This window comes from Hordeum vulgare, chromosome 5H (genome assembly GCF_904849725.1).
Source record: "Hordeum vulgare subsp. vulgare chromosome 5H, MorexV3_pseudomolecules_assembly, whole genome shotgun sequence".
In the NCBI taxonomy this organism is placed as follows: Eukaryota; Viridiplantae; Streptophyta; class Magnoliopsida; order Poales; family Poaceae; genus Hordeum; species Hordeum vulgare.
In genome coordinates this window covers 36,367,522-36,439,610 of record NC_058522.1, presented here as the reverse complement: position 1 = coordinate 36,439,610, position 72,089 = coordinate 36,367,522, and the positions used below count along the sequence as shown (strand labels likewise).

At 50.8% G+C, this 72,089-nt stretch overlaps 1 protein-coding gene and 1 long non-coding RNA gene across 2 annotated transcripts; one reads left to right on the top strand and one right to left on the bottom strand.

Annotated features, from left to right (window-relative positions):
• Positions 1-40,864: 40,864 nt before the first annotated feature.
• LOC123398797 lies at positions 40,865-50,285 on the top strand. Its single transcript, XR_006610260.1, has 4 exons — positions 40,865-41,213; positions 41,332-41,390; positions 41,487-41,612; positions 50,246-50,285. It is a non-coding gene; the product is annotated as an uncharacterized LOC123398797 (long non-coding RNA).
• Positions 41,621-44,722, bottom strand: LOC123398796. Its single transcript, XM_045093251.1, has one exon. It carries the CDS (start codon positions 43,098-43,100, stop codon positions 42,006-42,008), a length of 1,095 nt encoding a protein of 364 aa, XP_044949186.1. The 5' UTR covers positions 43,101-44,722; the 3' UTR covers positions 41,621-42,005.
• Positions 50,286-72,089: the final 21,804 nt, after the last annotated feature.

Here is a 72,089-nt window from a genome sequence, read left to right as displayed (position 1 = left end):
TGTGGAGTAATAGTAGTAGATGCAGAAAGTATTGGTCTACTTGTTTTGGACGTGATGCCTATAGATATAATCATTGCCATAGATGACTTCACGACTTTGCGCGGTTCTATCAATTGCTCGACAGTAATTTGTTCACCCATCGTCTACTTGCTTTCATGAGAGAAGCCACTAGTGAACAATACGACCCCCGGGTCTATTCACACCTATCGTTTCCACTTTCACTTTTTCTTTGCTTTGTTACTTTGTTGTTTTCAGTTCTCACTTGGCGAACAATCTATAAGGGATTGACAACCCCTTCATAGCGTTGGGAGCAAGCGTTTTGTGTTTGTGCAGGTACTTGTGATACTCCTTCACTGGATCGATACCTTGGTTCTCAAAACTGAGGAAAATACTTACCACCGTTGCGCTACATCACCCTTTCCGCTTCGAGGGAACACCAACGCAAGGCTCCAAGGCCACGGGGGAAATCCTTTGCATATTTGCCTAGGAAGTCCCTTAAGGCGTAGCCATAGCAGAAGGATTCCTGGTGCCGTTGCTGAGGAGTATCAAGACAAGAACAGTCTCCCGTCAGCACGTGTTTCTGGCGCCGTTGGAAGGTCTTTTGTTGCAGTAGCACGCCCCCAGCCGATCCCCATCTCCCCCTCGCGCCGTCTTCCCCCTCGCGCAGCCTCCCCTTATCCCGAACCCGTTCTCCCTCCTCGATTCCCTCCAGGGCCCCGATCCCCTCGCCCTAGGCCGCCGTGCACGCCTCCGGCAGCCCCGCGCTGCGCCTGCGCCGTGCTCCTCCGCCGCCACACCGTCCCCCGCACTGCAAGCCCCGCGCGCGAGCAGGTGCTCGCCGCAGCGCCGTCTCTCGCGCGAGCCTCGCCGTCGGCCGGCTTCAGCATCCGCCGCCGTCTTCCCTGCTCGTCATGGCCTCGCCCTCGCCTGGACCTCCTCTGCCTCACCTTGTCTCGCCGTGGCCGTCCGCCGCCTGCGTCCTGCCGAGCCGCCGTTCCCTGCCGAGCTCGCATGCTGTTGCTGTCAAGTTTGCTGCTCCTGCTGCCGTGTAGCTGCTGCTTGTGCTAATGTCGTTTTGCTACAGCTGCTGTAGTTTGTAGCTGCTTGCCTAATGTTGCTTGCTTGCGTGTTGTTGCCGCCCTGCCGCCGTTGTGTGGCTTTGCTGTTGCTTGTTGCTGTAGTTGCCACTTCTGGTGATTGCTGTTGCTGCTGCCTTGCTTGCATGCTAGATGCTGCTGCTGCTTGTAGTTTGCTGCTAGATGGCTTAGTGCTATTAGCTGTTTGGTGCTGCTGTAGTTTGCATGCCTGTTAGCTAGCTAGTTGCCTTAGCCTGCTGCTGCCAGATGTTGCTTGCTTGTGTTGCCGTCGCCGAAGACCGCGTGCACCATCCCCTCCTTCATGGACCCGACAAGATCGCCGTGTACAACTACGTCCTCGACGACCCCCGGAAACGTGTTCGACTACCGATGCCGAAGACCGGTGTACCGACGCAAGAGTACGACTACCGTCGACGAGACCCGAGTACCTCGATGACCACGACGACCCATGTTCACACCGCTACGAACCGAACCGCTCCGTTATGCATGCTTCGAAGGTATACCGATGGGACGTGGCCATGAACCGTGTGCATGTGATGTATGAGATGTATCATATGTTTGCGTCGTATGTTTGCCCGTTGCATGTTGTCTTCTTTTCGTCGTGCCCCCGACACATGGGAACCCGATAAACAGGATCACCCCATATTTATTTAGCGTTCCCGCACACGCTTCTAGTTCGTTGGCACCGATATCCCGTTGAGTTAACGTGAAAGAACATTGTCGTGGCATCGTTTCCGTCTTGCCGCCATGGTTCCCCTTTCGCTCGTCGTGGCGACACATGCTTCTTCTCTTCTTACCCGTGTTGTTGAACTCGCATGCATGACGCATTCATGGCATAATAACCTTGTGTTGCATGTTTCTTGTGACGTAGCTCCGTTCTATGCTCCGCGCGTTATCCGACTAGGATGACATGTAGGGTCACCGCTTCACCCCTTGCCATGTTAACCACATTTAATATTGCCGTGTAAATAATCGGGAGTGAACTAAATAATTAAATGTGGAGTTCCGTCGATATGCAACTCGTTGCATATCGAGCTTCACTTCATGTGTAGTGTTGAGGATGAGCACGAGTTAAGCTTGGGGATGCTTGATACGTCTCAAACGTATCTATAATTTTTGATGGTTTCATGTTGTTATCTTGTCATCTTTGGATGTTTTATGTACCTTTTATATCTTTTTTGGGACTAACTTATTAATTCAGTGCCAAGTGCCAGTTCCTGTTCTTTCTGTGTTTTTGGCTCTTTTCAGATCTAATTTTGGAACGGAGTCCAAACGGAATAAAATCCCCAAAATAAATTTTTCCCGAACGGAAGAAGATCAGGGGGCTTGAGGGCCAAGCCAGGAGAGCTACAGGGGGGCCACAAGCCCTGTAGCCGCCACCAAGGGGGCGGCGGCTAGCAGGCTTGTGGCCTCCCTGTCGCCCCCTAACCTAGCTCCTTCGCCTATATATTCCTGAAAATCCAGAAAAAAATCAGGGAATCCAAGAAAACACTTTTCCGCCGCCGCAAGCTTCCGTTTCCGCGAGATCTCATCTGGAGACCATTCCCGGTGCCCTGACGGAGGGGACTTTGGAGTTGGAGGGCTTCTATATCAACATCATTGCCCCTCCAATGACTCGTGAGTAGTTCACTTCAGACCTACGGGTCCGTAGTTAGTAGCTAGATGGCTTCTTCTATCTCTTGGATCTTCAATACAAAGTTCTCCATGATCTTCATGGAGATCTATCCGATGTAATCCTCTTTGGCGGTGTGTTTGTCGAGATCCGATGAATTGCGGATTTGTGATCAGATTATCTATGATATATATTTGAGTCTTTGCTGATTTCTTATATGCATGATTTGATATCCTTGTAAGTCTCTCCGAGTCTTGGGTTTTGTTTGGCCAACTAGATCTATGATTCTTGCAATGGGAGAAGTGCTTGGTTTTGGGTTCTTACCGTGTGGTGACCTTTCCCAGTGACAGTAGGGGCAGCAAGGAACACATCGTGTAGTTGCCATCAAGGGTAACAAGTTGGGCTTTGTCGTAGATATGAGATTGTCCAGCTACATCATGTCATCTTGCTTAAGGCGTTACTCTGTTCTTTTGGACTTAATACACTATATGCATGCTGGATAGCGGTCGACGTGTGGAGTAATAGTAGTAGATGCAGAAAGTATTGGTCTACTTGTTTTGTACGTGATGCCTATAGATATGATCATTTCCATAGATGACTTCACGACTTTGCGCGGTTCTATCAATTGCTCGACAGTAATTTGTTCACCCATCGTCTACTTGCTTTCATGAGAGAAGCCACTAGTGAACAGTAGGGCCCCCGGGTCTATTCACACCTATCGTTTCCACTTTCACTTTTTCTTTGCTTTGTTACTTTGTTGTTTTCACTTCTCACTTGGCGAACAATCTATAAGGGATTGACAACCCCTTCATAGCATTGGGAGCAAGCTTTTGTGTTTGTGTAGGTACTTGTGATACTCCTTCACTGGATCGATACCTTGGTTCTCAAAACTGAGGGACATCCTTACCACCGTTGAGCTACATCACCCTTTCCGCTTCGAGGGAACACCAACGCAAGGCTCCAAGGCCATGGGGGAAATCCTTTGCATATTTGCCTAGGAAGTCCCTTAAGGCGTAGCCGTAGCAGAAGGATTCCTGGTGCCGTTGCTGAGGAGTATCAAGACAAGAACAGTCTCCCGTCAGCACGTGTTTCTGGCGCCGTTGGAAGGTCTTTTGTTGCAGTAGCACGCCCCCAGCCGATCCCCATCTCCCCCTCGCGCCGTCTTCCCCCTCGCGCAGCCTCCCCTCGTCCCGAACCCTTTCTCCCTCCTCGATTCCCTCCAGGGCCCCGATCCCCTCGCCCTAGGCCGCTGGGCACGCCTCCGGCAGCCCCGCGCTGCGCCTGCGCCGTGCTCCTCCGCCGCCACACCGTCCCCCGCACTACAAGCCCCGCGCGCGAGCAGGTGCTCGCCGCAGCGCCGTCTCTCGCGCGAGCCTCGCCGTCGGCCGGCTTCAGCACCCGCCGCCGTCTTCCCTGCTCGTCATGGCCTCGCCCGGACCTCCTCTGCCTCACCTTGTCTCCCCGTGGCCGTCCGCCGCCTGCGTCCTGCCGAGCCGTCGTTCCCTGCCGAGCTCGCATGCTGTTGCTGTCAAGTTTGCTGCTCCTGCTGCCGTGTAGTTGCTGCTTGTGCTAATGTCGTTTTGCTACAGCTGCTGTAGTTTGTAGTTGCTTGCCTAATGTTTCTTGCTTGCCTGTTGTTGCCGCCCTGCCGCCGTTGTGTGGCTTTGCTGTTGCTTGTTGCTGTAGTTGCCACTGCTGGCGATTGCTGTTGCTGCTGCCTTGCTTGCGTGCTAGATGCTGCTGTTGCTTGTAGTTTGCTGCTAGATGGCTTAGTGCTATTAGCTGTTAGGTGGTGCTGTAGTTTGCATGCCTGTTAGCTAGCTAGTTGCCTTAGCCTGCTGCTGCCAGATGTTGCTTGCTTGTGTTGCCGTCGCCGAAGACCGCGTGCACCATCCCCTCCTTCATGGACCCGACAAGATCGCCGTGTACAACTACGTCCTCGACGACCCCCGGAAACGTGTTCGACTACCGACGCCGAAGACCGGTGTACCGACGCAAGAGTACGACTACCGTCGATGAGACCCGAGTACCTCGATGACCACGACGACCCATGTTCACACCGCTACGAACCGAACCGCTCCGTTATGCATGCTTCGAAGGTATACCGATGGGACGTGGCCATGAACCGTGTGCATTTGATGTATGAGATGTATCATATGTTTGCGTCATATGCATGCCCGTTGCACGTTGTCTTCTTTTCGTCGTGCCCCCGACACATGTGAACCCGATAAACGGGATCACCCCATATTTATTTAGCGTTCCCGCACACGCTTCCAGTTTGTTGGCATCGATATCCCATGGAGTTAACGTGAAAGAACATTGTCGTGGCATCATTTCCGTCTTGCCGCCATGGTTCCCCTTTCGCTCGTCGTGGCGACACATGCTTCTTCTCTTCTTACCCGTGTTGTTGAACTCACATGCATGATGCATTCATGGCATAATAACCTTGTGTTGCATGTTTCTTGTGACGTAGCTCCGTTCTATGCTCCGCGCGTTATCCGACTAGGATGACATGTAGGTTCACCGCTTCACCCCTTGCCATGTTAACCACATTTAATATTTCCGTGTAAATAATCGGGAGTGAACTAAATAATTAAATGTGGAGTTTCGTCGATATGCAACTCGTTGCATATCGAGCTTCACTTAATGTGTAGTGTTTGCGTGAGGTGAATTGCCATGCCATGCCTTGCATCATTGAACTGATCATGCATCATATTAGGTTGTGCATCATGTTGTGCATCGTGTGGTGAATATTTGTGTTGATGTTTGTTTCCGGTTTGCTCCGTCTCGATAGAGTTCCGCAAGCGTGTCGGAATGTGAGGACGCGTTCGACTACGTTGGTTCGCCGACTTCACGGAGTTGTTCTTCTGCCAAGCGGGATCTCAGGCAAGATGACCATTTCCCTATATACCATTACTATTATTGTCATGCTAGTTTTACCGTTTCTACCGATTACGTCTTGTTGCCTACCACTTGTTATATATGAGCCTCTCAACAATGCCATGATAACCTTCAACCTATTCGACCTAGCAAACGACTGATTGGCTATGTTACTGCTTGCTTAACCATGTTGTTAGCGTTGCTAGTTGCAGGTGTAGTTGCTTCCATGTGATAACATGGGTTCCTTGTCATATCGCCATATTTAAATGCTATTAAATTTAATGCACCTATATACTTGGTAAAAGGTGGAAGGCTCGACCTTTCTAGCCTGGTGTTTTGTTCCACCTTTGCCCCCTTAGTTTCAGCTACCGGTGTTATGTTCCATAAATAGCGCTCCTAACACGATCGGGGTTGTTATGGGGACCCCCTTGATAATTCTTTTAGATTAAAGCTCGTCTGGCAAGGCCCAACTTTGGTTCTACATTAGCCTAATAACTAATGAACTGCATAGGGAGTAATTAACCCGAGGATAATTTAATCAACCCCCGGGCCAGTGCTCCTCATGAGTGTTGGTCCACCCACCTAGCAGTCGACGGTGCCACCTCGGGGCAACTCGAGGTTTGGTTCCTGTCCACTATGCATAGACGATGTGTCCTGAGAACGAGATACGCGGCTCCTATCGGGATCGTCGACACACCAGGTGGCCTTGCTGGATTAGTTTTACCTTTGACGAGATATCTTGTGCATCGGGATTCCGGTGATGCTTTGGGTAATCTCAGAGTTGAGGTTTTCCACTAGGGAATCCGACGAGAACGCGAGCTTCGTGATTGAGGATTTCTATGCGGCTTGTGGTAATTTGTGATGGACTAGTTGGAGCACCCCTACAGGGTTAAATATTTTCGGAAAGCCGTGCCCGCAGTTATGTGGCAACGTGGAAGCTTTGTTTAACACTGGTTCTAGATAACTTGAAGTTAACTTAATTAAAACTTGCCAACTGTGTGCGTAACCATGACTGTCTCTTTCGTGAGTTCCTTCTCCGATCGAGGACACGGTGGGGTTATGTCTGACGTAGGTAGGTGTTCAGGATCATTCGTTTGATCATTAATAGTTCACGTCCGCTATGCGTAGATCTCCCCCCTCTTTATGTTGGGTAACGTAGCATAAATTCAAAATTTTCCTACGCATATTCAGATCTTCCTATGGAGAGACCAGCAACGAGAGAGGGGTAAGAGCATCTTCATATCTTTGAAGATCGCTAAGCGGAAGCGTTGCTAGAACGCGGTTGATGGAGTCGTACTCGCAGCGATTACGATCAAGTGCCGAACTACGGCACCTCCGCGTTCAACACACGTGCATCCCGGTGACGTCTCCCGCACCTTGATCCAGCAAGGAGGAGGGAGAGGTTGGGGAAGAACTCCAGCAGCACGACGGCGTGGTGTCGATGGAGAGACGAGGTCTCCCGGCAGGGCTTCGCCAAGCGCCGGCAGAGAGGAGGAGGAAGAGGAGCAGGGCTGCGCCGAGAGAGAGGGAAAACCGTGTGTCTCAATGGCCAAAACCCCTCTATATTTATAAGAGGAGGGGGAGGGGGGTGCACCACCCCTAGGGTTCCCCCCTAGGTGGTGCGGCAGCCACCAGATGGGAGGGGGGCGACGGCCAGGGCAGGGAAAGGGGGGGGGGGGCGCACCCTAGGTGGGCCTTGGGCCTCACCTGCGCCTAGGGTTTCCCCCTTCCCCCTTCTCTGGTGCGCATGGGCTGGGTGGGGGGCGCACCAGCCCACCTAGGGGCTGGTTCCCTTCCCCACTTAGCCCATCTAGCCTCCCGGGGTCGTTGCCCCCCTTCGGTGGTCCCCCGGGGCCACCTCCGGTGGTCCCGGTACATTACCCGTGATGCCCGAAACACTTCCGGCATCCGAAACCATCCGTCCTATATATCAATCTTTACCTCTGGACCATTCCGGAGCTCCTCGTGACGTCCGGGATCTCATCCGGGACGCCTAACAACTTTCGGTAACCTCGTATAACAATTCCCTATAACCCTAGCGTCATCGAACCTTAAGGGTGTAGACCCTATGGGTTCGGGAGACAGGCAGACATGACCGAGACACCTCTCTGGCCAATAACCATCAGCGGGGTCTGGATACCCATGGTGGCTCCCACTTGCTCCACGATGATCTCATCGGATGAACCACGATGTCAAGGATTCAATCAATCCCGTATACGATTCACTTTGTCTGTCGGTATAGAACTTGCCCGAGATTCGATCGTCGATATACCTATACCTTGTTCAATCTCGTTACCGGTAAGTATCTTTACTCGTTCCGTAGCACGTCATCGTGTGACTAACTCCTTAGTCACATTGAGCTCATGATGATGTTCTACCGAGTGGGCCCAGAGATACCTCTTCGTCACACGGAGTGACAAATCCCGATCTTGATTCGTACCAACCAAACAGACACTTTCGGAGGTGCCCGTAGTGCACCTTTATAGTCACCAGTTACGTTGTGACGTTTGATACACCCAAAGCACTCCTACGGTATCCGGGAGTTGCACAATCTCACGGTCGAAGGAAAAGATACTTGACATTAGAAAAGCTTTAGCATACGAACAATACGATCTAGTGCTATGCTTAGGATTGGGTCTTGTCCATCACATCATTCTCCTAATGATGTGATCCCGTTATCAATGACATCTAATGCCCATGATCAGGAAACCATGATCATCTATTGTCTAACGAGCTAGCTAACTAGAGGCTTGCTAGGGACACATTGTGATCTATTTATTCACACATGTATTACTGTTTCCTGTTAATACAATTATAGCATGAACAATAGACGATTATCATGAACAAGGAAATATGATAATAACCATATTATTATTGCCTCTAGGGCATATTTCCAACAGTCTCCCACTTGCACTAGAGTCAATAATCTAGTTACATTGTGATGTATCGAACACCCATAGCATTATGGTGTTAATCATGTTTTGCTCGTGGAAGAGGTTTAGTCAACGGGTCTGCAATATTCAGATTCGTGTGTACTTTACAAATATCTATCACTCCACTCTGGACATGGTCCTGGATGGAGTTGTAGCAGCGTTTGATGTGCTTCGTCTTCTGGTGAAACCTGGGCTCCTTGGCTATGGCAATGGCCCCAGTGTTATCACAGAAGAGTGTCATTGGACCCGACGCGCTTGGAACCACTCCAAGGTCGGTGGTGAGCTCCTTCATCCAAATTCCTTCATGAGCTGCTTCTGAAGCAGCTATGTACTCCGCTTCACATGTAGATGCTGCCACGACTTCTTGCTTGCTGCTGCACCAGCTCACTGCCCCACCATTCAACACATATACGTATCCGGTCTGTGACTTAGAGTCATCCGGATCTGTGTCGAAGCTAGCGTCGACGTAACCCTTTACGACGAGCTCTTCGTCACCTCCATAAACGAGAAACATTTCCTTAGTCCTTTTCAGGTACTTAAGGATATTCTTGACCGCTTTCCAGTGTTCCATACCTGGATCACTTTGGTACCTCCCTACCAAACTTATGGCAAGGTTTATATTAGGTCTGGTACACAGCATGGCATACATTAGAGAGCCCACGGCTGAAGCGTTGGGGACAGAACTCATCTTCTCTCTATCTGCTGCCGTGGTCGGTGACTGAGTCTTACTCAATCTCATACCTTGCAAAACTGGCAAGAACCCTTTCTTTGAGTTTTCCATATTGAACTTCTTCAATATATTGTCAAGGTATGTACTTTGCGAAAGACCTATGAGGCGTCTTGATCTATCTCTATAGATCTTGATGCCTAATATGTAAGCAGCTTCTCCAAGGTCCTTCATTGAAAAACTCTTGTTCAAATAGGCCTTTATGCTCTCCAACATCTCTATATTATTCCCCATCAATAATATGTCATCCACATACAGTATGAGGAAAGCTACAGAGCTCCCACTCACTTTCTTGTACACACAGGCTTCTCCGCAAACCTGTATGAACCCAAACGCTTTAATCACCTCATTAAAGCGAATGTTCCAACTCCGAGATGCTTGCACCAGCCCATAGATCGAGCGCTGGAGCTTGCACACTTTGTTAGTACCCTTAGGGTCGACAAAACCTTCTGGTTGCATCATATACAACTCTTCCTTAAGGTTCCCGTTAAGGAACGCTGTTTTGACGTCCATTTGCCAAATTTCATAATCATAAAAGGCGGCAATTGCTAACATGATTCGGACTGATTTCAGCTTCGCTACGGGAGAGAAAGTCTCTTCGTAGTCAACTCCTTGAATTTGTCGAAAACCCTTTGCGACAAGTCGAGCTTTGTAAACGGTTACATTACCGTTTGCATCAGTCTTCTTCTTGAAGATCCATTTATTTTCTATGGCTCGCCGGTCATCGGGCAAGTCCACCAAAGTCCATACTTTGTTCTCATACATGGATCCTATCTCGGATTTCATAGCCTCAAGCCATTTGTTGGAATCCGAGCCCGCCATCGCTTCTTCATAGTTCGAAGGTTCACCGTTGTCTAACAACATGATTTCCATCACAGGGTTGCCATACCACTCTGGTGCGGAGCGTGCCTTTGTGGACCTTCGCGGTTCAGTAGTAACTTGATCCGAAGCTTCATGATCATCATCATTAACTTCCTCTACAGTTGGTGTAGGCGCCACGGGAACAACTTCCCGCGCTGCGCTACTATCCTGTTCGAGAGGGGGTGTAATTACCTCATCAAGTTCTACCTTCCTCCCACTTACTTCTTTCGAGAGAAACTCTTTCTCTAGAAAGGATCCGTTCTTGGCAACAAAGGTTTTACCTTCGGATCTAAGATAGAAGGTATACCCAATAGTTTCCTTAGGGTATCCTATGAATACGCATTTCTCCGCTTTGGGTTCGAGCTTTTCTGGTTGAAGTTTCTTCACATAAGCATCGCAGCCCCAAACTTTAAGAAACGACAACTTAGGTTTCTTGCCAAACCATAGTTCATACGGTGTCGTCTCAACGGATTTAGACGGTGCCCTATTTAAAGTGAATGCTGCAGTTTCTAATGCGTATCCCCAAAATGATAGCGGTAAGTCGGTAAGAGACATCATAGATCGTACCATATCTAATAAAGTGCGATTACGATGTTCAGACACTCCGTTGCGTTGCGGTGTGCCAGGCGGCGTCAGTTGTGAAACGATTCCACACTTCCTTAGGTGTGTGCCAAACTCGTGACTCAAATATTCTCCTCCACGATCAGATCGCAGACATTTAATTTTTCTGTCACGTTGATTCTCAACCTCACTCTGAAATTCCTTGAACTTTTCAAACGTCTCAGATTTGTGCTTCATCAAGTAGATATACCCATACCTACTGTCGTGGGTATAAGCCTGACAGTAGATGTGTAGGGTACGAAAGGAATGGGCAGAGCCTTAGCTACGGCGAGGTTGTATGAGTTCAGGCCCCTCTGCGGTGGAGGTAATAGCCCTACGTCTCAGTGCTCAGGGAGCTTGTTGTCGAGTGGAATATCCAATACAGTGAATTGCTAACCCCTGCACCAGTGGGGGAGGGTGGCTTATATAGAGTGCGCTGCCCTCCACAACGGTTCGGTGCACAGGGGTGGAGTAGTGGCGAATAAATGTCTACGTTACAGGTAACGTACGTCTTAAATGCTAATTAAGGCACATGGAAATGTATGACCATTTCCCTCCACGGGGGTTACGATGCACAGAGTGGAATCCAGTCGGTTAGTTTGATAGACTCCGAATGCTAATCTCCGACTGGACGGTCGAGGATCTGTTACCGACTGGATGAAGGGAACTCCTTAGTTCACAACTGCTTGCCTCGATCCATTTTATCTTTTCTGACCAATGATCCGAGTGGAAGTAGTTGTGAAACAAACCGTCGGAAACCGAGTGCTTCCGCGGCATCTTCTGACGTGACCAGTCAAATGACAACGGCGGATTTTCTGGGATCCTTGAATTTCGGTTACCGCGCGCTCACCGGGGATGACGCCATCGCGCTCGAGTAGCGCATGACGCCTCGATTCTCGCGCCTTCATCTTCTCCATTGATATCGCCGCGGTTTGTCGGGGGATAAGGTTTTGGGGCCACTTGCCAGTGACACAGTCAGAACCTTACTTAAACCCCAGCGGCGAGGGTTTTCTCGTTACGCTCGCCGGATCTCTTGCCTTTGCTTGCTCCGCTCCTCTCGCCTTCCCCTGCGCACCCAAGCTTCCTCCTTTTCCTTCTCCTTCGCGGACCCGCAGCTTCCGCCATGACCAAGGGAGAGACCAGCAAGCTGGAGGCGAAGAAGAAGAAGGGGAAGGCGGCGGCTCCTGCTCGGCGGCGGCAGCAGGCGTTGCCGACGGGGTGGATCCAGGGAGACTTCCTCCCCTCCACGGTGACGGAGGGGGATCTGCTGCAGCTGGTGGAGCACGGGATGATCGTGCACAAGTCGTGGAGGCTGCCGGCGGAGAATGAGATCGAGCCGGCGCCCCGGGAGGGGGAGCGCGTCCTGCTGCTCAGCCACGTATATCGAGGTTTCTCTCTTCCCCCGCATCCTTTCTTCAAAGGCATTATGAACCACTTCGGGGCGCAGCTTCACCGCTTTCCCCCGAATGCTATAGCTCATCTCTCTGCTTTCATAGTCCTGTGCGAGTGCTTCATCGGCTGTCCTCCCCATTGGGGGCTGTTCAAACATTTTTTCTCTGCTAGATCCCAAACTATCAAACGACTTCACCAGTCGGATGATAAGACACACCTTCTCCAGCTCTGCGGAGGCTTAGGTTTCCAGAAGAAGAGTAGGAGTAGTTATCCTGCCCTTCAGCTGATGGAGTCGGTTAGGAACTGGCAGTCGACGTGGTTCTACTGCCAGGATGTTGCCTGCCCGAATGCCACAACAGGGCTACCTCCCTTTAGCTTAGATCGACCCGCTCCGCATAAGCAGCTTGCGCTCATGAAGGCGGAGAAGGTCGACATCCAGCCTCTGGTCGACGCACTAGCAAATGTCGTCAGAGGGGGAGTCACCCGCATAGATTTGCTGGAGATTTTCCTCGGTCGGCGCATACAACCACTGCAGGCTCGCGACCACGTCATGTGGCACTACACGGGGCCCGAAGACTCCACTCGGACCAACGTCTTGGGCGTGACCGAGGCGAAGGTGGCGTCGTGGGTGCTCCAGATCACATGCGCCTGTGAGAACCCCAGAGGGTCTCTGCGAGTGAGGGCTTTCTGCACGGACAATCCTCCTCCGAACAAGGTGAGTACCATTTGTCGAGTGCACGTATCTGTCTTAGTTTTATTGCTTTCTTGAATCTCTGCCTGGCGTCTGATGTCGCCAACTGTATTCTATGCAGAAGTGGACCAACTGGTTTTCCCCTGTCTCGAACGGGAACCCGGCTGAGGAGGAGGAGGAGGGCAGCCAAGAGGGCAGCGTGGAGAGCGCCGAGTATGTCTCCGACAGCGGGGAAACAGTGGAAGAGTCTAGTGAGGAGGAGGAGGAAGACGATGATCAGGACTCGCCGCCCCCGGTGTCGGAGCACCGAACCAAGCGCCGACATGAACCTGCAGTTCTCTCAGCCCCTCCAACATCCTCGAGTGCTCCGCCCACTGCTCCCGTGGTCCCGAGTGCTCGGAGCACCAAGAGGACCAGGGACGTTGCTGCTGAGCCTGTGGGTCAGCCTTCCAAGGTGGCTAAACTGAGCGGATCTAAACCTCGGAAGGCTTTGCCGCGGATGAGGGTCGCTGTTCCCGTCACCTCAACGTAAGTGCATTATTCTTCTTCTGATTTTCGATTGAACTCCTGTTTGATGGTCGAATGAATTTCACTCGACAGGGTTGCCACCTCTGCCACTTCTCCGTCGCGCCAGGAGGATGATCCCATGGACGCGGACAACGTCGTCTCGTCCCAGCCAGGTGCGTTGTAGCGATTACGAAAGTTTTATATTATCGCATCGCGAATTCTGTCTTCGGTCTTGTCCCTTTCTTTTCCTGAGATCTCGCGCCGTTCGGTCTGGTAGGGGTGATTTATGTGGATGAGGGTGACCAGGGGAGACCTGAGCAAGCTGCGGAGCCTGTCCTTGAGGCTGTCCCGCCAGTTACTGCTCTCGCCGCGGACGTGCCGCCGACTGAGGCGATGCCGTCGACTGAGGAGGCGCTGGTGGCTGCTGAACCGACTGGAGCGGGCCTTGGGATGTCCAAGGAGCTTCCAACGATGCCAGGTCCGTCAAATGTCGGGTTCAACGCCCAGCGCCTCCCGGAGGATCAGGTGGGAGCGGACAAGGGGGCCATGGTGCAGGCGGAGCTGATGGCGGGAGAAGCCAAGAAGGCGTACGACTCCATCGCATCCTTGTACCAGCGGAGCTTGGAGCTGCGGGACGATATCCGAGTAAGTGGGCTAGTAAGTATTTACTTTTCTCTTGTAACCCACTGGGTGTGCTCGGATACCGTATGATGTTTGCAATGGGTTCACTCTGAGTGAACCCAGTGGGTGTAGTCCCCGAGACTTCTGTCGAGTGCTTGCACCGGCAGTTGTCTTTACGCATATTGTCTTTGACTTGGTCAGATCCGTAAATAATATGGTCGACTACTAACAGTTGGGGCACTCGGAGTGCACCTACTGTAAGAGTCCCCGAGAGTAATTTTACTCAGGTCGGGTAGTATTAGCCTTGTAGGCGTATGTGTTGTCATGTATCTCAATAGGGGGGACCTGTTTGAGTTTCATGCCAGTGGGGTCACTCTCAGTGAACCCACTCGGTGTAGTCCCCGAGACCGCTGTCGACTACTTGCGTCGGCAGGGGTCTGAAGAACTTAAACTTTTTAGTGTTGGATTTGTCTAATCGTCTCTTGGTGCTGGCTGGCAGAAAACTTGTGAAATGGGGACAACATACGAGACTCTTAGGGCGGAAAAGGTTCAGTTTGCCGGTGAGCTGGATGCGGCACTAATTGCAATGACTGGTATGAAGGAGGTTCTGGTGGAACGAGAGAAGTCGTTGGAGCAGGCTCGTGAATCGAACAAGGCACTGACTGCTGAAGTTGAGAAGATGAAGGCGCAAAGGTCTGATTTGATGGGGCAAATGAATGTGCTGAACAAGCGGTGTATAGCGCAGGAGAAATACGTCGGTGACTGGGCTCGGCAGATGATGACGCGTCTGGGTGGTAAGTCCTGTTTGTCCGAGTGCTTGTGGTACGTGCGCTACACTCGGCGCTTATTGTTTGCTTGTCCTGTGTTTGCAGATTTTTGCATGGACGCTGAAGCTAAAGCGGATGACGTGGAGAGGTCGATTCGTGAGAACATTCCACTCGGCGAGGACGCCAATCGAGATCTGCTCGCAGCGCACATTCGCGTGGGCAAAGTTGGTCCTTTCATCGGTCGACTGAGAGAAGTCGTCGGCCGGATCGACAAGGAGCTTTGGCCGGAAGATGAGTCGCGGCATGAGATGGAAAACTTGATGACTCGACTGGAGGAGGTCCCAAACCGGGTGCAGTCATGGAAGAAATCTGCGGCTCGCTGTGGTGCACACGTTGCTCTGTCCCTGGTCCGAGTGCATTGCAAGGAGGTGCGCGAGGAGAAGCTGAAAGCGTTGAAGGTCGCCAACATGAAGAAACTTCGATTCGAAGACTTCACGGAAACCTTCCTTGAGAGTGCTACCTGCATCGCCGACGGGATCGACTTGGACACATTCGTGGAGCCCTCCAGTCCTGGCGCCAATCCGGACGACGCGTAAGAAAACTTTTACCTCGGTATGCCGAGTGTTGGTTGTAAGAAACCTTGGCCACTTCTGTTGGACGTCACATTCTTGGTTCGGTGTGGGTAAGCTTGATCCGCACCGAGTGAACCATCTTTAGGTGAAATTCGAATTTGAATCAAATCGTTTGCTCTTCTGTTGCAATTTTGGCTTGAGTTTTGTTTGGCGTTTCTTGGTGAAGCCAATGGCAAACATGTGGAGCATGTAATTGGCAGTTTCCTTGACATCTGTGTGAATCTCTCTGAGGGTCTGCCAAGTCACCGAGTGGATCTATAGGATACACTCGAGGGTAATAGAGTACTTAGGCGATTCATGATCGCGGCTAAGTCTTCGAGTGCGACAGATATGCCACACTCGGAGCGAGTTGTTACCCATGTCAGTTGTCTTGACATCCACATGAGCCTCAATGAGGGTCTGCTACTCATGTAATTGTCAGTTACCTTGACATCCACATGAGTCTCAATGAGGGTCTGCTACTCATGTAATTCTCAGTTGTCTTGACATCCACATGAGTCTCAATGAGGGTCTGCTGAGTCCCCGAGTGGATCTATAGGATATACTCAAAGGTAATAGAGTACTTAGGCGATTCTTGATCGCAGCTAAGTCACCGAGTGCGACGGACATGCTGCACTCGGAGCGAGTTGTTACTCATGTAATTGTCAGTTGTCTTGACATCCACATGATCCTCAATGAGGGTCTGCTGAGTCCCCGAGTGTATCTGTAGGATACAGTCGCGGGAAGCTTTCCCATTTCAGTGATTCTTGATCGCAGTTAAGTCTTCGAGTGTGACGAGTAGTGCACGCTCGGAGAAAGTTATTACTTAGGCGATTCTTGATCGCAGCTAAGTCCCTGAGTGCGACGTTCAGTGCACGCTCGGAGAAAGTTATTACTTAGGCGATTCTGGATCGCAGCTGAGTCCTCGAGTGCGATGTTTAGTGCACACTCGGAGGAAGTTAGTACTTAGGCGATTCTGGATCGCAGCTGAGTCCTCGAGTGCGACGTTTAGTGCAACTCGGAGGAAGTTAGTACTTAGGCGATTCTGGATCGCAGCTAAGTCCCCGAGTGCGACGTTTAGTGCACACTCGGAGAAAGTTAGTACTTAGGCGATTCTGGATCGCAGCTAAGTCCCCGAGTGTGACGTTTAGTGCACACTCGGAGAAAGTTAGTACTTAGGCGATTCTGGATCGCAGCTAAGTCCCAGAGTGCGACGTTTAGTGCACACTCGGAGAAAGTTAGTACTTAGGCGATTCTGGATCGCAGCTAAGTCCCCGGGTGTGACGTTTAGTGCCCACTCAGAGAAAGTTAGTACTTAGGCGATTCTGGATCGCAGCTAAGTCCCCGAGTGCGACGTTTAGTGCACACTCGGAGAAAGTTAGTACTTAGGCGATACTGGATCGCAGCTAAGTCCCCGAGCGTGACGTTAAGTGCACACTCGGAGAAAGTTAGTACTTAGGCGATTTTGGATCGCAGCTAAGTCCCCGAGTGCGATGTTTAGTGCACACTCGGAGAAAGTTAGAACTTAGGGATTCTGGATCGCAGCTAAGTTTTTTTTAGACTGGAGTCTGTGATCGCGGAAGAATTCTGAATCTGCAAAAGCTCAATCTGCTTTATATTATTTCATCAATACTTGTTCTTTACATCGCTTCAGTCGACGGTCACGTGTAGAAGCGCTTCAGGAGATCTCCGTTCCATGCTCGCGGCTCGTCTGTCTCCCTGTCGATGTTGTAGAGTCTGTATGCACCGTTGTTCAGCACCTTGGAGATGATGAAGGGTCCATCCCAGGCAGGAGCCAGCTTGTGAGGTCTTTGCTGATCCACTCGGAGCACCAGGTCGCCTGCTTGGAACGTGTGACTCCTGACGTGGCGTGCGTGAAAGCGACGCAGATCTTGTTGATAAATGGTTGAGCGAGTCAGTGCCATCTCGCGCTCCTCCTCTAGAAGGTCCACTCCATCTTGCCTTGCTTGTTCTGCTTCAGCTTCGGAGAAGAGTTCGACTCGTGGAGCATTGTGAAGCAAGTCGCTCAGAAGGACTGCTTCTGCTCCGTAAACGAGGAAGAACGGTGATCGCCCTGTAGATCTATTCGGGGTTGTGCGGAGACCCCAAAGCACTGAAGGTAGTTCGGTGACCCATGCGCCAGTGGCATGTCCCACCTCTCGCAGGAGTCGGGGCTTCAAACCTTGCAGAATAAGTCCATTCGCCCGCTCTGCTTGTCCATTGGATTGAGGATGCACCACGGAAGCAAAATCCACTCGGATACCTTGGCTTGCACAGAAACCTTTGAATCTGTCCGAGTCAAAGTTTGTCCCGTTGTCCGTGATTATGCTGTGAGGTACACCGAATCTGGAGATGATGTCCCTGACAAACTTGATGGCTGTTAGGGCGTCGAGATTCTTGATGGGCTTGGCTTCAATCCACTTTGTGAACTTGTCGACTGCCACCAACAAATGTGTGTATCCTCCTTGGCCTGTCCTTAATGGACCGACTGTATCTAATCCCCATACTGCAAACGGCCACACAAGAGGGATTGTCTTCAACGCAGATGTTGGCTTGTGGGACTTGTTGGAGTAGAACTGACAGCCTTCACATCGGTCGACCATATCCTTAGCCATTTCGTTTGCCTGCAACCAGAAGAAACCAGCTCTGAATGCTTTGGCGACGATCGCCCTCGAAGAGGCGTGATGAACGCAGGTTCCCGAGTGAATATCTTCCAGGATTAACTGTCCCTCCTCTGGGGAGATGCATCGTTGAATAACGCCTGAAACGCTTTCCTTGTACAACTGACCATCAATGACAGTGAACGACTTCGACCTGCGAACTATCTGCCTCGCCTGGACTTCGTCTTCTGGTAATTCCTGCCTTAGAATATATGCAATGATCGGCACAGTCCAATCGGGGATGACAGCAAGAATCTCCATGATCAGATCAACCACAGCAGGTACGTCGACTTCAGTCGGATCAGTCGAGCTCTTTGGTTGTGTTGGTTCCTCTGTGAAAGGATCTTCTTTGACTAAGGGAAGGTGGAGGTGCTCGAGGCAGACGTTACTCGGGACTGGTCTCCGAGTGGATCCGAGTGTTGCCAACTCATCAGCTGCTTGGTTCTTCAGTCGCGGAACATGGTGGAGTTCTAGACCTTCAAACTTCTTCTCAAGCTTCCTCACTGCATTGCAGTATGTGGTCATGGTGGGGTTCCTGACGTCCCACTCTTTCATCACTTGATTAACCACCATATCCGAATCGCCATAGACCATCAGGCGACGGACACCGAGTGCGATGGCCATACGCAGTCCATAAAGGAGAGCTTCGTACTCTGCCTCATTGTTGGAGGAATCAAAGTGTATCTGCAGCACATATTTGAGTTTATCGCCCTTTGGCGATACGATCACAATGCCAGCGCCAGAGCCATTCAACATCTTTGACCCATCAAAGAACATTGTCCAATGAACCGAGTAGATGTGGGTCGGTTGCTGTTGTTCTACCCATTCTGCTATGAAGTCAGCCAGAGCTTGAGACTTAATAGTTTTCTTGGCCTTGAACTTGATATCGCAGTACAACATCTCCATTGCCACTTCGCCACTCGGCCTGATGCGTCTCGATTGTGGAGGATTTCCGACAACGGAGCATCAGAAACGACAGACACCGAGTGGTCTTGGAAATAATGTGCCACCTTCTTCGCAGTCATGTAAATCCCATAGATGAGTTTTTGATAGTGGGGATACCTCTGCTTGGAAGGAGTCAGGACTTCGGAGTCGTAATACACTGGCCGCTGAACTTTGTATGCTTTGCCTTCTTCTTCTCGTTCGACTGTAAGAACAGTACTGACGACTTGATTTGTAGCCGCGATATACAGAAGAAGGGGCTCTTTACTGAGCGGAGCAGTAAGAACCGGCTGGGTGGAAAGTAGGACTTTGAGGTCGTCGAATGCGACTTGGGCCTCGTCTGTCCACTCAAAAGTATCTGATTTCTTCATGAGTCGGTACAGAGGAAGTGCTTTCTCGCCGAGTCGACTGATGAACCTACTCAAAGCCGCTAGGCAACCTGTGAGCCGTTGAACATCGTGTATTCTGACCGGCCTCTCCATTCGGACGATGGTCCCGATCTTTTCGGGGTTGACATCGATCCCTCGTTCGGAAACGAAGAAACCGAGTAACTTTCCGCTGGGAACGCCGAATGAACATTTCGCGGGGTTGAGCTTGATATCGTACCTACGAAGGTTGGCGAATGTTTCTGCCAAGTCAGTCAGCAGGTCGGAACCTTTGCATGACTTGACTACGATATCATCCATATACGCCTCCACATTCCGACCGATCTGGTCGAGAAGACATTTTTGGATCATGCGCATAAAGGTAGCTCCTGCATTCTTCAAACCGAATGGCATAGTGATGTAGCAGAAGCACTCGAATGGGGTGATGAAGGCTGTTTTTAATTCATCGGGGCCATACAGACGGATCTGATGATAGCCCGAGTAGGCATCAAGAAATGACAAACGCTCGCAACCCGCAGTCGAATCGACGATTTGATCGATGCGAGGGAGCGAAAATGATCTTTCGGGCAGACCTTATTGAGGTGCTTGAAGTCGATGCACATTCGGAGCGACTTGTCCTTTTTGGGCACCATGACAACATTGGAGAGCCACTCGGAGTGGTGAACCTCGCGAATGAAGTTGGCTACCAACAGCTTGGCCACCTCTTCTCTGATTGCCTTCCTCTTATGCGCGGCGGACCGACGCAGGTGTTCTCGGACAGGCCGAGCGGTGGGATCCACATGCAGTCGGTGCTCAGCCAACTCCCTGGGTATACCTGGCATGTTAGAGGGTTTCCATGCGAAGATATCCCAGTTCTCACGGAGGAATTGGGTGAGCTCGGCTTCCTATTTAGGATCGAGGGTGGTGGAGATGTTCGTCGGGGCAGCAATGGCGTTCGTCGGGTGGATGCTGACCTTCTTCGTCTCTCCCGCCGACTGGAATGCAGACTCCAAATCTGGCTTCTTCGAACGCATCAAGTCAGCAGGGTCGACTATTTTCTTGTACTCGTCAAGCTCGAGGACGGCCATCTGCTGGTCGACGATTCTTGATCCCTGCTACAGACACTCTTCGACCGCTGTCGATTGCCTGTGATGGTGATCACACCCTTCGGGCCTGGCATCTTCAGCTTCAGGTATACGTAACATGGACGGGCCATGAAACGTGCATACGCTGGGCGACCCAGAATTGCATGGTAAGCGCTCTAGAAGTCGACCACTTCGAACATCAGCTTTTCCTTGCGGAAGTTCTTGTCTGAGCCAAAAACGACGTCCAACGCGATCTGGCCGAGTGACTTGGCCTTTCGTCCAGGGACGACTCCATGGAACTGCATGCTGCTCTCGCTGAGTTTGGACATCGGAATGCCCATCCCCTTGAGAGTGTCGGCATACATGATGTTCAAGCCACTGCCGCCGTCCATGAGGACTTTGCGCAGTCGGACTCCTTCCGCCACCGGGTCGACGACCAGAGCCTGTCTCCCTGGGGTGGGTACGTGTGCTGGATGATCTGACTAGTCAAAGGTGATCGCAGTCTCGGACCATTTGAGGAACTTGGGGTTGGTAGGGGTGGCCATGTTCACCTCCCTGTTCACCAGCTTCAGTCGACTCTTGCTCTCGACGTCAGCGAAAATCATCAGTGTTGCATGGACTTGGGGGAACGGATCCTCCTTATCCTCCTCATCCTGTTCATTGTCCTTCTCACTCGGTTGCCCTTCGAGACGACACTATCGAGTGGTATGCTTCGCATATATGGGGTTGCCCTCTTCATCCATCTTTGTATGAACCGGACATGGCTGGTCCAGGATGGGGTTATTGAACTGCTTCTTCTTGGGGGTGAACTAAGCCTTCCCTTTGCCCTTGAACTTGGCATTGGTTACGGCTACAGCTTCTGCCTGCGGAGTAGACGAAGCTTTCTGCTTCTGCTTCCGAGTGTTGCCCCCATCTCCATCGGCGACTGTTTTGTGCTTGCCGCTTCAAATGCGGTCCTCTTCTTCGCCATTTGCATAGCGTGTTGCTATCTCCATCATCTTGCTCATGGAGATGTCGCCTGTTCGGCCGAACTTCAGGTACAGATCCCTGTACCGCACGCCTGTCTTGAAGGCGCAGACTGCTTGATGCTCCGTGACGTTCTACACCGTGTGGTAGAGAGTTGTCTAACGTTGAATGAAATCTCGCAGGGGCTCATTCTGCTTCTGGACGCAGTGCTGGAGCTCCACGAGGCCAGCAGGGCGCTTGCACGTCCCTTCGAAGGTCCTGATGAACACTCGGGCAAGATCTGCCCAGTTGTAGATGCTTGAGGGGGCCAACTGGTTCAGCCACGCTCGCGCCAAGCCGTTGAGCATCAGAGGGAGGTGCTTCATGGCGACATGGTCGTCTCCTCCTCCGATCTGGACTGCCACTCGGTAATCATCCAGCCACGTTTCTGGCTTGGACTCTCGTGTAAACTTGCTAATTCCCGTCGCCAATCGGAAGTTGGGAGGGATGTCAGCCGAACGGATGGCTCGACTGAAACACTCGGGACCAGAAACGATGGTCCTGCTTCCACTCGGACGGTCAATATCGTAACCATCGCAGTGGGCTCGGCCCCTGTCGACCCTCCACTGGGCGATATGCCCTCTCGCGTCGGGCCTTGGGTCGTAAGTGCCGCCGACTGAACGCCGATCATGATGATGTCGGGGCCCGTAGGGCCCACCCCGCGGAGGGGTGCGTGAACGGCGACGATCTTCAGGATTTATGGAACGACTGCCTTCTCTGTGTCGCTGATGAGAACCAGGGCTATGAACTGACCGATGCGTATTCGGATGAACAGGACTATTGTAGATCCTGTTGTGCGACTGGGAGACCGCCGAATTTTGCTGCTGCGCCGTGTGCAACAGGGCGCGGATTTTCTCGATCCCTCTGCCAGCCTCTGAATCAGTCGGCTGAAGGGAATCGGCTATCTTGGCAGCCGCAGCCAAGTTGAGGAGGGGTGTGCGGAACAACTCCACGTTGCTCCGCCGAGTGTGCCGACTGGCAGAACGGCGAGGCGGACGACGCGCACCGGACATTTCGCCGATCTCGTGCTCGTTCCGACCGGCTTGACGAGGATCTTCGTGGGAGTTGGCCATGTGTACTTCTGCTGCAGGCCCGCGCCCCGCGTACTCAGAAGGAAACTCAGTCGGAACCGAGCCCGAGCGCTGGGACGGCGGGGCAACCACAACTGACTCTAGAACCGCCACTTGTGAAGACGCGTTCTGGCGCGCCTGGGCGTGTTGCACCCAACGCTGGAGCCGCGGACGGCGGGACCGCTTGTTGCGGCGTGTGACGGCGGTGTAGGTCGACACCGGAGCCGACTGCTGGAGAAGAAGAATGCCGCGGGCGCCGGCACGGAAGTGCGTAGCCCCGTGGCAGGGGAGCGCCTCTACGTTGAGAGGGGCGTCCCGAAGCCATGCCGAATCATCGATGATGAAGGAGAGAGCGCCGAAGAGGATCTCGTGATCCATGCTCGAATCTCCACCGGATGACATGACGAAGTGATGTAGTCGCAAACTCGCCGGAAGTCGCTTAGACGCCTGCCCCACGGTGGGCGCCAATTGTCGTGGGTATAAGCCTGACAGTAGATGTGTAGGGTACGAAAGGAATGGGCAGAGCCTTAGCTAAGGCGAGGTTGGATGAGTTCAGGCCCCTCTGCGGTGGAGGTAATAGCCCTACATCTCAGTGCTCAAGGAGCTTGTTGTCGAGTGGAATATCCAATACAGTGAATTGCTAACCCCTGCACCAGTGGGGGAGGGTGGCTTATATAGAGTGCGCTGCCCTCCACAACGGTTCGGTGCACAGGGGTGGAGTAGTGGCGAATAAATGTCTACGTTACAGGTAACGTATGTCTTAAATGCTAATTAAGGCACATGGAAACGTATGTCCGTTTCCCACCAGGGGGTTACGATGCACAGAGTGGAATCCAGTCGGTTAGTTTGATAGACTCCGAATGCTAATCTCCGACTGGACGGTCGAGGATCTGTTACCGACTGGATGAAGGGAATGTTGGGGAACGTCGCATGGGAAATAAAAATTTTCCTACGCGCACGAAGACCTATCATGGTGATGTCCATCTACGAGAGGGGATGAGTGATCTATGTACCCTTGTAGATCGTACAGCAGAAGCGTTAGTGAACGCGGTTGATGTAGTGGAACGTCCTCACGTCCCTCGATCCGCCCCGCGAACAATCCCGCGATCAGTCCCACGATCTAGTACCGAACGGACGGCACCTCCGCGTTCAGCACACGTACAGCTCGACGATGATCTCGGCCTTCTTGATCCAGCAAGAGATACGGAGAGGTAGAAGAGTTCTCCGGCAGCGTGACGGCGCTCCGGAGGTTGGTGATGACCTTGTCTCAGCAGGGCTCCGCCCGAGCTCCGCAGAAACGCGATCTAGAGGAAAAATCGTGGAGGTATGTGGTCGGGCTGCCGTGGAAAAAGTTGTCTCAAATCATCCCCAATACCTCCGTATATATAGGTGGGAGGGAGGGGACGTTGCCTTGGGGCTCAAGGAGCCCCAAGGGGGTCGGCCGAGTCCAAGGGGGGAAGGCTCCCCCCCAAACCGAGTTGGACTTGGTTTGGTGGGTGGGAGTCCTTCCCTTCCTTCCCACCTCCCTTTTTTTTCTTTCTCTTTGATTTTCCTTTGTATGGCGCATAGAGCCCTTTTGGGCTGTCCCACCAGCCCACTAAGGGCTGGTGCGCCACCCTCATGGCCTATGGGCTTCCCCGGGGTGGGTTGCCCCCCCAGTGAACTCCCGGAACCCATTCGTCATTCCCGGTACATTCCCGGTAACTCCGAAAACCTTCCGGTAATCAAATGAGGTCATCCTATATATCAATCTTCGTTTCCGGACCATTCCGGAAACCCTCGTGACGTCCGTGATCTCATCCGGGACTCCGAACAACATTCGGTAACCAACCATATAACTCAAATACGCGTAAAACAACGTCGAACCTTAAGTGTGCAGACCCTGCGGGTTCGAGAACTATGCAGACATGACCCGAGAGACTTCTCGGTCAATATCCAACAGCGGGACCTGGATGCCCATATTGGATCCTACATATTCTACGAAGATCTTTATCGTTTGAACCTCAGTGCCAAGGATTCATATAATCCCGTATGTTATTCCCTTTGTCCTTCGGTATGTTACTTGCCCGAGATTCGATCGTCAGTATCCGTATACCTATTTCAATCTCGTTTACCGGCAAGTCTCTTTACTCGTTCCGTAATACAAGATCCCGCAACTTACACTAAGTTACATTGCTTGCAAGGCTTGTGTGTGATGTTGTATTACCGAGTGGGCCCCGAGATACCTCTCCGTCATACGGAGTGACAAATCCCAGTCTCGATCCATACTAACTCAACGAACACCTTCGGAGATACCTGCAGAGCATCTTTATAGTCACCCAGTTACGTTGCGACGTTTGATACACACAAAGCATTCCTCCGGTGTCCGTGAGTTATATGATCTCATGGTCATAGGAACAAATACATGACACGCAGAAAACAGTAGCAACAAAATGACACGATCAACATGCTACGTCTATTAGTTTGGGTCTAGTCCATCACATGATTCTCCTAATGATGTGATCCCATTATCAAGTGACAACACTTGCCTATGGCCAGGAAACCTTGACCATCTTTGATCAACGAGCTAGTCAACTAGAGGCTTACTAGGGACAGTGTTTTGTCTATGTATCCACACAAGTATTGTGTTTCCAATCAATACAATTATAGCATGGATAATAAACGATTATCATGAACTAAGAAATATAACAATAACTAATTTATTATTGCCTCTAGGGCATATTTCCAACAGTCTCCCACTTGCACTAGAGTCAATAATCTAGTTCACATCACCATGTGATTCCAACGAATCCAACACCCATATAGTTATGGGGTCTGATCACGTCTTGCTCGTGAGAGAGGTTTTAGTCAATGGTTCTGAAACTTTCAGATCCGTGCGTTCTTTACAAATCTTTATGTCATCTTATAGATGCTGCTACTACGTGTTATTCAGAAATGCTCCAAATATCTACTCTACTATATGAATCCGTTTTACTACTCATAGTTATTCGGATTAGTGTCAAACCTTGCATCGATGTAACCCTTTACGACAAACTCTTTAACCACCTCCATAATCGAGAAAAATTCCTTAGTCCATTTGTTACTAAGGATAAATTTTGACCGCTGCTAGTGATTCAATCATGGATCACTCTCTGTACCTCTCAACAGACTTTGAGTCAAGGCACACATCAGGTGCGGTACACAGCATGGCATACTTTAGATTCTACGGCTAAGGCATAGAAGACGACCTTCGTCTATTCTCTTTATTCTGCCGTGGTCGGGTTTTGAGTCTTACTCAAATTCACACCTTACAACGTAACCAAGAACTCCTTCTTTACTGATCTATTTTGAACTCCTTCAAAAACTTGTCAAGGCATGCATCTTGTTGAAACTTCTATTAAGCGCTTTCGATCTATCTCCATAGATCTTTGATGCTCAACGTTCAAGTAGCGCAATCTAGGTATTCCTTTGAAAAACTCCTTTCAAACAACCTTGTATGCTTTACAGAAATTCTACATTACTTCTGATCCACAATATGTCAACCACATATACCTATCAGAAATTCTACAGTGCTCCCAGTCACTTCTTTGGAAATACAAGTTTCTCATAAACCTTGTACAAACCCAAAATCTTTGATCATCTCATCAAAGTGTATATTCCAACTCCGAGATGCTTGCACCAGTCCATTGAAGGATCACTGGAGCTTGCATACTTGCTAGTATCTTTAGGATCGACAAAACCTTCTGGTTGTATCACATACAATGTTTGCTCAAGGAAACCGTCGAGAAAACAATGTTTTGACATCCTACGTGCAATATTTCATAAATAATGCATCAACAAATAACATAATTCTAACAGACCTTTAGCATCGCTACGAGTGAGAAAGTCTCATCATAGTCAACTGTTTGATCTTGTCGAAAACATCTTTGCGACAAGTCGAGCTTTTCTTAATAGTGACTTATCACCATCATCGTCTGTTTTCCTTTAAAGATCCATCTTTACTCAATAGTCCTATGACCATCAAGCAATTCTTCCAAAGTCTACACTTTGTTTTCATCCATGGATCCTCTCTCGGATTTCATGGCTTCCAGCCATTTGTCGGAATCTGGGCCCACCATCGCTTTCTCCATAACTCGTAGGTTCACTGTTGCTCAACAACATGACCTCCAAGACAGGGTTACCGTACTACTCTGCAGCAGTACGCGACCTTGTCGACCTACGAGGTTTGTAGTAACTTGATTTGAAGCTCAATGATCACCATCATCAGCTTCCACTTCAATTGGTGTAGGCGCCACAGCAACAACTTCCTGCGCCCTGCTACACACTGGTTGAAGTGATGGTTCAATAACCTCATCAAGTTCTACTACCCTCCCACTCAATTCTTTCGAGAGAAACCTTTCCTCGAGAAAGGATCCGTTTCTAGAAAGAAACACTTTGCTTTCGGATCTGGGATATGAGATGTACCCAACTGTTTTGTATACTCTATGAAGAAGCATTTATCCGCTTTGGGTTCGAGCTTATCAGACTGAAACTTTTTCACATAAGTGTCGAAACCCCAAACTTTCAAGAAACGACAGTTTAGATTTCTCTAAACCTCAGTCTATACTGTGTCATCTCAACGGAAATACGCGGTGCCCTATTTAAAGTGAGTGCGGTTGTCTCTAATGCATAACCCATAAACGATAGTGGTAATTCGATAAGAGACATCATAGTATGCACCATACCAAATAGTGCGTGGCTATGACGTTCAGACACATCATCACACTATGATGTTCCAGGTGGCATGAACTGCGAAACAATTTCCACATTGTCTTAACTGCGTACCAAAACTCGTAACTCAGATATTCATTTCCATGATCATATCGTAGACAGTTTATCCTCTTGTTACGACGAACTTCACTCTGAAACGGAATTTAACTTTTCAACATTTCAGACTTGTGATTCATTAAGTAAATACTCCTGTATCTACTCAAATCGTCAGTGAAGTAAGAACATAATGATATCCACTGCGTGCCTCAACACCCATTGGACTGCATACATCAAAATGTATCACTTCCAACAAGTTACTATCTTATTTCATCTCAATGAAAACAAGGCCTTGCTCATGTGGTATGATTTGCATGTCACTAGTGATTCGAAATCAGGTGAGTACAAAGATCCATCAGCATGGAGCCTCTTCATGCAATTTATACTAACATGACTCAAGCGGCAGTGCCCCAAGTAAGTGGTACTATCATCATTAACTCGTATCTTTTGGCACCAATATCATGAACATGTGTAACACTACGATCGAGATTCAATAAGCCATTGAAGGTGATTATTCAAGAAAATAGAGTAACCATTATTCTCTTTAAATTAATAATCGTATTGCAATAAATACGATCCAATCATGTTCATGCTTAACGCAAGCACCAAATAACAATTATTTAGGTTTAACACCAATCTCGATGGTAGAGGGAGCGTGCGACGTTTGATCATATCAACCTTGGAAACACTTCCAACACGTATCGTCACCTCGCCTTTAGCTAGTCTCCGTTTATGTCGTAGCTTACATTTCGTGTTACTAATCACTTAGCAACCGAACCGGTATCCAATACCCACATGCTACTAGGAGTACTAGTAAAGTACACATCAACATCATGTATATCAAATACACTTCTTTCGACTTTTGCCAGCCTTCTTATCTACCAAGTATCTAGAGTTGCTCCGCCTCAGTGACTGTTCCCCTCATTATAGAAGCACTTAGTCTCGGGTTTGGGTTTAATCTTGGGTCTCTTCATTAGTGCAGCAACCGTTTTGCCGTTTCACGAAGTATCCCTTCTAGCCCTTGCCCTTCTTGAAACTTAGTGGTTCTACAAACCATCAACTATTGATGCTCCTTCTTGATTTCTACTTTCGCAGTGTCAAACATCGCGAACCGCTCAAGGATCATTGAATGTATCCTTGATATGTTATAGTTCATTACGAAGCTCTCACAGCTTGGTGGCAGTGACTTTGGAGAACTATCACTATCTCATCTGGAAGATTAACTCCCACTTGATTCAAGGGATTGTCGTACTCAGACAATCTGAGCACATGCTCAACGATTGAGCCTTTCTCCTTTACTTTGTGGACAAAGAATCTTGTCGGAGGTCTCGTACCTCTTAACAAGGGCACAAGCATGAAATCACAATTAAATCTCTTTAGAACATCACTTATGTTCCGTGACGTTTTACAACGTTTTCGGCGCCTTGCTTCTCAGCCATTAAGTCTTTTGTACTGAACTATCGTGTAGTCATCAGAAATGTGTATGTCGGATGTTCACAGCATCCACAGACGACGCTCGGGGTGCAGCACACCGAGTGGTGCATTAAGGACATAAGCCTTCTGTGCAGCAACGAGGACAATCCTCGGTTTTACAGACTCAATCTGCAAAGTTTGCTACTATCAACTTTCAACTAAATTTTCTCTAGGAACATATAAAAACAGTAGAGCTATAGCGCAAGCTACATCGTAATTCGCAAAGACCATTAGACTATGTTCATGACAATTAGTTCAATTAATCATATTACTTAAGAACTCCCACTCAAAAAGTACATCTCTCTAGTCATTTGAGTGGTACATGATCCAAATCCACTATCTCAAGTCCGATCATCACGTGAGTCGAGAATAGTTTCAGTGGTAAGCATCTCTATGCTAATCATATCAACTATACGATTCATGCTCGACCTTTCGGTCTCATGTGTTCCGAGGCCATGTCTGCACATGTAGGCTCGTCAAGCTTAACCCGAGTGTTTCGCGTGCGCAACTGTTTTGCACCCGTTGTATGTGAACGTTGAGTCTATCACACCCGATCATCACGTGGTGTCTCGAAACGACGAACTGTAGCAACGGTGCACAGTCGGGGAGAACACAATTTCGTCTTGAAATTTTAGTGAGAGATCACCTCATAATGCTACCGTCGTTCTAAGCAAAATAAGGTGCATAAAAGGATTAACATCACATGCAATTCATAAGTGACATGATATGGCCATCATCTCGTGCTCCTTGATCTCCATCACCAAAGCACCGGCACGATCTTCTTGTCACCGGCGTCACACCATGATCTCCATCAACGTGTCGCCATCGGGGTTGTAGTGTTACTCATGCTATTACTACTAATGCTACGTCCTAGCAAAATAGTAAATGCATCTGCAAGCACAAACGTTAGATATAAAGACAACCCTATGGCTCCTGCCGGTTGCCGTACCATCGACGTGCAAGTCGATATTATCTATTACAACATGATCATCTCATACATCCAATATATCACATCACATCGTTGGCCATATCACATCACAAGCATACCCTGCAAAAACAAGTTAGACGTCCTCTAATTTTGTTGTTGCATGTTTTACGTGGTGACCATGGGTATCTAGTAGGATCGCATCTTACTTACGCAAACACCACAGCAGAGATATATGAATTGCTATTTAACCTCATCCAAGGACCTCCTCGGTCAAATCCGATTCAACTAAAGTTGGATAAACTGACACCCGCCAGTCATCTTTGAGCAACGGAGTTACTCGTAGCGATGAAACCAGTCTCTCGTAAGCGTACGAGTAATGTCGGTCCGAGCCGCTTTGATCCAACAATACCGCGGAATCAAGAAAAGACTAAGGAGGGCAGCAAAACTCACATCACCGCCCACAAAAACTTTTGTGTTCTACTCGAGAAGACATCTACGCATGAACCTAGCTCATGATGCCACTGTTGGGGAACGTCGCATGGGAAATAAAAATTTTCCTACGCGCACAAAGACCTATCATGGTGATGTCCATCTACGAGAGGGGATGAGTGATCTATGTACCCTTGTAGATCGTACAGCAGAAGCGTTAGTGAACGCGGTTGATGTAGTGGAACGTCCTCACATCCCTCGATCCGCCCCGCGAACAATCCCGTGATCAGTCCCACGATCTAGTACCGAACGGACGGCACCTCCGCGTTCAGCACACGTACAGCTCGACGATGATCTCGGCCTTCTTGATCCAGCAAGAGATACGGAGAGGTAGAAGAGTTCTCCGGCAGCGTGACGGCGCTCCGGAGGTTGGTGATGACCTTGTCTCAGCAGGGCTCCGCCCGAGCTCCGCAGAAACGCGATCTAGAGGAAAAACCGTGGAGGTATGTGGTCGGGCTGCCGTGGAAAAAGTCGTCTCAAATCAGCCCCAATACCTCCGTATATATAGGTGGTAGGGAGGTGACGTTGCCTTGGTGCTCAAGGAGCCCCAAGGGGGTCGGCCGAGTCCAGGGGGGGAAGGCTCCCCCCCAAACCGAGTTGGACTTGGTTTGGTGGGTGGGAGTCCTTCCCTTCCTTCCCACCTCCCTTTTTTTTCTTTCTCTTTGATTTTCCTTTGTATGGCGCATAGAGCCCTTTTGGGCTGTCCCACCAGCCCACTAAGGGCTGGTGCGCCACCCTCATGGCCTATGGGCTTCCCCGGGGTGGGTTGCCCCCCGCCCCCCCGGTGAACTCCCGGAACCCATTCGTCATTCCCGGTACATTCCCGGTAACTCCGAAAACCTTCCCGTAATCAAATGAGGTCATCCTATATATCAATCTTCGTTTACGGACCATTCCGGAAACCCTCGTGACGTCCGTGATCTCATCCGGGACTCTGAACAACATTCGGTAACCAACCATATAACTCAAATACGCGTAAAACAACGTCGAACCTTAAGTGTGCAGACCCTGCGGGTTCGAGAACTATGCAGACATGACCCGAGAGACTTCTCGGTCAATATCCAACAGCGGGACCTGGATGCCCATATTGGATCCTACATATTCTACGAAGATCTTTATCGTTTGAACCTCAGTGCCAAGGATTCATATAATCCCGTATGTTATTCCCTTTGTCCTTCGGTATGTTACTTGCCCGAGATTCGATCGTCAGTATCTGTATACCTATTTCAATCTCGTTTACCGGCAAGTCTCTTTACTCGTTCCGTAATACAAGATCCCGCAACTTACACTAAGTTACATTGCTTGCAAGGCTTGTGTGTGATGTTGTATTACCGAGTGGGCCCCGAGATACCTCTCCGTCATACGGAGTGACAAATCCCAGTCTCGATCCATACTAACTCAACGAACACCTTCGGAGATACCTGTAGAGCATATTTATAGTCACCCAGTTACGTTGCGACGTTTGATACACACAAAGCATTCCTCCGGTGTCCGTGAGTTATATGATCTCATGGTCATAGGAACAAATACTTGACACGCAGAAAACAGTAGCAACAAAATGACACGATCAACGTGCTACGTCTATTAGTTTGGGTCTAGTCCATCACATGATTCTCCTAATGATGTGATCCCATTATCAAGTGACAACACTTGCCTATGGCCAGGAAACCTTGACCATCTTTGATCAACGAGCTAGTCAACTAGAGGCTTACTAGGGACAGTGTTTTGTCTATGTATCCACACAAGTATTGTGTTTCCAATCAATACAATTATAGCATGGATAATAAACGATTATCATGAACTAAGAAATATAATAATAACTAATTTATTATTGCCTCTAGGGCATATTTCCAACAGGGAACTCCTTAGTTCAGTCGGGACTGACTAAGGGCCTTGTCCCTTATGAGGGGTAGTCCTTGAGTTGGACCTTTAGGGCAGGCCTATGACCCTACCCTAGGACTATAACCCCATCACCTACTCAAATCATCGGTGAGAGTGAGAACATAACGATAACCACCGTGAGATTCAACGTTCATTGGACCACACACATCAGTATGTATTATTTCCAATAAGTCGGTTGCTCTCTCCATTATTCCTGAGAATGGAGTCTTAGTCATCTTGCCCATGAGGCACGATTCGCATGTGTCAAATGATTCAAAGTCAAGAGACTCTAATAGTCCATCAGTATGGAGCTTCTTCATGGGCTTAACGCCGATATGACCAAGGCGGCAGTGCCACAAGTATGTGGGACTATCATTATCAACTTTACATCTTTTGGTACTCACACTATGAATATGTGTAACAACACGATCGAGATTCATCAAGAATAAACCATTCACCAGCGGAGCATGACCATAAAACATATCACTGATATAAATAGAACAACCATTATTCTCTGACTTAAATGAGTAGCCGTCTCGCATTAAGCAAGACCCTGATACAATGTTCATGCTTAAAGCTGGTACCAAATAACAATTATTAAGGTTTAAAACTAATCCCGACGGTAGATGTAGAGGTAGCGTGCCGACGGCGATCACATCGACCTTTGAACCATTCCCGACGCGCATCGTCACCTTGTCCTTGGCCAGTCTCCGCTTATTCCGCAGTTCCTGCTTTGAGTTGCAAATGTGAGCAACAGCACCGGTATCAAATACCCAGGAGCTACTACGAGCGCTGGTAAGGTATACATCAATAACATGTATATCACATATACCTTTAACGTTGCCGGCCTTCTTGTCCGCTAAGTATTTGGGGCAGTTCCGCTTCCAGTGACCCTTTCCCTTGCAATAGAAGCACTCAGTCTCAGGCTTGGGTCCGTTCTTTTTCTTCTTCCCGGCATCTGGCTTACTGGGCGCGGCAACAACTTTGCCGTCTTTCTTGAAGTTCTTCTTACCCTTGCCTTTCTTGAAACTAGTGGTCTTGTTGACCATCAACACTTGATGCTCTTTCTTGATTTCTACTTCTGCAGACTTGAGCATCGAGTACAACTCAGGAATGGTCTTCTCCATCCCTTGCATGTTGTAGTTAAGCACAAAGCCTTTGTATCTTGGTGGGAGAGACTCGAGGATTCTGTCAATTATAGCATCATCCGGAAGTTCGACTCCAAGTGAAGTCAGACGACCGTGTAACCCAGACATTTTGAGTATGTGCTCACTGACAGAACTGTTCTCCTCCATCTTACAGCTAAAGAACTTGTCGGAGACTTCATATCTCTCGACACGGGGATGAGCTTGAAAAACTAGCTTCAGCTCCTGGAACATCTCATATGCCCCGTGTTGCTCAAAACGCCTTTGGAGCCCCGTTTCTAAACTGTACAACATGCCACACCTAACCAGAGAGTAGTCATCACTCCGCGTTTGCCAGACGTTCAGAATGTCCTGGGCTGCTGCGGGAGCGGGAGGGTCACCTATCGGCGCATCAAGGACATAAGCCTTTTTAACTGCTTCAAGGATGAGCTTCAAGTTGCGAACCCAGTCCGCATAGTTGCTACCATCATCTTTCAGCTTGTTTTTCTCTAGGAATGCGTTGAAATTGAGGTTGACGTTGGACATCTACAATATTTATAAATACAACTTTTAGACTAAGTTCATGACAATTAAGTTCATTTAATCAAATTAAGTATGAACTCCCACTTAAATCGACATCCCTCCAGTCATCTAAGTGATACATGATCCATGTTGACTAACCCGTGTCCGATCATCACGTGAGACGGACTAGTCACCATGGTGAGCAACTCCATGATGATCGTATTCAACCATACGACTCATGTTCGACCTTTCGGTCTCTTGTATTCTAGGTCATGTCTGTACATGCTAAGCTCGTCGAGTCAACCTAGGTGTTTCGCGTGTGTAAATCTGGCTTACACCCGTTGTATGCGAACGTTAGAATCTATCACACCCGATCATCACGTGGTGCTTCGAGACAACGAACCTTCGCAACGGTGCACACTTAGGGGAATACGTTCTCGAAATTTTAAGAGGGATCATCTTATTATGCTACCGTCGTTCTAAGCAATAAGATGTAAAACATGATAAACATCACAATGCAATCATATAGTGACATGATATGGCCATTATCATCTTTGCTGTTTCGATCTCCATCTTCAGGCATCGCATGATCATCATGGTCACCGGCGTGACACCATGATCTCCATCATCATGATATCCATCATCGTGTCTCCGTGAAGTCGTCACGCCAGCTACTACTATCACTACTACTATAGCTAACCGTTAGCAATGAAGTAAAAGTAGTAAGCACATGGCGTTGCATCTCATACAATAAATTAAGACAACTCCTATGGCTCCTGCCGGTTGTCATACTCATCGACATGCAAGTCGTGAAACCTATTACAATAACATGATCATCTCATACATCATACATGCAACATCACAACTTTGGCCATATCACATCACATGTCAAACCCTGCAAAAACAAGTTAGACGTCCTCTAATTGTTATTGCAAGTTTTACGTGGCTGATTTGGGTTTCTAGAAAGAACGCCTTCTTACCTACGTGACAGCCACAACGATGATATGCCAAATCTATTTACCCTTCATAAGGACCCTTTTCATCAAATCCAATTCGACTAGAGTAGGAGAGACAGACACCCGCTAGCCACCTTTATGCACGGTGTGCATGTCTGTCGGTGGAACCAGTCTCACGTAAGCGTACGTGTAAAGTCGGTCCGGGCCGCTTCATCCCACAATACCGCCGGAAAAGAATAAGACTAGTAGCGGCAAGCAAATTGACAAATCATCGCCCACAACTTTTGTGTTCTACTCGTGCATAGAATCTACGCATAGAAAACCTGGCTCGGATGCCACTGTTGGGTAACGTAGCATAAATTCAAAATTTTCCTACGCATATTCAGATCTTCCTATGGAGAGACCAGCAACGAGAGAGGGGTAAGAGCATCTTCATACCTTTGAAGATCGCTAAGCGGAAGCGTTGCTAGAACGCGGTTGATGGAGTCGTACTCGCAGCGATTCCGATCAAGTGCCGAACTACGGCACCTCCGCATTCAACACACGTGCAGCCCGGTGACGTCTCCCGCACCTTGATCCAGCAAGGAGGAGGGAGAGGTTGGGGAAGAACTCCAGCAGCATGACGGCGTGGTGTCGATGGAGAGACGAGGTCTCCCGGCAGGGCTTCGCCAAGCGCCGGCAGAGAGGAGGAGGAAGAGGAGCAGGGCTGCGCCGAGAGAGAGGGAAAACCGTGTGTCTCAATGGCCAAAACCCCTCTCTATTTATAGGAGGAGGGGGAGGGGGGGTGCGCCACCCCTAGGGTTCCCCCCTAGGTGGTTCGGCAGCCACCAGATGGGAGGGGGGGGGGGGGGCGACCAGGGCAGGGAAAGGGGGGGCGCACCCTAGGTGGGCCTTGGGCCTCACCCGCGCCTAGGGTTTCCCCCTTCCCCCTTCTCTGTTGCGCATGGGCTGGGTGGGGGGCGCACCAGCCCACCTAGGGGCTGGTTCCCTTCCCCACTTAGCCCATCTAGCCTCCCAGGGTCGTTGCCCCCCTTCGGTGGTCCCCCGGGGCCACCTCCGGTGGTCCCGGTGGTCCCGGTACGTTACCGGTGATGCCCGAAACACTTCCGGTATCCGAAACCATCCGTCCTATATATCAATCTTTACCTCCGGGCCATTCCGGAGCTCCTCGTGACGTCCGGGATCTCATCTGGGACTCCGAACAACTTTCGGTAACCTCATATAACAATTCCCTATAACCCTAGCGTCATCGAACCTTAAGTGTGTAGACCCTACGGGTTCGGGAGACAGGCAGACATGACCGAGACACCTCTCTGGCCAATAACCATCAGCGGGGTCTGGATACCCATGGTGGCTCCCACTTGCTCCATGATGATCTCATCGGATGAACCACGATGTCAAGGATTCAATCAATCCCGTATACGATTCCCTTTGTCTATCGGTATAGAACTTGCCCGAGATTCGATCGTCGGTATACCTATACCTTGTTCAATCTTGTTACCGGTAAGTCTCTTTACTCGTTCCGTAGCACGTCATCGTGTGACTAACTCCTTAGTCACATTGAGCTCATGATGATGTTCTACCGAGTGGGCCCAGAGATACCTCTCCGTCACACGGAGTGACAAATCCCGATCTTGATTCGTACCAACCCAACAGACACTTTCGGAGGTGCCCGTAGTGCACCTTTATAGTCACCCAGTTACGTTGTGATGTTTGATACACCCAAAGCACTCCTACGGTATCCGGGAGTTGCACAATCTCACGGTCGAAGGAAAAGATACTTGACATTAGAAAAGCTTTAGCATACGAACAATACGATCTAGTGCTATGCTTAGGATTGGGTCTTGTCCATCACATCATTCTCCCAACGATGTGATCCCGTTATCAATGACATCTAATGCCCATGATCAGGAAACCATGATCATCTATTGACTAACGAGCTAGCTAACTAGAGGCTTGCTAGGGACACATTGTGATCTATTTATTCACACATGTATTACTGTTTCCTGTTAATACAATTATAGCATGAACAATAGACGATTATCATGAACAAGGAAATATGGTAATAACCATATTATTATTGCCTCTAGGGCATATTTCCAACACTTTATTCTTGTACTCGTAAGTTTAGCCAGCAAATATATGCTTAGCCGCTGTTGCAACCTCACCACTTAACCATGTCTCACCCATTAAGCTTTGGTAGTCTTGATACCTTTGGAAATGAGATTGCTGAGTCCCCTGTGGCTCACAGATTACTACAACACCAGTTGCAGGTACATGTAAAGATTACTTGACGCGAGCGTGTTGATTGTTCATTTGGAGTTGCTTCTTCTTCTTCTTCTTCATCGATCTAGGATGGGTTCCACGCCGACAGCCTGGGATAGCAAGGATGGACATCGTTCTTATTTTCTCGTTTGTTTTCGTCCGTAGTCGGACCCTGCTCTTACTCTTGATGAATATGTACTGTACTGATGTGACTCTGATGTAGCTTGTGGCGAGTGTAAGCCAATTCTATTATATATCTCTTCTTTTCAGTACATGTACTTGTAACGATATCCATTCTTGCGACACGACGAGATGGGCTTCTATCCCTGACGAGGCCCTCGTGCCAAATTGAGGATAGGGTCGCATCTTGGACGTGACACTGGATGTGGTGGAAGAAAAGGTGGGCATATATAGATACTTACAAGCTTTGAAATTTCCTCTAGTACATCTCCAAAGTGTCGATTGATGGTTTACCCACCGTGTTGGAACCGGTCTTGCAATGTTTCATTACTAGCATTTTTTGCAACTGCATATAAAAATATCGCAATCTTTTCTTCTAAGGAGATCATTGTTGAATCCTGAAGTATTTCATTCTCACGCAACTTATCAACTAGAGCATGAAAAATGTAAGCCTCCATTGTGGAATGCCTTTTACATAAGCTTTCATGCCCATTTAAAATTTCCTCAACATGAGCAGCTCCTGTAAGATTAGATGTATGCATTGGTTTTCTCTTTCTTCCTTCTTCCATACTAGCGAAGACAAATAACATGAATTCATCTTCCATCTGTGACCTCCTATGATAGCCTGGATCCATTGAAATGTATGGAAATCAGCAAGAAATGCTGAAAATATTTGTACGTACTATCAGTGAAATGTGAAAATATTTGTACGTTCTATCAGTGAAATGTGGATCAACAACGAAAATATGGAGCTAAATCATATTGTCAATCTATATGTACTAACATGTTGTTTATGTTATCCTGGTTGTTGTTGATGTCTATGCTAGAAGCTACTGGAGGGGGTGCTTCTTTGGTTAGCTAAGCATAAACCGAAGATGAGATATGGTGTAGTCGGAAGATGATATGTGTGTGTGTGTTTTTATCTCCACAACAAGGTGGTATATAGGGACAGAGGGCTACGTACAACCATGTAACAACTAGTTGCTTGAAAGCAACTAATGACTAGTTTCTTAAAATTAAAATATTATTGAGTTATGTTTTCTATGTTTGTTCCTATCCTCTAAAGCAAAGCACATTTAATTTCCCATTCTTATGGTCACGATTGAAAATGCATACACCTCATTTCCTATACCTTTCCTATTCCTATAAAATTCCCATTCTATGAACCAAAGGAGGCCTTAGTTTCGTCCATGACAACTTTTTTTGTTCACTTTCCCCCATCATAGTGGCACCCACCCTCACCAATGTTCAAACGGGGGTTTGCCGTTGGTCAAGAGAGTTGACTCTTAGCCACCACTTTTAGTGACGAGCGGGACACACCATGCCATTCATGTGTAGTAACATCGCGGTCATGTTGACAATTCCACACCATGCTGGAGTCGTGTAGCCGATGTGCCCGCCACGCGTCTATTAATGTATTTTATTGTCGTGTGACACACCACCGTTCACCCACTCGTGTCCCAATCCCCTCCCCTCCCCTCGCCGGCACACAGATGCACACGACAGCCTCCACCAAACCCTAGCCGCCCCCCTTCAGCAGCCGGAGCAATGGTCAGCCGTGGTGGTGGGGCGTGAAGCAACATACGTGGGCGTCAAGCGCTATTCATTCACGACATGTTGCACACCCTCCGGGTTGATGAGGCGTTGCTCCTTGCCCGCTGAAATGTCATGATGCCGCCGGACACGCGCGTGCCATTGTACTGACACATGAGATTGGGGGGGGGGGGCTCGCGGTAAGTCATGCCCCCTCCGTCTGCACGCCGGCCATGTCACGCATGATACACGCGTTTCGGGAAGGCTTTTCGCCGGAGGAGCAGTCCAAGCCGCACTACACGCCCGACAGCCAGCGGTGACGAGAGATCCTGGTGGAGGAACATGTCGCCCGCATCCAGCACTACGACGACCATTACCCGCCTTCGTGGAACAACATCGACGAGAGCTACGCCTTTTGGGAAGGGTGTACATTCCCCGATGTCATGGCCGCATGCAGCTTGGTCTGGAGGAGGGCGACCGAGTTTCGCCACCGCGGGCCACGCCTCGACTCATTCTGTGGTCCACACCCACATCTACACGAGGGGACGATGGTCCAAATACCAGCCGGGCCTCCGCATTCCAAAGCCGGTGCCAGGGACACCGTGGACGAATTCTGTAGTGCGTAGCACCGACCTGTGCATGCGAAAGCCGGAGCCGGGAACGAGCTATGTAGTGCGCGGCACCATCCTACGCATCTTGATTTCCCGCAGCGCCCATTTGATACTCCCAAAGCCCGAGCTCGGGATGAGCTCGCGTGCCGCCCTGCCCATGCCCAACTCGGAGCCCAGAACGAGCTCACACGGCCCGCTGCTCGATCCCGAACTGGAGCGAGAGCCACCGGTGCTGGCGGATCGAGTACATGGGGAGATGATCAGTGATGACCCACAAGTATAGGGGATCAATCGTAATCCTTTCAACAAGTAAGAGTGTCGAACCCAATAAGGATTAGAAGGAAATGATAAGTAGTTTTCAGTAAGAAATTCTCTACAAGTGCTGTAAGTAACAATGATAGATAGTTTTGTAGCAAGATAGTTCGTAACAAGTGACAAGTAACAACAGTAGCAAAGGTGCAGTAAGGTAGCCCAATCTTTTTATAGCAAAGGATAGGCCTGAAAGATCTCTTATAGAAAGCAAGCGCTCCCGAGGACACATGGGAATTTCTGTCTAGTCATATTCATCATATTAAATTGATTCGCATTCACTACTTTGATGATTTGATATGTTGGTGGACCGGTGCTAAGGTGTTGTTTTTACTTGACTGACAACCTACTTATGATTACCCCCTCTGGCAAGCATCCGCAACTACGAAAGAAGAATTAAAAATAATCTAACCATAACATGAAACATGTGGATCCAAATCAGCCCCTTATGCAGCAATGCATAAACTGAGGTTTAAGCTTGTGTCACTCTTGCAACTCATCATCTATTTGTCACTCCACAATGACTTTCCTTAGGCACATAACATGGTGAAGTGTCATATAGTCAACGCTCATATGACACCATTAAAAGAAGTAACAATATTCATATCATCAAAATATCGAACGAATACCAACTTAAAACATTTTAAAAATATATTAAACAAGTATTTAAAAAATGTTGAACACATATTTAAAAATATCACCAATAGTATCGTAGGAGCCAACAATAGTATTAAAATACCGAGGTAAGGAGGGGGCAACATAGCCCTTCACGATAGTATGCGTAGTGCAACTATGGAACTCCCACAGAAGCGGTACTATCGTAGGTATTAGCGGTACTACCGCGTGGTAGATAGCAACAGAGCTAGAACAGAACATAAGGATTGCTCCAAAGTATGGGAAACTATCGTGGATGCACATATATTGTGTACGTGTTGAATTCACTCATATTTTTCAAGCTGGATCCTCTCTTAATGGTATGGATACCCTACGACTCAAATAAAAAAAAGAAACATCGAAGAACCTGTCTTCACTCCTTTTCTATTCAAGTGGGATCAAGCCGTCTAATGCCACATGTATGGATCTTTGAAATGCTTAATACACATGGCTAATCTGTGAAATACATTGTCATCAATACCAAAACCAATTAGAGAGACATACCTTTCACCCCGTTTTATTTTACCTCTATCACAATTAGGTGGTGTCTTATTTGAGGCAGCGCCAAATGCCTAAAGCCCGGTCATCTCGTTCAGACCGTGACTTTTGGCCCAGCCCACAGCCACAGCCCAGCCACCCATAGAGCATTGCCCGGACAAGAAGCCGAGGAGGGAGCGCAACAAGGGCAAAGCAGAGAGGGCATCCATTCCCCTCCCCCTCCCCCTCCCCCCAAAGCAAGAACATTCCCCCCCGACCCCGAGCGCCGCCTCCGCCGGCCGCCGTTGCTGCCGTCGTCGACCACCTCCTGTTGCTGCCGTCTTAGAACACCTCGCCATCTACCACGAAGCTGTTGGACTCCAGGCAAGGTGAAGCTGAGGAGGGAGCGCCGCGTCTGCAGCTGCTCGCCGTTGAGTCGAGGGTCGACCGCCGTCTCCACCTGCCCGTGTTCGACCACCTCCTCACCGTATCGTCGACCGGAGAAGGCCACAAAGCTGGAGGACGCGGGGGATGGAGCCGGTCCGGACGCGCCTGTACTTGCATGCCGTCTCCTCTGTTCGATCCTATGCTCTCTGATGAGTGAGTGATGACTGAACTATTGAGTGCCAAATTTTTCAACAATTACTACTGAATTGTTAGTAGTTAGTACTGATCTGTTGAGTGTTGGCCACACCCACCCTGACTTTGTGCATCTCAGAGCTGTTGCTACCGGGCAAGACCAATTCATCTACCGAGTGAAATGCAACTGCTTAGGAAGTAGGAACAGTGAGCAGCCTGTGATTGATGTCAGGTCTTGCAATGCAGAGATGTCGAAATTGCTGGCTAACATGCAAATTGCCATTGCCAACGCAGCTCTCACGGAGAAGAAGGGCATGCTTTGGGATAGAGAACAGAAGGCTGAAGGTTGCTGACCTAAATGGTGATTTCACCCTGTCACTGGCCAAGGATTGCGTACCTTCGAACAAAGTAAACAAAGAGGTATTCTTTCTGCATCTTCCCATTTGTGTTCATGTTGAAGCATGATGCCAGTTTATTCAACTCTCTTTGGTAGACACGATTATCCTTTTTTCCCTTTAGTCCAGTACAAGAATTTGGCATGCATATACAGCTAATTACTCGAGTTCCAGTGACAATCAGGAACAAACACAAACACCAGAGTAACACAGGAAATATATCAAATAGTTTCTTCGGTGAAAGCGAAAACAGAGTCGAATCAAACAAGAATCTGTTATAGTTAACAGTCTCGAATCAAACAAGAAACAGTCTCGAATCAAATATTTACACAAGTATCACCACGTTTGTCAACAGATTTTCAGCCTTAACACCTCTCTTGTGTCTCAAACGGATTGCAGTCCCAGGAGAACCGCCGACTCATCCGCTTAGCACCTCTGCTAAGCATCGAACAAACCCCAGCCGGGGAGCAACGGCTCGATCACCAGTGACAAAGGACGCGAGCTCTTGGTGGTCTTCCCGGCTGCTCTTGAAGAACTCCAGTGGGGATATGAACGTGGGCTCGTATCCCCAGCAGAAAACTAGCCCGGCTTTCTTCTGCCAGGAGCCAAGAACTGCTCCAAGGTCTGCTTCCCTGTAGTCCTCATAGGTCAGCTTCCATGCCACTGGGTCGCCCTCGCTGCTGCCCCTGGCATTCTGATAAAGCGCGGCTCCCCATCCCTCGAACCATATCAACAGCTTGGAGGGATGTGGCTGCCATGCCCCAAATACCCTTGCTTGACACGGAGCAGCAACCACAGAGATCTTTTGCCAACCTTGATCAAGGTTCAGCTGCCACAGTACAACGTCTGTGCTGGTGTCCGCCTGCGACGCGACACAAATGGAACCTGATAGCTGCAGGAGCCCCGAGTGGAGAGCCTCAGGGGGGAGGTCGACCTTCATGCTGGTCTCCTCCTGGATGTCGAACGCAATCAACCGCCGGATCTGATTGCCGTGCCCGCCAGCCTCCAGCATATAAATCTTGTCGTCTTGGCAAATTGATGGATCAAGTTGTGAGATATAGTCGGAAGGGGGGATACTACGTGGCTGGGTGCTATGGCGGTCACCGAGCGTCTTGACCATTATTGACCCGTTCCGCAACATCAGGATCTTGAATTTCTTGGCAGTTGGGCAATAGCCGAACCCACATAAATTGTTCTTGGAGTCGAAGTCCAGAAAGACTAGCGTCGCCTCAATCCTTGAAGCAGGGTTGAAGATGATGCACCCACAAAACTTCTTGCTGACCAGATTCGAAACCTGAAGCGCAATCAAACCTTTGGCGGTTCCAAAGTAACTGTAGGTGAACTTGCCGCGGAGCCCATGGCTGAAGCTGCAGGACAGAGCCTCGTCGTGGAAGGAAAAGCTCTGCCGACCCCTCATGGCGACGGGGTCGAAGCAGTAGGCGAGATGGACATCGCTCGGTGGCGCTTGACGAGTAGACATCCAGAAAGACGAACCGGATAGAGCGGTGGCCATGTTCTTCGACGCGCTTGCGTAGCGGAAGATGTCTCGAGAGGGAAGACGAGCGAAGACCTGCAGCAGCAGATCCTCGGAGAGCTCTTCCTCCCGCTATCTCCTTCTCTCGGCCTCCTCCTCCAGAGAAGGTTTCTTCCGCGAATCCATGGCGAAACCGATCGATTGTCAGTTCTGACGAGGTTCAAGATATTGCCCTGCGCGGCTCCGCCTCGTGTATTTATAAGGAACCGCTGGTTGCGCCTACACACACAGGAAAGGTTTCCTTTCTTTTGGTAGGGTAGAATGACGGCTGTCAGGCCGTGCATCCCTCAAACTAGAGATTAGAGCAATTTCAACCGTGTGATCCAAACGGACGTGCTTTATCCGCTTTTTATTCATTTGGATCGGCGTGTTCGCCCCCTTTTGTAAATAAGTCGACCGTATGTCCAATCGCGCGACCCATTTTTCATCCACACATAACATTGTTTTAAGGTAAAAAATACCCACGATCATAGGTCATGTCAGGGCAATGCCAGCACCAAGAGTTACGTCGGTGATATGCCAGCGGCCGGCATACATATGTCAGCCTACCAAAAAATATATACAGTTTTCATGCGAAATACACTTGTCAGTGGCTAACACACATGCCAACACACGAAATAAGGTTGTAGTTCCATCACGCCATCTTTTTCGTGGCCATGCGTGCACACCACAACATGGATCGCTCGTCATCGTGGTTGAGCACGTCCCACTGCATCTTCTTGAACTATGGTCGCTTTCTTGGAGACACCGTTCTCAAGTCCACCTTCATGATCTGGACTTCTTTCGTCATGCAAGCCAGCCAACCTTTTCTTGCTCTGGTGGCTGCTTTTGTGGCCTCGATCTCTGACATCTTCGCTTGCTTCTCCGCCTCCAACGCGAGTTTCTTATATGTCCATGAAGGCCTTAATTTGCTCCTTGTCTTGCCAACACTTCTCCTCTCTTAAATCCTTGTTGGTGATCATGCCTTGCAAAGGAGCTTGCAAGGGAAGGGATGCTGCCTTGCACTTGCCCTCTTTCTTGTAGTTGGTCTTCCCCATGGCCGCGACTTCTCCCCCTCACCATGCTCTTCAACGGCTGCCTCCCCCCATGCGCCTTGATGGCGGCGTATTGCGCTTTGAACTTCTCTTCGTCGTTGATGATCATACAACAATGAATGAGGTTACAAGACTTGCCCTCATAATGGAGCTTGAATGCTTCCAAAGCTTGAAAGACCTACAAATGAACAAATGGACGAGCAATATTTATGGACGAGTAAGCTACGAGACAATCAAATAAGCAAGCATGTCGGCCATACCATGTCTTTCATGCCGATGCCACTCACAGTACGGGCCTCTATGCTCTCAAGGATGGAACATAACTTGTTGCACACTTGTTGTATCACCCTCCAATGCTTATCGAACGAGACCCACCCACGCTTGCTCTCCATTTGGTATGGTTTAAATTTCTTGCGCTCGTGAAACTCGCGATGCACTCTTTGCCAAAATGCCAACACGTTTTGCTCAGAGCCTATCTTGGGGTCTTATTTGTTGGGGAAAGTCGCATGAGAAACAAAAAATTTCCTACGCACACGCAATACCTATCCATGGTGATGATCGTCTACGAGAGGGGAGAGTGCATCTATGTACCCTTGTACTTCGCTAAGCGGAAGCGTATATAACGCGGTTGATGTAGTGGAACATATTTGCGATCCAAATCGCAGCCCGTTCCGCGATCTCATCACGATCCGTCCCACGATCTCATCACAATCCTTCCCGATCTAGTGCGAAACGGACGGTACCTCCGCATTCAGCAAACGTACAACTCGATGAAGATCTCCGCCTTCTTGATCCAACAAGAGGGCGGAGAGGTAGATGAGTTCTCCAGCACGACGGCGTGGTGGTGGTGGTGGTGGAACTATTTCAGCAGGGCTTCGCCTAAGCACCGCTGAAACTAGACTGGAGGAGAAACAGATCTAGAGAGAGAGGGCAACACGTGGCTGTTTTTCTATGTCTCAAAACCCTCAAAAACCTCTAGTATATATAGGAGGAGGGAGGGAGGAGGCTGCGCCCTAGGGCTGGTCTCTTTCCTTGGTGCAAGGAGGAGAGGAGGAGTCCTCCTACAATCCTAGTAGGATTAGGACTCCTCCTTCCCACTTGGAAACTCTTTCCACCTTGTGTTTTTTCCTTTTCAAAACTCATGGGCCTTAGTGGGAGCTTATGTTAGCACACCAGGGGCTGGTTTGTATCCTCTCACAGCCCATAAGGCCCTTCGGGCATGACACCCCTCCCGATGGTCCCCGGTACCCTCCCGGTACACTACTGATGAGCCCGAAACTTTTTCGGTGACCAAAACAAGACTTTATATATATATATATATGTATATATATATATATATATATATATATATATATATCAATTTTTACCTTCGGACCATTCCGGAGCTCCTTGTGACGTCCGGGATCTCATCCGGTACTCCGAAGAACTCTCGATTACCAATACCTATAACTCAACTATACCGAAATGTCATCGAACCTTAAGTGTGCAGACCATGCGGGTTCGAGAACTATGTAGACATGACCTGAGACACAGTCCGATCAATATCCAATAGCGAGACCTGGATGCCCATATTGGATCCTACATATTCTAGATAATATTATCGGTTGAACCTCTATGTCAAGGATTCATAAAATCCCATATACCATTCCCTTTGTCCTTCGGTATGTTATTTTCCCGAGATTCGATCGTCGGTATCTCAATATCTATTTCAATCTGTTACCGGCAAGTCTCTTTACTCGTTTCGTAATACAAGATCCCCTGGCTAACTCTTTAGTCACATTGCTTGCAAGGCTTGTTTGTCATGTTGTATTACCGAGTGGACCCCGTGATACCTCTCCGTCACAGGGAGTGACAAATCCCAGTCTTGATCCATGCTAACTCAACCGAACACCTTCAGAGATACGTATAGAGCACCTTTATAGTCACCCAGTTACGTTACGACGTTTGATACACACAAGGCATTCCTCCGGTGTCAGTGAGTTACATGATCTCACGGTCATAAGAATGTATACTTGACATACAGAAAACAATAGCAACAAAATGACACGATCACATGCTACGTTTATAGTTTGGTCTTGTCCATCACATCATTCTCCTAATGATGTGATCCCGTTATCAAGTGACAACATTTGTCTATGGCCAGGTGTCGGGGGGATAACCTCGGGGTAGGCTCAACGAGCCTGCTCCTTTATCTCCGGCCCAAAAGGAATGACCAGGAACAACTCCACAAGGCCCAAGTCCTTTGGCCGGCTAGGCTACACCTACCGGCTAGGGGTCGAGATGACCAACTCTCTGGCCGGCCAGGCAGCACCTGTTGGCTAGAAGCAAGACGGCTACCTCTTCCTGGTCGCCTAGGCCAAGCCAGTCGGCTAGGGACGAGGCGGTCGTGCCCAAGTCGGCTAGCCAAGCAGGCTAGCCGGCCGGGGATCTCAAGTCACATCAGATCGTAGGTCATCAAGAGACCCTATGATTAAAGGTGGCTACACGTCAGCAAAGGTACTTGTCGTGGGTATAAGCCTGACAGTAGATGTGTAGGGTACGAAAAGGATGGGCAGAGCCTTAGCTACGGCGAGGTTGTATGAGTTCAGGCCCCTCTGCGGTGGAGGTAATAGCCCTACGTCTCAGTGCTCTGGGAGCTTGTTGTCGAGTGGAATATGGAATACAATGATTTGCTAACCCCTGCACTAGTGGGGGAGGGTGGCTTATATAGAGTGCGCTGCCCTCCACAACGGTTCGGTGCACAGGGGTGGAGTAGTGGCGAATAAATGCCTACGTTACAGGTAACGTACGTCTTAAATGCTAATAAAGGCGAGGGGAAACATACGACCGTTTCCCCCCAGGGGGGTTACGATGCACAGAGTGGAATCCAGTCGGTTAGTTTGATATACTCCGAATGCTCGTCTCCGACTGGAAGGTCGAAGATCTGTTACCGACTGGATGATGGAAACTTCTTAGTTCAGTCGGAACTGACTAAGGACCTTGTCCCTTATGAAGGGTAGTCCTTGGGTAGGACCTATAGGGCAGGCCTATGGCCCTAGCCTAGGACTATAACCCCATCATTAGTCCCCGAATGGATTGGGGTTGGAACGACGAAGCGATGCTTGAAGTTTGGATCCACTGGTACGGATGCGACTTTGGCGTTGCTTGCCTCGATCCATTTTATCTTCTCTGACCAACGATCCGAGTGGAAGTTTTTGTGGAACAAACTGTCGGAAACCGAGTGCTTCCAGGGTATCTCCTGACGTGACCAGTCAACTGACAGCGGCGGATTTTCCGGGATCCTCAAATTTCGGTTTCCGCGCGCTCAGCGGGGATGACGCCAGCGCGCTCGAGTAGCGCCTTCATCCTCTCCACTGATATCGCCGCGGTCGGTCGGGGGATAAGGTTTCGGGGCCACCTGCCAGCGACCCAGTCGGAACCTTACTTAAATCCCGGCGGCGAGGGTTTTTCGTTATGCCCGCCGGATCTTTTGCCTTTGCTTCGTCCTTCTCGCCACCTCCAGCGCACCTAACCTCCCCACTCCTCCTTCCCCTTCGCGGATTCGCAGCCTCCGCCGTGACCAAGGTTAGACCAGCAAGATGGAGGCGAGGAAGAAGAAGGGGAAGGCGGCGGCTCCTGCTCAGCGGCGGCAGCGGCCGTTGCCGGCGGGGTGGATCCAAGGCGACTTCCTCCCCTCCACGGTGACGGAGGGGGATCTGCTGCAGCTGGTGGAGCACGGGATGATCGTGCACAAGTCTTGGAGGCTGCCGGCGGAGAATGAGGTCAAGCCGGCGCCCCGGGAGGGGGAGCGCGTCCTGCTGCTCAGCCATGTCTATCGAGGTTTTTCTCTGCCTCCGCATCCTTTCTTCAAGGGCATTATGAACCACTTCGGGGCACAGCTTCACCACTTTCCCCCGAATGCTATTGCCCATCTCTCTACTTTCATAGTTCTGTGCGAGTGCTTCATCGGCTGCCCTCCCCATTAGGGGCTGTTCAAACATATATTCTCTGCTAGATCTCAAACTATCAAACAACTCAACCAGTCGGATGATAAAACACATCTTCTCCAACTCTGCGGAGGCTTAAGTTTCCAGAAAAAGAGTCGGAGTAGTTATCCTGCTCTTCAGCTGAGTGAGTCGGTTAGGAACTGGTAGTCGACGTGGTTCTACTGCCAAGACGTTGCCTGCCCGAATGCCTTGACAGGGTTGCCTCCCTTTAGCTTAGATCGACCCGCTTCGCCTAAGCAGCTTGCGGTCACGAAGGCGGAGAAGAACGACATCCAGCCTCTGGTCGACGCACTCGTAGATGTCGTCAGAAGGGGGGGGGTCACCGGCATAGACTTGTTGGAGGTTTTCCTAGGTCGGCGCATCCAACCCCTGTAGGCTCGCGACCACGCCATGTGGCATTATACGGGGCCCGAGGATTCCACTCGGACCATCGTTGTGGGCGCGACCGAGGAGAAGGTGGCGTCGTGGGTGCTCCAGATCACGGGCGCCTGCGAGAACCCAGAGGATCCCGGCGAGTGAAGCCTTTCTGCGCGGACCATCCTCCTCCGAACCAGGTGAGTACCATCTGTCGAGTGTACGTAACTGTCTTAGTTTTATTGCTTGCTTGAATCTCTATGCGATGTCTGATGTCGCCGGCTGTATTTTATGCAGAAGTGGACCAACTGGTTTTCTCCCGTCTTGAACGGGAACCCGGCCGAGGAGGAGGAGGAGGAGGGCAGCCAGGAGGGCAGCGTGGAGAGCGCCGAGTATGTCTCCGACAGCGGGGAGACGGAGGAAGAGACTAGTGAGGAAGAGGAGGAGGACGAAGAGCAAGACTCGCCACCCCCGCAGCTAGAGCATCGGACTAAGCGCCGACACGAACCTGCAGTTCCCTCAGTCCCTCCGGCATCCTCGAGTGCTCCGCCCACTGCTCCCGTTGTCCCGAGTGCTCTGAGCACCAAGAGGGCCAGGGATGTTGCTGCCGAGCCTGCGGGTCAGCCTTCCAAGGCGGCCAAACCGAGTGGATCTAAACCCCGGAAGGCTTTGCCGCGGATGAGGGTCACTGTTCCCGTCACCTCTACGTAAGTGCATTGATCTTCTAATTTCCTCTGATATCCGATTGGACTCCTGTTTTATTGGTCGAATGAACTTCGCTCGACAGAGTTGCTACCTCGGCCACCTCTTCGGCACGCTAAGAGGATGACCCCATGGACACGGACAACGTCGTCTCGTCCCAGCCAGGTGCGTTGTAGTGACTTCGAGAGTTTTATATTATCGCGTCGCGAATTCTATCTTCGGTCTTGCCGGTGACCAGGGTAGACCTGAGCAAGCTACGGAGCCTGTTCTTGAGGCTGCTCCGCCAGTTACTGCTCTCGCCGCAGACGTGTTGCCGACTGAGGCGGTGCCGCTGACTGAAACGGCGCTGGTGGTTGACGAACCGACTGGAGCAGGCCTCGGGATGCCCAAGGAGCTTCCAACGATGCCAGGCTCATCGAATATCGAGTTCAACGTCCAGTGCCTCCTGAAGGATTAGGTGGGGCGGCCAAGGGGGCCATGGTGCAGGCGGAGCTGATGGCGGGAGAAGCCAAGAAGGCATACGACTCTATCGCCTCCCTGTACCAGCGGAGCTTGGAGCTGCGGGACGATATCCGAGTAAGTGGGCTAGTAAGTATTTACTTTTCTCTTGTAACCCATTGGTGTTCTCGGATACTGTATGATGTTTGCAATGGGTTCACTCTGAGTGAACCCAGTGGGTGTAGTCCCCGAGACTTCTGTCGAGTGCTTGCACCGGCAGTTGTCTTTATACATATTGTCTTTGACTTGGTCAGATCCGTAAATAATATGGTCGACTGCGAACAGTTGTGGCACTCGGGGTGCACTTACTGTAAGAGTCCCCGAGAGTAATTTTACTCAGGTCGGGTAGTATTAGCCTCGTAGGCGTAGGTGTTATCATGTATCTCAATAGGGCGGACCTGCTTGAGTTGCATGCCAGTGGGGTCACTCTCAGTGAACCCACTGGGTGTAGTCCCCGAGACCGCTGTCGACTACTTGCGTCGGCAGGGGTCTGAAGAACTTAAACTTTTATTGTTGGATTGTCTGATTGTCTCTTTGTGCTGGCTGGCAGAAAACTTATGAAATAGGGACAACGTATGAGACTCTGAGGGCGGAGAAGATTCAGTTTGCTGGTGAGCTAGATGCGGCACTGCTTGCAATGGCTGGTATGAAGGAGGTTTTGGCGGAACGAGAGAAGTCGTTGGAGCAGGCTCGTGAAGCGAACAAAGTGCTGACTGGGAAGTTGAGAAGATGGGGAAACAAAGGACTGCTCTGATGGGACAAATGGACGTGCTGAACAAACGGTGTATAGATCAGGAGAAATACGTCAGTGACTGGGCTCGGCAGATGATGACGCGTCTGGCTGGTAAGTCCTGTTTTTTCCGAGTGCTTGTGGTATGTGCGTCACACTCGGCGCTTATTGTTTGCTTGTCCTGTTGTTGCAGATTTTTGCATTGACGCTGAAGCTGAAGCAGCTGACGTGGAGCGGTCGATGCGCGAGAACGTTCCACTCGGCGAGGACGCCAATCGAGATCTGCTCCGAGCGCACATCCGCGTGGGCAAAGTTGGCCCTTTCATCGGTCGACTGAGAGAAGTCGTCGGCCGGATCGACAAGGAGCTTTGGCCTGAAGATGAGTCGCGGCAGGAGATGGAAAATTTGATGACTCGACTGGAGGAGATCCCGAACTGAGTGTAGTCATGGAAGAAATCTGCGGCTCGTTGTGGTGCAGATGTTGCTCTGTCCCTGGTCCGAGTTCATTGCAAGGAGGTGCGCGAGGAGAAGCTGAAAGCATTGAAGGTCGCCAACACGAAGAAACTTCGATTCGAAGACTTCATGGAAACCTTCCTTGAAAGTGCCACCCGCATCGCCGACGGTATCGATCTGGACACGTTCGTAGAGCCCTCCAGTCCTGGCGCTAATCCGGATGATGCGTAAGAAAACTTTATCCTCGGTATGCCGAGTGTTTATTTGTAAGGAACTTTGGCCACTGCTGTTGGCCGTCACATTCTTGGATCGGTGTGGGTAAGCTTGATCCGTACCGAGTGAACTATCTTGTTTTCTGAACTTTGAATCTGTAGCAGATCGTTTGCTCTTTTGTTGCAATTTTGCCTCGAGTTTTTGTTTGGCGTTTCTTGGTGAAGCCAATGGCAAACATGCGTAGCATGTAAGTGTCAGTTGTCTTGACATCTGCACGAGCCTCTATGAGGGTCTTGCGGAGTCTCCGAGTGAATCTGTAGGGTACACTCGAAGGCAACAGAGTACTTAGGCGATTCGTGATCGCAGCTAAGTCATCGAGTGCGTTGGACAGGCCTCACTCGAAGCGAGTTGGTACTCATGTAATTGTCAGTTGTTTTGACATCCACATGAGCCTCAATGAGGGTCTGCTACTCATGTAGTTGTCAGTTGTTTTGACATCCACATGAGCCTCAATGAGGGTCTATTACTCGCGTACTTAGGCGATTCTGGATCGCGGCTAAGCCCCCGAGTGCACACTCGGAGAAAGTTGATACTTAGACGATTCTTAATCGCATCTAAGTCCCCGAGTGTGACGTTAAGCGTACACTCGGAGAAAGTTAATACTTAGGCGATTTTTGATCGCAACTAAGTCCCCGAGTGCGACGTTTAGTGCATATTCGGAGAAAGTTGTTACTTAGGCGATTCTTGATCGCAGCTAAGTCCCCGAGTGCGACGTTTAGTGCACACTCGGAGAAAATTATTACTTAGGCGATTCTTGATCGCAGCTAAGCCCTCGAGTGCGGCGTTTAGTGCACACTCGGAGAAAGTTATTACTTAGGCAATTCTTGATCGCAGCTAAGTCCCCGAGTGCGACGTTTAGTGCACACTCGGAGAAAGTTATTACTTAGGCGATTTTTGATCGCAGCTAAGTCACCGAGTGCGACGTTTAGTGCACACTCGGAGAAAGTTATTACTTAGGCGATTCTTGATCGCGGCTAAGTCTCCGAGTGCGACGTTTAGTGCACACTCGGAGAAAGTTATTACTTAGGCGATTCTTGATCGCGGCTAAGTCCTCGAGTGCGACGTTTAGTGCACACTCGGAGACAGTTATTACTTAGACGATTCTTGATCACAGCTAAGTCTCCGAGTGCGACGTTGAGTGCACACTCGGAGAAAGTTAGAACTTAGGCGATTCTGGATCGCAGCTAAGTTTTTTTTTTGAGACCGGAGTCTGTGATCGCGGAAGAATTCTGAATCTGCAAAAGCTCAATCTGCTTTATATTATTTCATCAATACTTGTTCTTTACATTGCTTCAGTCGACAGTCACGTGTAGAAGCGCTTCAGGAGATTTTCGTTCCATGCTCGCGGCTCGTCTATCTCCCTGTCGATGTTGTAGAGTCTGTATGCTTCGTTATTCAGCACTTTGGAGATGATGAAGGGTCCTTCCCAGGCTGGAGCCAACTTGTGGGGTCTTTGCTGATCCACTCGGAGCACCAGGTCGCCTGCTTGGAACGTGCGACTGCTGACGTGGCGTGCATGAAAGCGCCGCAGATCTTGTTGATAAATGGTTGAGCGAGTCAGTGCCATCTCGCGCTCCTCCTCTAGAAGGTCCACTCCATCTTGCCTTGCTTGTTCCGCTTCAGCTTCGGAGAAGAGTTCGACTCGTGGAGCATTGTGAAGCAAGTCACTCGGAAGGACCGCTTCTGCTCCATAAACGAGGAAGAACGGTGATCGCCCTGTAGATTTGTTCGGGGTTGTGCGGAGACCCCAAAGCACTGAAGGTAACTCGGTGACCCATGCGCCAGCGGCATGTCCCACCTCTCGCAGGAGTCGGGGCTTCAAACCTTGCAGAATAAGTCCATTCGTCCGCTCTGCTTGTCCATTGGATTGAGGATGTGCTACGGAAGCAAAATCCACTCGGATACCTTGGCTTGCACAGAAACCTTTGGATCTGTCCGACTCGAAGTTTGTTGCGTTGTTCGTGATTATGCTGCGAGGCACACCGAATCTGGAGATGATGTCCCTGACAAACTTGATGGCTGTTAGGGCGTCGAGCTTCTTGATGGGCTTGGCTTCAATCCATTTTGTGAACTTGTCGACTGCCACCAACAGATGTGTGTATCCTCCTTGGCCTGTCCTGAATGGACCGACTGTATCTAATCCCCATACCGCAAATGGCCACACAAGAGGGATTGTCTTCAACGCAGATGTCGGCTTGTGGGACTTGTTGGAGTAGAACTGACAGCCCTCACATTGGTCGACCATATCTTTAGCCATCTCGTTTGCCTGCAGCCAGAAGAAACTAGCCCTGAATGCCTTGGCGACGATTGCTTTCGAAGAGGCGTGATGACCGCAGGTCCCCGAGTGAATATCTTCCAGGATTAACTGCCCCTCCTCTGGGGAGATGCATCGTTGAAGAACGCCTGAAACGCTTTCCTTGTACAATTGGTCATCAATGACAGTGAATGACTTCGACCTTCGGACTATCTGCCTGGCCTGGACTTCGTCTTCTGGTAGTTCCTGCCTCAGGATATATGCAATGATCGACACAGTCCAATCGGGGATGACAGCAAGAATCTCCATGACCAGATCAACCACAGCAGGTACATCGACTTCAGTCGGATATGTTGTACTCTTTGGTTGTACTGGTTCCTCCGTGAAAGGATCTTCTTTGACTAAGGGAAGGTGAAGGTGCTCGAGGCAGACGTCACTCGGGACTGGTCTCCGAGTGGATCCGAGTTTTGCCAACTCATCAACTGCTTGGTTCTTCAGTCTCGGAACATGGTGAAGTTCTAGTCCTTCAAACTTCTTCTCAAGCTTCCTCACTGCATTGCAATACGTGGTCATGGTGGGGTTCCTGACGTCCCACTCTTTCATCACTTGATTGACCACCAAATCCGAATCGCCGTAGACCATCAGGCGACGGACGCCGAGTGAGATGGCCACGCGCAATCCATAGAGGAGAGCTTCATACTCTGCCTCGTTGTTGGAGGAATCAAAGTGTATCTGTAGCACGTACTTGAGCTTGTCGCCCTTTGGCGATATGATCACAACGCCAGCGCCGGAGCCATTCAACATCTTGGACCCATCGAAGAACATTGTCCAATGGACGGAGTAGATGTGGGTCGGTTGCTGTTGTTCTACCCATTCTGCTATGAAGTCAGCCAGAGCTTGAGACTTAATAGCTTTCTTGGCCTCGAACTTGATATCACAGTACAACATCTCCATTGCCCACTTCGCCACTCGGCCTGACGCGTCTCGATTGTGGAGAATTTCCGACAACGGAGCATCAGAAACGACAGACACCGAGTGGTCTTGGAAATAATGGGCCACCTTCTTCGCAGTCATGTAAATCCCGTAGATAAGTTTTTGATAGTGGGGATACCTCTGCTTGGAAGGAGTCAGGACTTCGGAGACGTAGTACACTGGCCGCTGAACTTTGTATGCTTTGCCTTCTTCTTCTCGTTCGACTGTAAGAACAGTACTGACGACTTGATTTGTAGCCACGATATACAGAAGAAGGGGCTCTTTACTGAGCGGAGCAGTAAGAACCGGCTGGGTGGAAAGTAGGACTTTGAGGTCGTCGAATGCGACTTGGGCTTCGTCTGTCCACTCGAAAGTATCTGATTTCTTCGTGAGTCGGTACAGAGGAAGTGCTTTCTCGCCGAGTCGAATGATGAACCTGCTCAAAGCCGCTAGGCAACCTGTGAGCCGTTGAACATCGTGTTTTCTGACCGGCCTCTCCATTCGAACGATGGTCCCGATCTTTTCGGGATTGACATCGATCCCTCATTCGGAAACGAAGAAACCGAGTAACTTTCCGCTGGGAACGCCGAATGAACATTTGGCGGGGTTGAGCTTGATATCGTATCTACGAAGGTTGGTGATGGGGTTATAGTCCTAGGGTAGGGTCATAGGCCTGCCCTGTAGGTCCTACCCATGGACTACCCCTCGCAAAGGACTAGACCCTTAGTCAACTCCGACTGAATTAAGGAATCCCTGTCGTCCAGTCGGTAACATACCCTCGGTCCTCCAGTCGGGACTAACATTCGGAGCATATCAGGCTAACCGACTGTATACCACTCGGTACATCGTAACCCCCCTGGAGGGAAACGGTCGTACGTTTCCAGGTGCATTTATTAGCATTTAGGGCGTACGTTACCTGTAACGTACACATTCAATCGCCACTACTCCACCCCTGTACCAGAACCGTTGTGGAGGGCAGCACACTCTATATAAGCCACCCTCCTCCACTGGTAAAGAGGTTGGCAACTCATTGTATTCCCTACTCCACTCGACAACAAAGCTCCCTGAGCACTGAGACGTAGGGCTATTACCTTCACCGCAGAGGGGCCCGAACTCATACATCCTCGCCGTAGCTGGGACTCTGCCCATCCTTTTCGTACCCTACACATCTACTGTCAGGCTTATACCCACGACAGTTGGCGCCCACCGTGGGGCAGGCGTCTAAGCGACTTCCGGTGAGTTTACGACTACTTCCTTTCGTCATGTCGTCCGGTGGAGGTTCGACCATGGGTCACCAGATCTTCTTCGGTGCTCTCTCCTTCATCGTCGACGATTCGGCGTGGCTTCGGGATGCTCCTCTCAACGTCGAGGCGCTTCCCCGTCGCGGGGCTACGCACTTCCGTGCCGGCGCTCGCGGCATTCTTCTTCTCCAACAGTCGACTCCGGTGTCGACCTGCATCGCCGTCACGCGCCGTAGCAAGCGGTCCCGCCGTCCGCGGCTGCAGCGTTGGGTGCAGCATGCCCAGGCGCGCCAGAACGCGTCTTCGCAAGTGGCGGTTCTTGAGTCCGTTGTGGTTGCCCCGCTGTCCCAGCACTCGGACTCGGTTCCGACTGAGTTTCCTTCCGAGTATGCGGGTCGCGGGCCCGCAGCAGAAGTACACATGGCCAACTCCCATGAAGATCCCCGTCAAGCTGGCCGAAGCGAGCGCGAGGTCGGTGAAGCATCCTGTGCGCGCCGTTCACCTCGCCGTTCTGCCAGTCGGCACACTCGGCGGAGCAACGTGGAGTTGTTCCGCACGCCCCTCCTCAACTTGGCTGCGGCTGCCAAGATAGCCGATTCCCTCCAGCCGACTGATTCAGAGGCAGGAAGGGGGATCGAGCAGATCCGAGCCCTGTTGCACACGGCGCAGCAGCAGAATTCGGCGGTCTCCCAGTCACACAACCGGATCTATAATAGTTCCGTTCATGCGAATACGCATCGGTCGATTCACAGCCCTGGTTCCCATCAGCGCCACAGGGGAGGCAGCCGTTCCGTGATCCATGAAGATCGCCGCCGCTCACGCACCCGTCCACGGGGTGGGCCCTATGGGTCCCGACATCATGATGATCGGCGTTCAGTCGGCGACACTTACGACCCAAGACCCGACGCAAGAGGGCGTATCGCCCTGCGAAGAGTCGACAGGGGTCGAGCCCACCGTGATGGTCACGATATGGACTGTCCAAGTGGAAGCAGGACCATCGTGTCCGGTCCCGAGTGTTTTAATCGAGCCATCCGCTCGGCTGACATCCCGCCCAACTTCCGATTGGCAGCGGGGATCAGTAAGTTTACAGGAGAGTCCAAGCCAGAGACATGGCTAGACGACTACCGAGTGGCAGTCCAGATCGGAGGAGGGGACGACCATGTCGCCATGAAGCACCTCCCTCTGATGCTCGACGGCTTGGCGCGAGCGTGGCTGAATCAATTAACCGCCTCGAGCATCTACAGTTGGGCGGATCTGGCCCGAGTGTTCATCCGGACCTTCGAAGGGACGTGCAAACGCCCTGCGGGCCTCGTGGAGCTCCAACACTGCGTCCAGAAGCCGAATGAGCCCCTACGCGACTTCATCCAGCCTTGGACGACTCTCTACCACACGGTGGAGAATGTCATCGAGCATCAAGCAGTCTGCACCTTCAAGGCAGGCGTGCGGTACAGGGAGCTGTACCTGAAGTTTGGCCAAACAGGCGACATCTCCATGAGCAAGATGATGGAGATAGCAGCTCGCTACGAAAATGGCGAAGAAGAGGACCGCATCCGAAGCGGCAAGCACAAGACAGTCGGCGACGGAGAAGGAAGCAACACTCGGAAGCAAAAGCAAAAAACTCCATCCACTCCGCAGGCAGAAGCTGCAGTCGTGACCAATGCCAAGTTCAAAGGCAAAGGGAAGGCGCAGTATACCCCCAAGAAGAAGCCGTTCAATAATCCCATCCTGGACCAACCATGCCCGGTTCATACGAAGATGGACGAAGAGGGAAACCCCATATATCCCAAGCATACCACTCGGCAATGCCGACTCCTGATCCAGGGATTCGGCGAAGGGCAACCGAGTGAGAAGGTCAGTGAACAAGATGAGGAGGATAAGGAGGATCTGTTCCCCCAAGTCCATGCGACACTCATGATTTTTGCTGACGTCGAAAGCAAGAGTCGACTAAAGCTGGTGAAGAGGGAGGTCCACATGGCCGTTCCGACCAGCCCCAAGTTCCTTAAATGGTCTCAGACTGCGATCACCTTTGACCAGTCGGATCATCCAGCGCATGTTCCCACCCCAGGAAGACAGGCACTGGTCGTCGACCCGGTGGTGGAAGGAGTCCGACTGCGCAAAGTCCTCATGGACGGCGGCAACGGTTTGAACATCATGTACGCCGACACTCTCAAGGGAATGGGCATTCCGATGTCCAAACTCAGTGAGAGCAGTATGCAGTTCCACGGAGTCGTCCCTGGACGGAAGGCCAAGTCACTCGGCCAGATCGCGTTGTACGTTGTTTTCGGCTCCGACAAGAACTTTCGCAAGGAAAAGCTTACATTTGAGGTGGTAGATTTCTAGAGCGCTTACCACGCAATCCTGGGCCGCCCAGCGTATGTGAGCTTCATGGCCCGTCCATGCTACGTATACTTGAAGCTGAAGATGCCAGGTCCAAAGGGCGTGATCACCATCACGGGCAATCGGCAGCGAGCCGAAGAGTGCTTGCAGCAAGGATCAAGAATCGCCAACCAGCAGATGGCCGTCCTCGAGCTCGACGAGTACAAGAAAACAGTCGACCCCGCCGACCTGATGCGCTCAAAGAAGCCAGCTACAGAATCCGCATTCCAGTCGGCGGGAGAGACAAAGAAGGTCAGCATCCACCCGACGGACGACACTGCTGCCCCGACGAACATCTCCACCACCCTCGATCCTAAATAGGAAGCCGAGCTCACCCAATTCCTCCGTGAGAACTGGGACATCTTCGCATGGAAACCTTCTGACATGCCAGGTGTACCTAGGGAGTTGGCTGAGCACCGACTACATGTAGATCCCGTCGCTCGGCCTGTCCGAGAGCGCTTGCGCCGGTCCGCCACGCACAAGAGGAAAGCAATTAGGGAAGAGGTGGCCAAGTTGCTGGCAGCCAACTTCATTCGCGAGGTTCACCACTCCGAGTGGCTCGCCAATATTGTCATGGTGCCCAAGAAGGACAAGTCACTCCGGATGTGCATCGACTTCAAGCACCTCAATAAGGTCTGCCCGAAGGACCATTTCCCGCTCCCCCGCATAGATCAAATTGTCGATTCGACTGCGGGGTGCGAGCGTTTGTCATTTCTTGATGCCTACTCGGGCTATCATCAGATCCGTCTGTATGGTCCCGATGAATTAAAGACAGCCTTTATCACCCCATTCGGGTGCTTCTGCTATATCACTATGCCATTTGGTTTGAAGAATGCATGAGCTACCTTTATGCGCATGATCCAAAAATGCCTTCTCGACCAGATCGGTCGGAATGTGGAGGCATATATGGATGATATCGTAGTCAAGTCACGCAAAGGTTCCGACCTGCTGACTGACTTGGCAGAAACATTCGCCAACCTTCGTAGGTACGATATCAAGCTCAACCCCGCAAAATGTTCATTCGGTGTTCCCAGCGGGAAGTTACTCGGTTTCTTCGTTTCCGAACGAGGGATCGACGTCAACCCCGAAAAGATCGGGACCATCGTTCGAATGGAGAGGCCGGTCAGAATACATGACGTTCAACGACTCACAGGTTGCCTAGCGGCTTTGAGCAGGTTCATCAGTCGACTCGATGAGAAAGCACTTCCTCTGTACCGACTCATGAAGAAAGCAGATACTTTCGAGTGGACAGACGAAGCCCAAGTCGCATTCGACGACCTCAAAGTCCTACTTTCCACCCAGCCGGTTCTTACTGCTCCGCTCAGTAAAGAGCCCCTTCTTCTCTACATCGCGGCTACGAATCAAGTCGTCAGTACTGTTCTTACAGTCGAACGAGAAGAAGAAGGCAAAGCATACAAAGTTCAGCGGCCAGTGTACTACGTCTCCGAGGTCCTGACTCCTTCCAAGCAGAGGTATCCCCACTATCAAAAACTTATCTACGGGATTTACATGACTGCGAAGAAGGTGGCTCATTATTTCCAAGACCACTCGGTATCTGTCGTTTCCGATGCTCCATTGTCGGAAATTCTCCATAATCGAGATGCGTCAGGCCGAGTGGCGAAGTGGGCGATGGAGATGCTGTACTGCGATATCAAGTTCGAGGCCAAGAAAGCTATTAAGTCTCAAGCCCTGGCTGACTTCATAGCAGAATGGGTAGAACAACAGCAACCGACCCACATCTACTCGGCCCATTGGACAATGTTCTTTGATGGATCCAAGATGTTGAATGGCTCCGGCGCTGGTGTTGTGATCATATCGCCAAAGGGCGACAAACTCAAGTATGTGCTGCAGATACACTTCGATTTCTCCAACAACGAGGCAGAGTATGAAGCTCTCCTCTACGGGTTGCGTATGGCCATCTCACTCGGCGTCCGTCGCCTGATGGTCTACGGCGATTCAGATTTGGTGGTCAATCAATTGATGAAAGAGTGGGACGTCAGGAACCCACCATGACCACATACTGCAATGCAATAAGAAAGCTCGAGAAGAAGTTTGAAGGTCTAGAACTTCACCATGTGCCGAGACTAAAGAATTAAGCAGCTGATGAGTTGGCAAAACTCGGATCCACTCGGAGACCAGTCCCGAGTGACGTCTGCCTCGAGCACCTTCACCTCCCTTCAGTCAAAGAAGATCCTTTTACAGAAGAGCCAGTACAACCAAAGAGTTCAATAGATACGACTGAAGTCGATGTACCTGCTGTGGTTGATCTGGTTATGGAGATTCTTGCTGCCATCCCCGAGTGGACTGTGCCGATCATTGCATATATCCTGAGACAGGAACTACCAGAAGACGAAGCCCACGCCAGGCAGATAGTCTGCAGGTCGAAGGCATTCGCTGTCATTGATGGCCAATTATACAAGGAGAGTGTCTCGGGCGTTCTCCAACGTTGCATCTCCCCAGAGGAGGGGCAGTTGATCCTGGAAGAAATTCACTCGGGAACCTGCGGTCATCACGCCTCTTCAAGAGCAATCGTCGCCAAGGCATTCAGGGCTGGTTTTTTCTGGCTGCAGGCGAATGAGATTGGTAAAGATATGGTCGACCGATGCGAGGGCTGTTAGTTCTACTCCAACAAGTCCCACAAGCCAACTTCTGCGTTGAAGACAATCCCGCTTGTCTGGCCATTTGTAGTTTGGGGATTAGATACAGTCGGACCATTCAAGACAGGCCAAGGAGGCTACACTCATCTGTTGGTGGCAGTCGACAAGTTCACAAAATGGATAGAAGCCAAGCCCATAAAGAAACTCGACGCCTCAACAGCCGTCAAGTTTGTCAGGGACATCATCTTCAGATTCGGTGTACCTCACAACATAATCACGGATAACGGGACAAACTTTGACTCAGACAGATTCAAAGGTTTTTGTGCAAGCCAAGGTATCCGAGTGGATTTTGCTTCCGTGGCACACCCTCAATCCAGTGGACAAGCAGAGCGGGCGAATGGACTTATTCTTCACGGTTTGAAGACCCGACTCCTGCGAGAGGTGGGCCATGCCGCTGGCGCATGGTTCACCGAGTTACCTTCAGTACTTTGGGCTTTTCGCACAACCCCGAACAGATCTGTAGGGCGATCGCCGTTCTTCCTCGTTTATGGAGCAGAAGCGGTCCTTCCGAGTGACTTGCTTCATAATGCTCCACGAGTCGAACTCTTCTCCGAAGCTGAAACAGAACAAGCAAGGCAAGATGGAGTGGACCTTCTAGAGGAGGAGCGCGAGATGGCACTGACTCGCTCAACCATTTATCAACAAGATCTGCGGCGGTTTCATGCACGCCACGTCAGGAGTCGCACGTTCCAAGCAGGCGACCTGGTGCTCCGAGTGGATCAGCAAAGACCTCACAAGTTAGCGCCGGCCTGGGAAGGACCCTTCATCATCTCCAAGGTGCTGAACAACGGAGCATACAAACTCTACAACATCGAGAAGGAGACAGACGAGCCGCGTGCATGGAATGGAGATCTCTTGAAGCGCTTCTACACGTGATCGTCGACTGAAGCAGTGTAAAGAACTAGTATTGATGAAATAATATAAAGCGGATTCAGTTTTTGCAGACTCAGAATTCTTCCGCAGTTGCAGACTCCGGTCACAAGAAAAAACTTAGTTGCGATTCAGAATTGCCTAAGTTATAACTTTCTCCGAGTGTGCACTAAGCGTCGCACTCAGAGACTTAGCTGTGATCAAGAATCACCTAAGTACTATCTTTCTCCGAGTGTGCACTAAACGTCGCACTCGGGGACTTAGCTGCGATCAGGAATCACCTAAGTAATAACCTTCTCCGAGTGTGCACTAAACGTCGCACTCGGGGACTTAGTTGTGATCACGAATCACCTAAGTAATAACTTTCTCCGAGTGCGCACTAAGCGCCGCACTCGGAGACTTAGCTGTGATCACGAATCACCTAAGTAATAACTTTCTCCGAGTGCGCACTAAGCGCCGCACTCGGGGACTTAGCCGTGATCAAGAATCACCTAAGTAATAACCTCCTCCGAGTGTACACTAAGCATCGCACTCGGGGACATAGCTGTGATAAAGAATCACCTAAGTAATAACTTCCTCTGAGTGTGCACTAAGCGTCGCACTTGGAGACTTAGCCGTGATCAAGAATCACCGAAGTAATAACCTCCTCCGAGTGTACACTATGCGTCGCACTCGGGGACTTAGCTGTGATCAAGAATCACCTAAGTAATAACTTCCTCCGAGTGTGCACTAAACGTCGCACTCAGAGACTTTGCTGTGATCAAGAGTCACCTAAGTAATCACTTTCTCCGAGTGTGCACTAAACGTCGCACTCGAAACAACATTCTCACACAAGAGTAAACGCTTTGATTCAGATTCCAAAATTCTCGCAAAGATAGCTAACTCAGCGCGGATCAAGCTTACCCGCACCGATTTAAGAATGTGACGGCCAACAGCAGTGGCCAAAGTACCTTACAGATAAACACTCGCATACCGAGGATAAAGTTTTCTTACGCGTCAGCTGGGTCGCGCCAGGACTGGAGGGCTCCACGAAGGTGTCCAAGTCGATTCCGTCGGCGATGCGAGTAGCACTCTCAAGGAACGTCTCCATGAAGTCTTCGAATCGAAGCTTCTTCGTGTTGGCGACCTTCAATGTCTTCAGTTTCTCCTCACGCACCTCCTTGCAATGGACTCGGACCAAGGACAGAGCAACATTTGCACCGCAACGCGCTGCAGATTTCTTCCACGATTGCACTCGGTTCGGAATCTCCTCCAGTCGCGCCATCAGGCTCTCCATCTCCTGCCGCGACTCATCTTCTGGCCAAAGCTCCTTGTCAATTCGGCCGACGACTTCTCTCAGTCGATTGATGAAAGGACCCACTTTGCCCACACGGATGTGCGCTCGGAGTAGATCCCGATTGGTGTCTTCGCCGAGTGGCACGTTGTCGCGAATGGACCGCTCCACGTCCGCTGCTCCAGCTTCGCATCAATGCAAAAATCTGCAACAGAAGGGCAAGCATACAATAAACGCCGAGTGTCATGCACACAGTACAAGCACTCAGCAAAAAACAGGACTTACCAGCCAGACGCGTCATCATCTGCCCAGCCCAGTCGCTGACATAATTCTCCTGAGCTATGCATCGTTTATTCAGGACGACCATCTGATTCGTGAGAGCAGTCCTCTGTTTCTTCATCTTTTCCACCTCCTCAGTTAATACCTTGTTCGCTTCTCGAGCCTCCTCCAAGGGCTTCTCTCGTCCCTCCAGAGCATCCTTCATGCCGGCCATTGCGAGCATAGCCGCATCAAGCTCACCAGCGAACTGGTTCCTCTCCGCCCTGAGAGCCTCATATGCCGTCCCCATTTCACAAGTTTTCTGCCAACAAGCACCAAGGGACAATCAGAAAGTTCAACAATTAAAAGTCTAAGTTCTTCAGACCCCTGCCGACGCAAGCAGTCGACAGCGGTCTCGGGGACTACACCCAGTGGGTTCACTGAGAGTGACCCCACTGGCATGCAGCTCAAGCAGGCCTGCCCTATTGAGATGCATGTTATCACCTACGCCTACGAGGCTAATACTACCCGACCTGAGTACAACTTACTCTCGGGGACTCTTACAGTAAGTGCACTCCGAGTGCAACAACTGCTTGCACTCGGTCATATTATTTACAGACACAACCAAAGTAAAGACAATATGTATAAAGACAACTGTCGGTGCAAGCACTCGACAGAAGTCTCGGGGACTACACCCACTGGGTTCACTCAGAGTGAACCCACTGCAAACAACAGCTGCTATTCAAGAACACCCAGTGGGTTACAAGAGAAAAGTAAATACTTACTAGACCACTTACTCGGATATCATTTCGCAGCTCCAAGCTCCGCTGGTATAAGGCCGCAACGGAGTCGTAGGCCCTCTTGGTTTCTCCATCCATCAGCTCCGCCTGCACCATAGCTCCCTTGGCTGCTCCCACCTGCTCCTCCGGAAGACGCTGGATGCTGAATTCAGCATTCGATGAGCCTGGAATCGTCGGAGGTTCCTGAGGCATCCCATGGTCCGCCCCAGTCGGCTCCTCATCCACCAACACTGGTTCAGTTTGTGGCAGCGCCTCAGTCGGCAGCACGTCGGCGGCGAGAGCAGCAGCAGGAGGAGCAGCCTCAAGAACAGGCTCCACAGCTGGGTCGGCTCTCCCCTGGTCGCCCTCGTCCAGGCAAATCGCCCCTGACAGGCCGAAGGACACGAGGTCTCAGAAAAAGAAAGAAGCAGGACCTATGATAGAATTCGAGACGCGATAGTATAAAACACTCGGCGTCCCTACAACGCACCTGGCTGGGACGAGACGACGTTGTCCATGTCCATGGGATCGTCTTCCTGGCGCGTCGGAGAGGTGGCAGAAGTAGCACTTTGTCGAGTGAAATCCATTCGGCCAGTAAACAGAAGTTCACTCGGATATCCGAAAGAATTGAAAGCTGGATACACTTACGTGGAGGTGACAGGGACAGCGACCCTCATTCGCGGCAAAGCCTTCCGAGGCTTAGGCCCACTCGGTTTGGCCGCCTTAGAAGACTGACCCGCAGGCTCAGCGGCGGCATCCCTGGTCCTCTTAGTGCTTCGAACACCCGAGACCACCGGAGCAGTGGGCGGAGCACTCGAAGACGCGGGAGGAGCCGAGGGGACGGCGGGCTCGTGTCGGCGCTTGGTCCGATGCTCTAGTTGCGGAGGCGGCGAGTCCTGCTCTTCGTCTTCTTCCTCCTCCTCGCTGGTCTCCTCCTCCGATTCCCCGCTGTCGGAGACGTACTCGGCGCTCTCCACGCTGCCCTCCTGGCTGCCTTCCTCCTCTTCCTCGGCCGGATTCCCATTCGAGACGGGGGAGAACCAGTTGGTCCACGCCTGCATAAATTTCAGTCGGCAACATCAGACATCACACGGAGATACAAACAAACGACAGGAATTAAGACAGTTCAGTGCACTCGACAAGTGTTACTCACCTGATTCGCTGGAGGATGATCCGCGCTGTAAGGCTTCACTCGCCGAGATCCTTTGGGATTCTCGCAGGGGCCCGTGATTTGGAGCACCCACGAGGTCACCCTCTCCTCAGTCACGCCCACCACGTTGGTCCGAGTGGAGTCTTCGGGCCCCGTGTAATGCCACATGGCATGGTCGCGAGCCTGCAGAGGCTGGGTACGCCGACCGAGGAAGACCTCTAGCAAGTCTATGCCGGTGACCCCCCTCCTGACGACATCCACGAGTGCCTCAACCAAAGGCTGGATGTCGTTCTTCTCCGCCTTCGAGAGCGCGAGCTGCTTAGGCGGGGCGGGCCGATCTAAACTAAAGGAAGGCAGCCCAGTCGACGCATTCGGACAGGCGATATCCTGGCAGTAGAACCACGTCGACTGCCAGTTCCTGACTGACTCACTTAACTGAAGAGCAGGATAACTACTCCGACTCCTTCTCTAGAAACCTAAGCCCCCGCAGAGCTCGAGGAGATGCGTCTTATCATCCGACTGGCTAAGTCGTTTGATGGTTTGGGATCTGGTGGAAAAGATGTGTTTGAACAAACCCCAATGGGGAGGGCAACCGATGAAACACTCGCACAAAACTATGAAGGCAGAGAGATGGGCAATGGCATTCGGGGGAAAGTGATGAAGTTGAGCCCCGAAATGATTCATGATGCCCTTGAAGACAGGATGCGGGGGCAAGGAGAAACCTCGGTGGACGTGGCTGAGCAGCAAGACGCGCTCCCCCTCCCGAGGCGCCGGCTCGACCTCGTTCTCCGCCGGCAGCCTCCAGGACTTGTGCACGATCATCCCGTGCTCCACCAGCTGCAGCAGATCCCCCTGCGTCACCGTGGAGGGAGGAAGTCGCCCTGAATCCATCCCGCCGGCAGTGGCCGCTGCCGCCGCTGAGCAGGCGCCGCCGTCTTCCCCTTCTTCTTCCTCGCCTCCATCTTGCTGGTCTGACCCTTGGTCATGGCGGCAGCTGCGAGCCCTCGGGAGGAAGGGGAAGGGAGGAGTATGGAAGCGCTGGAGGTGGCGAGAAGGGCGGAGCAGCCGAGAGCAAGGGATTCGGCGAGCGTAACGGAGAAGCCTCGCCACCGAGATTTAAATAGGGTTCCGACTTGGTCGCTGGCAGGTGGCCCCGAAACCTTATCCTCCCGACCCACTGCGGCGATATTAGTGGAGAGGTTGAAGGCGCGAGAATCGAGGCGTCAGGCGCTACTCGAGCGCGCTGGCGTCATCCCCGCTGAGCGCGCGGAAATCGAAATTTGAGGATCCCGGAAAACCCGCCGCTGTCAGTTGACCGGTCGTGCCAGAAGATGCCGCCGAAGCACTCGGCTCCCGACAGTCTGTTTCGCGAGTACTTCCACTCGGATCGTCGATCAGAAAAGTCGAAATGGACCGAGGCAAGCAACGCCCAAGCCAAGTCTGTTCCAGTCGGATCCAACTTCAAACATCGCTTCGTCGTTCCAACGCCAATCCATTCGGGGACTAATGATGGGGCCATACAGACGGATCTGATGATAGCCCGAGCAGGCATCAAGAAATGACAAACGCTCGCAACCCGCAGTCGAATCGACAATTTGATCTATGCGGGGGAGCGGAAAATGGTCTTTCGGGCAGACCTTATTGAGATGCTTGAAGTCGATGCACATTCGGAGCGACTTGTCCTTCTTGGGCACCATGACAACATTGGCGAGCCACTCGGAGTGGTGAACCTCGCGAATGAAGTTGGCTGCCAGCAGCTTGGCCACCTCTTCCCCGATTGCCTTCCTCTTGTGCGCGGCGGACCGGCGCAGGCGCTCTCAGACGGGCCGAGCGGTGGGATCCACATGCAGTCGGTGCTCAGCCAACTCCCTGGGTACACCTGGCATGTCAGAGGTTTCCATGCGAAGATGTCCCAGTTCTCACGGAGGAATTGGGTGAGCTCGGCTTCCTATTTAGGATCGAGGGTGGTGGAGATGTTCGTCGGGGCAGCAGTGTCGTCCGTCGGGTGGATGCTGACCTTCTTCGTCTCTCCCGCCGACTGGAATGCAGACTCTGAAGCTGGCTTCTTTGAGCGCATCAGGTCGGCGGGGTCGACTGTTTTCTTGTACTCGTCGAGCTCGAGGACGGCCATCTGCTGGTCGGCGATTCTTGATCCTTGCTGCAGACACTCTCCGGCTCGCTGTCGATTGCCCGTGATGGTGATCACGCCTTTCGGGCCTGGCATCTTCAGCTTCAAGTATACGTAACATGGACGGGCCATGAAACGCGCATACGCTGGGCGACCCAGAATTGCGTGGTAAGCGCTCTGGAAGTCCACCACTTCGAACATCAGCTTTTCCTTGCGGAAGTTCTTGTCGGAGCCGAAAACGACGTCCAACGCGATCTGGCCGAGTGACTTGGCCTTCCGTCCAGGGACGACTCCATGGAACTGCATGCTGCTCTCGCTGAGTTTGGACATCGGAATGCCCATTCCCTTGAGTGTGTCGGCGTACATGATGTTCATGCCGCTGCCGCCATCCATGAGGACTTTGCGCAGTCGGACTCCTTCCACCACCGGGTCGACGACCAGAGCCTGTCTCCCTGGGGTGGGTACGTGTGCTGGATGATCCGACTGGTCAAAGGTGATCGCAGTCTGAGACCATTTGAGGAACTTGGGGTTCGTAGGGGTGGCCATGTTCACCTCCCTGTTCACCAGCTTCAGTCGACTCTTGCTCTCAACGTCAGCAAAAATCATGAGTGTTGCATGGACTTGGGGGAACGGATCCTCCTCATCCTCCTCATCCTGTTCGTTCTCCTTTTCACTCAGTTGCCCTTCGCCGAACCCCTGGATCAGGAGGCGACACTGTCGAGTGCTATGCTTTGGATATATGGTGTTGCCTTCTTCGTCCATCTTCGTATGAACCGGACATGGCTGGTCCAGGATGTGATTACTGAACTGCTTCTGCTTGGGGGTAAACTGCGCCTTCCCTTTGCCCTTGAACTTGGCATTGGTCACGGTTGCAGCTTCTGCCTGCGGAGTGCACGAAGCTTTTTTGCTTCTGCTTTCGAGTGTTAGTCCCGTCTCCGTCGCCGACTGTCTTGTGCTTGCCGCTTCGGATGCGGTCCTCTTCTTCGCCATTTGCATAGCGTGCTGCTATCTCCGTCATCTTGCTCATGGAGATCCCTGTACAGATCCCTGTACCGCACGCCTGCCTTGAAGGCGTAGACTACTTGATGCTCGATGACGTTCTCCGAAAACCTGACACACGGTGGGCGCCAACTGTCGTGGGTATAAGCCTGACAGTAGATGTGTAGGGTACGAAAAGGATGGGCAGAGCCTTAGCTACGGCGAGGTTGTATGAGTTCAGGCCCCTCTGCGGTGGAGGTAATAGCCCTACGTCTCAGTGCTCTGGGAGCTTGTTGTCGAGTGGAATATGGTATACAATGATTTGCTAACCCCTGCACCAGTGGGGGAGGGTGGCTTATATAGAGTGCGCTGCCCTCCACAACCGTTCGGTGCACAGGGGTGGAGTAGTGGCGAATAAATGCCTACGTTACAGGTAACGTACTTCTTAAATGCTAATAAAGGCGAGCGGAAATGTACGACCGTTTCCCCCCAGGGGGGTTACGATGCACAGAGTGGAATTCAGTCTGTTAGTTTGATATACTCTGAATGCTCGTCTCCGACTGGAAGGTCAAAGATCTGTTACCGACTGGATGATGGAAACTTCTTAGTTTAGTCGGAACTGACTAAGGACCTTGTCCCTTATGAAGGGTAGTCCTTGGGTAGGACCTATAGGGCAGGCCTATGACCCTACCCTAGGACTATAACCCCATCAGTACTGGATCGGAGTGCACGGCGGGTACGAGCGTCGGCGGCCACGCCGCTGACCTCCCCCGGCTCTGATCCATCACCCAGCACAGTGTCGGCCGTCAAACTCCGACTCCATTACTGCACTCGGCGTGGGAAGAGTGGAGGCGGCCGTACCGTCTGCCTATGACGAATCTCGCTGGACGACGCTGGATGTACCATACGTGTCCTGTGTCAACCTTACGGAGGAGCCTCATTGGCTAGCCGACGGGTCCCACAACCAGACAGGACCTCGCAGTCGGTGGGCCCCTCAAGCGACAAGACAAGACCCTCGTGGGCCCCTGGCCATCCGGCGAGGCTGCCAGCCGGGTCCCGCTCTTGTACCCTTTATCCATATTGTAGGCCGGTGGGTTCGTCTATAAAACCCCCCGGTCCCCCTCCATGCAGAGGGTCGGTCAACTGATCACACACTCACACACCAACCACATAGGAGAGGCAGAGATGAGCCGGCTGCTCCTTCTTCCTCCTCCGCAATACAGCTCCAGGAGCAACCTTGTAATCCCATCCATACATATCATACACTCCGGCAAGACTAGGGGTATTATCTCTACGGAGAGCCCTGGACCTGGGTACATCGTGTGTTCCATGCTTGTACCAACCTCGCTCCCAGCGCCCTCCGTTGCCACTTCGGTTCCTACCTTCTTTAGTCTACCCATGGCATATGTTGTGAGTATTCACCGACATTTGACGCCCATCGTGGGGCCGATCGCGGCATCGGCTGGCTTTACGCGCTGGGCGGGGCCCCGCACCTACACCACCGGATGCATCGTGTCCGGACCGATCTGCATGCCTGTGGAGCCTGCCTTCGATGAGGCAACGCCGATGATGATCGACGTACCGGTCCTCCATGCAGATTCAGACGAGGAGACCGATGACGAGGCGCCTCCTAGCGTCGTCGTCGCTGCTATGGAGAACCTCAGCGTTCTCTTTAGCGACCTGCGCCTCAACGACGGCCCTCACTACTTTGGCGAGGACTTCGATGTTGAGGCGTTATGCGCCAGCTTCAGTAGGCTCTGTATCGCTGAGATGCCTACGCACGACGTGTACCCCAACAACGTACTCGTCTTCGACGGTCCTCCGCCGTCGGTGGGGTTCTTCACCCCATACCATGTCGCCATCGTCTCCAACGTCGTGGAGGTGATGGTCATCGGCACCGGCACCAGCACGACTCAGGGAAAAGCGTCAGCAGACGCTGCTGATCCTGCTGCTGTCGCCGTTGACACTCTTCAGGCTGCGCTTACCGGCCTCAAGACGCCCATCGCCGCCTCCACAAACCCTAACGACGCGCGAGCCTTGCTGGAGGAGGCTCGCAGGCAGATCTTGGAGGAGGGCATCGCCATCGCTTCGGCGAAGCACCGGATGGAGGCCACGCAGCGCGAGTATAACTCCGCATACGGCCTCACTCCGGTTTCCGAGGCCCCTAGCCGGTTGGTTCGGTCCGCGGCGGCGGCCAGTTCATTGCTGAGATTCTAGGCGACAAACAGCCCGTCTACGAGACTCCTGCAGCCAACTTGGGGACGACATAGGCGGCCATGGCAGAAATGCCAAGCTTGGAGGGCGAGGAGCGCGCCTTCCAGGAGAAGCGGGTCAAGGATCTTCTTGACGCCGCCAACGAGCAGCAGACACGGCTTGACCCCGTTCAAGCCCAATTAGAGTCTCCGGGACCCAACCCCGGAGCGCGCCGCAACCCTAGCGGTCATCAGCATGCGAACGGATCTAACTTGCATCGCACTTCCGGCCGGAAGGGCGAGGGAAGCCAAGACAGGCGCTCCTAGCGCCAGAGCGAGCATACTTCAAGCCGACGTCGTGGAGGTGACGAGAGCGACTCGGTGTATGAGGTTCCTCGTCCGGGGAGGACCCATGCCACCGGTTCGCAAGGTGCCCTCCCGATCGCGGCTCGGATCGGCGCTCGCGTTCCCCAGGGCGATCAGTGTTGGAAATATGCCCTAGAGGCAATAATAAATTAGTCATTATTATATTTCCTTGTTCATAATAATCGTGTATTATCCATGCTAGAATTGTATTGATTGGAATTTCAAATACATGTGTGGATACATAAACAACACACTGTCCCTAGTGAGCCTCTAGTTGACTAGTTCGTTGATCAAAGATGATCAAGGTTTCCTGACCATAGGCAAGTGTTGTCACTTAGTAACGGGATCACATCATTAGGAGAATCATGTGATGGACAAGACCCAAACTATGAACGTAGCATATTGATCGTGTCGTTTTATTGCTATTGTTTTCTGCGTGTCAAGTATTTGTTCCTATGACCATGAGATCATATAACTCACTGGCATCGGAGGAATACCTTGTGTGCATCAAACGTCACAACGTAACTGGGTGACTATAAAGGTGTTCTACATGTATCTCCGAAGGTATCCGTTGAGTTAGTATGGATCAAGACTGGGATTTGTCACTCCGTGTGACGGAGAGGTATCTCGGGGCCCACTCGATAATACAACATCACACACAAGCCTTGCAAGCAATGTGACTAAGTGTAAGTCACGGGATCTTGTATTACGGAACGAGTTCCGGTAACGAGATTGAAATAGGTATGCGGATACCGACGATCAAATCTCGGGCAAGTAACATACCGAAGGACAAAGGGAATGACATACGGGATTATATGAATCCTTGACACTCAGGTTCAACCGATAAGATCTTCGGAGAATATGTAGGATCCAATATGGGCATCCAAGTCCCGCTATTGGATATTGACCGAGGAGTGTCTCGAGTCATGTCTACATAGTTCTCGAACTCGCAGGGTTTGTACACTTAAGGTTCGGTGACGTTTTGGTATAGTTGAGTTATAGGTGTTGGTAACCGAAAGCTGTTCGGAGTCCCAGATGAGATCCAGGACGTCACGACGAGCTCCGGAATGGTCCGGAGGTGAAGATTGAAATATAGGAAGTCCTGTTTTGGTCACCGGAAAAGTTTCGGGCTCATCGGTAGTGTACCGGAACCATCGGGAGGGGTGCCGGGGACCATCGGGAGGGTGTGATACGTCTCCGTCGTATCTACTTTTCCGAATTCTTTTGCCCTTGTTTTGGACTCTAGTTTGCATGATTTGAATGGAACTAACCCGGACTGACGCTGTTTTCAGCAGAATTGCCATGGTGTTGTTTTTGTGCAGAAATGAAAGTTCTCGGAACGTCCTGAAAATTTACGGAGATTTTTTTCTGGAATAAAAGAAAAATACCTGCGCAAACATCCACGGGAGGGGGCGTGCTAGTGGGCCACAAGCCCACAGGCCGC

Excerpts from the sequence above, each read along its gene's own strand:
- LOC123398796 (XM_045093251.1), bottom strand. The coding sequence starts at position 43,100 with ATGGCCACCGCTCTATCCGGTTCGTCTTTCTGGATGTCTACTCGTCAA.